This window comes from Nicotiana tabacum, chromosome 18 (genome assembly GCF_000715075.1).
Source record: "Nicotiana tabacum cultivar K326 chromosome 18, ASM71507v2, whole genome shotgun sequence".
Taxonomy (NCBI): domain Eukaryota; kingdom Viridiplantae; phylum Streptophyta; class Magnoliopsida; order Solanales; family Solanaceae; genus Nicotiana; species Nicotiana tabacum.
In genome coordinates this window covers 129286655-129358743 of record NC_134097.1, presented here as the reverse complement: position 1 = coordinate 129358743, position 72089 = coordinate 129286655, and the positions used below count along the sequence as shown (strand labels likewise).

Below are 72089 nucleotides of genomic sequence, written 5' to 3'. Positions count from 1 at the left end.
GTTCTTCCGAAGGCTTCGTAGGTACAATCTCAAGCTTAATCCTGCAAAGTATGCTTTTGGGGTACCGTCTGGAAAGTTGCTGGGGTTCGTAGTCAGCCGTCGGGGTATTGAATTGGACCCATCAAAAGTCAAGGCCATCCAGGAATTTCCACCTCCGAAGAACAAGACCGAGGTGATAAGTTTGTTGGGGAGATTGAATTATATCAGCAGGTTCATCGCTCAGCTCACGACAACTTGTGAGCCCATCTTCAAGATGTTAAAGAAAGACGATGCGGTCAGATGGATAGATGAATGTCGGGAGGCATTTGATAGGATAAAGGGGTATTTATCAAATCCACCCGTGTTGGTCCCGCCAGAACCAGGGCGACCTTTGATTCTATATTTGACAGTATTGGACAATTCATTCGGCTGTGTATTGGGTCAACATGATATCACTGGCAGGAAGGAGCAGGCCATATATTATCTCAGCAAGAAATTCACACCGTACGAGGTCAAGTACACTCAGCTCGAAAGGACATGTTGTGCCCTAACCTGGGTGGCGCAGAAGCTGAAACATTATTTGTGATCGTACACTACCTATCTCATATCTCGCTGGGATCCATTGAAGTATATCTTTCAGAAGCCTATGCCCACAGGGAGGCTTGCAAAGTGGCAGATCCTGCTCACAGAGTTTGACATTGTCTATGTGACCCGAACTGCAATGAAAGCACAGGCCTTGGCGGACCATTTGGCCGAGAACCCGGTTGATGAAGATTATGAACCTTTGAAAACTTATTTCCCTGATGAAGAGGTGATGCACATTGATGAGTTAAAACAAGTCGAGAAGCCTGGATGGAAACCTTTCTTTGATGGAGCCGCAAACATGAAGGGCGTGGGGATAGGAGCAGTACTTATTTCTGAAACAGGGTAGCACTACCCTGTTACGGCTCAACTTCATTTTTACTATACCAACAACATGGCTGAGTATGAGGCATGTATCTTGGGTTTGAGGTTAGCTGTGGATATGGGTGTCCAGGAAGTCTTGGTCTTGGGTGACTCGGACCTCCTGGTGCACCAAATTCAGGGAGAATGGGAAACACGGGATTTGAAACTCATACCGTACAGATAGTGTTTGCATGATCTTTGTCAACGATTTCAGTCAATAGAGTTCAGGCATATCCCAAGAATACATAATGAAGTCGACGATGCTTTGGCCACTCTGGCGTCAATGTTACATCATCCAGATAAGGTTTATATGGACCCTTTGCAGATTCAGGTCTGTGATCAGCATGCTTACTCTAATATGGTAGAAGAAGAACTTGATGGGGAGCCATGGTTCCATGATATCAAAGAATACCTCCGGATGGGGGTATATCCGGTACAGGCCACATGTGATCAGAAAAGAACAATTTGACGATTGGCAAGCGGATTTTTCTTTAATGGAGGAGTGTTATACAAAAGAACTCCAGATCTTGGATTGTTAAGATGCATAGATGCAAGACAGGCCACAATAATCATGACTGAGGTACACTCCGGAGTTTGTGGACTGCATATGAGTGGGCACATTCTGGCAAAGAAGATTCTCCGAGCAGGTTATTACTGGCTCACTATGGAGCGAGATTGCATCAGTTTTGTGCACAGGTGCCATCAATGCCAGGTACACGGAGATTTGATTCACTCCCCACCATCTGAATTACATACAATGCCGGCACCATGGCCCTTTGTTGCCTGGGGCATAGATGTCATCGGGCCGATCGAGCCAGCAGCATCAAACAAACACAAGTTTATCTGTTAGCCATTGATTATTTCACCAAGTGGGTTGAAGCGAAAACTTTCAAATCTGTAACCAAGAAAGCAGTGGTCGATTTTGTGCATTCAAACATCATATGTCGGTTCTGGATTCCGTAGGTAATCATCACGAACAATGGTGCCAATCTCAACAGTCATTTGATGACAGAGACATGTCAGCAGTTTAAGATTATACATCGCAATTCCACCCCATATCGCCCTAAGGTGAATGGAGCAGTTGAGGCAGCCAACAAGAATATAAAGAAGATACTTCGAAAAATGGTGGAAGGTTCTAGGCAGTGGCATGAAAAGCTGCTGTTTGCGTTGCTGGGTTATCGCACTACTATCCGCACTTTAGTAGGGGCTACTCCTTATTTGTTGGTGTATGGCACGGAGGCAGTAATACCCGCCGAAATTGAAATCCCATCCCTTCGAAGTGTTGCTGAGGCAGAAATTGATGACGTTGAATAGGTCAAAACCCTCTTGGAGCAGTTAAGTCTGATTGATGAAAAGAAATTGGCGGCAGTATGTCATGGCCAATTGTACCAACAGAGAATGGCAAGAGCATATAACAAGAAGGTACGTCCACAGAAGTTCGAAGTAGGTCAACTAGTGTTGCGACATATCTTGCCTCATCAGGCTGAAGCAAAAGGAAAGTTCGCCCCAAACTGGCAGGGGCCATTTGTTATAACTAGAGTGTTGTCCAATGGCGCATTATATTTGACAGATGTAGAAGGTAAATGTATAGAAATGGCTATCAATTCCGATGCAGTCAAGAGATACTATGTATGGATTTCTTGCTTTGATTGTACTTGTTTGTATTTGGCATATTTTGAAGATTGAAATGACGAAGCCGTTTTGTTCTGCTATCTAAACGCTTTATCCCTTGTCACCCTTTTGAGCCTTATTTATTTTCTTTCATACCCCTCTTTCGAAATCAGTAGCAAATATCAGAAACATAAGCATGAAAGATAAGAAAAGGAAGAAAGAAAAAGAGAAAGAAAAGGAAAGAGAAAGAAAGAAAGAAAAAGAAAAAAAAAGAGAAAAGAAGAAAAAAGAAAAGAAGAAGAAAAACAATAAAGGGAAAAGAGAAAAGCAAAAGAGAAAAAAGAGAGAAGAAAGAGAAAAGAAAAAACACAACAACAAAGTAATTTCTATGACATGAACTACGTTCGACCTGATTCCTTTTAAGGATACGTAAGCAGCCTCACGGTTCGGTCCCATCAAAATAAAATCCAAAAGTCCCTAAACAAGAAACTGGGGCAGAAGCTGTGGTTGTTGTCAGAAATCCGATTCCGAAAGTTGTAATTTTGAACCCATTTGAATTGTTTCGAGCCTTTAATATCCTTTCTTCTTAGCCCTGTCCAAAAGCCTACATTACGGTTTAAAGAAAGACCTTCTGATCAGTCTTTGAGAAATGCCAAGTCAAGCAGGTAAAGGTGATTCATGTCAGGGGCAACACTCTGGTTCAAGCGGAAAAATAAAAATGAGAGGGTCTTATTGGTGACCTTCACAGGCACCGTAAGACGATGGAAGCTGAAAGAAATAAAAATGAGAGAGTCTTATTGGTGAAAACCTTCATAGGCACCGTAAGGCAATGGAAGTTGAGAGAAATAAAAACGAGATAGTCTTATTGGTGAAAACCCTCGCGGGCACCGTAAGGCTACGGGAGTTGATAGAAATTAAAATGAGAGAGTCTTATCGGTGAAAACTCTCACGGGCACCTTGAGGCGAAAGTGAGTTGAGAAGTGAAATGAGAAAGGTCTATTGGTGGAAAATTGTTTCAAGGCACCGCAGGATGAACAAGGTCAAGGATTGGGTGAAGTAATCAGATCAAGGAAATTCCGAGGCAACATAGTACAACGACTGAAAGTTGATTGGTTGGATAGATTGGGCCGATTAATCTGAAATGCATGTCATGATCATCGGTACCAGCTGTTCCACTCAGATAAGTTTCTTTTTCTTTTTCCTTTGTAGCAGTCATCTGGTTTTGGATTCTTCCTATCCTTAACCCGCAAAGTCATTGCATTTCATTTTCTTTTGGGTTCATTTGTCTAAGATGTTTCAATGTCAGTCTTATTCAAAGCAAGTGAAAAAGAATTTCAAAGCTCACTACCAACTTCCAAAATTGCAAAGCATGGTTTGGTCAGCATACCAAAGACAACATAATGTAAGGTGGGATACAAGGGATCACTGGAGGTTTCATCGGTGGAATGGTTTGATAATGTCATGGAAGATGCAAAGGTTCAGATAAAGGGGTCAGAGGAGTGAAACAACATCATGGGTACATAACACTCGGTTCGTTAAGGTCATGGGGTTTGAAAGTCAGTCAGGAAGTCAAAGCGGTTCAGGGTCAGTTCGGAGAAGCCAGTCAGAACAAAACAATGCAGCAGAAAGATCTTCAGCAAGAATGCCATCAGCTAACCACCACTTTAGACTAACAAAATTTTCTTTGATTGAAACAGGGGCAAAAAAAATCGTTGGATTCGGAGAAACTCTCTGTGGAGAAAGACAGACACCAAACACGTTTGATTTTTGATTTTTAGGACCCTCCTGGAAAATGGGACCTAGTTTAAATGTTTAGAAATAGTATAATATAGCATAAATGCATCCCAAAGGAATATAAGTTGGCTTAGAAGTATGCATATTCGAGATAGGGTTCAATTAGGAGTTTCCAGGACACTCTTGAATAATGGGATTTAGTTTAAGAGTTCAATTAGATAACAACATTTAGCATAAAGTCTGCTATAGGGTAGTATAATTCAGCCATAAAAGTTGTCACTCTTAAGATGAAATTGGACTTTTGATTTTCAGGACCCTCCTAGATAATGGGGAGTAGTTTAAAGATTCTCTTAGATAGCAAGATTTAGCAGAAGTCACACCTAAAGAAGATATAACTTAGATTTAAATTGTCGTTTAGTTAAGAGTTGTCAGGACCCCCTGCATAATGGGACCTAGCTTTCAAATTCTTAGTAATATTTGGTAATATGATTCAGTTTAACACTCACATATATGCCCAGTTACCAAATTGGGGCAAAAAATTATCTTTGTTTTTGTCTATTTTGTTGAAGTCAGGAGCCCGCCTGAAGAGCAGGGAATACATTTCAAGTTGAAGTCAGGAGCCCGCCTGGAGAGCAGGGAATACTTTCAAGCGTAGCAATCAGGAGCCCTCCTGGAGAACATGGGAGTACAATTTAAGTTTTAGCTTTTAAATTCTTTATTTTGTCTATTTTGAAGTCAGGAGCCCGCCTGGAGAGCAGGGAATACTTTCAAGCGTAGCAGTCAGAAGCACGCCTGAAGAACAAGGGAGTACAATTTAAGTTTTAGCTTTTAAATTCTTTGTTTTGTCTATTTTGAAGTCAGGAGCCCGCCTGGAGAGAAGGGAATACTTTCAAGCTCAGCAGTGAGGAGCCCGCCTGAAGAACAAGGGAGTACAATTTAAGTTTTAGCTTTTAAATTCTTTGTTTTGTCTATTTTGAAGTCAGGAGCCCGCCTGGAGAGCAGGGAATACTTTCAAGCGTAGCAGTCAGGAGCCCGCCTGAAGAACAAGGGAGTACAATTTAAGTTTTAGCTTTTAAATTCTTTGTTTTGTCTATTTTGAAGTCAGGAGCCCGCCTGGAGAGCAGGGAATACATTTCAAGTTGAATTCAGGAGCCCGCCTGGAGAGCATGGAGTACATTTCAAGCGCAGCAGTCAGGAGCCCGCCTGGAGAACAATGGAGTACAATTTAAGTTTTAGCTTTCAAATTCTTTGCTTTGTTTATTTTGAAGTCAGGAGCCCGCCTGAAGAACAGGGAATATATTTCAAGTCAGCAGTCAGGAGCCCGCTTGGATAGCATGGGAATACATTCACATTTTGAAGTCAGGAGCCCACCTAGATAGCATGGGAATACATATCAAGTTCAGCAGTCAGGCACCCACCTGAAGAAGGGGAAAAACATCTCAGTTTACAATTCAAGGTGGCAACAAACAGATATCCCCGAGAGAATGGAGGACAACAAGAAACACAAGAGCAGGTTTGAAGATATAGATAGGACTTTTGTAATCCATAGATCATAGTCTAGTCTAGCTTCTTGCTTTATTCTGACATGGTGTAATAAGGGGTTTCAATAAGCAGCAGCAACAACAATAGTGAAATCACGGCTTCCTGGTAGTCCCAGCTACCAAACATTCCTGAACTACACTGACCTGATTCCTTTTAAGCCAAGGATATGTAGGCAACATCGAAAGTAGGGTGCGGTCAAGTCTTTCAAAAATGCTTCCCACGGATTATTCAAAACGGGCAAAAATCGCTTGTATCCGCTCACTTTATCTTTGCACGAAAACTCTTCGTGTTTCCGGGCAAAGAGGGGCAGCTGTGAGTACGTGATTTTTGCCCTACATGAATTACTCCCATAAATTCAAAACAAAATAATTTCTTCTCATCATCTGCAATTTTTATGGATTTGGTGGCATCTTCTGTTAATTATTTGCATTTGTCTGTGCATTTCATTTCGTTTAATTAATGAAAAATACAAAATAGGCCGCATTTGCATTTAGGATTTAATTTTACATTTTTAGGATTAATGGACAAATTAGTTGTTTTATAGAAATGGGAAAATCAAATAATAATAATAATAATAATAGTTTACTTTACACTTTTAATTTTTAATTTTTAATTTCAAGTAGTTTGTTTTTTACTTTATTAATTAATTATGATAATTATTATCTGGGTTTAAGTAGTGTTTTGAGGGGGTAATAAGATTTTAGGATTTAATTTGATTTTTGTTATTTAGTTTTGAAAAAAAAATGTGCTTTGATTTGAAATGGGAAAATAAAAGAATGTATAGACATTTTGGGTTGCCTTCAGTTAAAATATGCCCAGGCCCAAGTCTTCCCCCCGTACCCTTCCAAATCCACGAAACCCGGCCCAAACCCGCGCCATACCTGGGCCAGTCACCCCAGTAACACTAAACGACCCCGTATAAATAACCATGAGATCTTGGCCGTTGGTTGAACTTGATCTAATGGCCCGGAAGTGGACTCCTGATAATATATATATGTCCTAACGCCCCCTACCCCCCCCCCCTCCCAATTTCGTCTCTTACAGATCAGAACACCCAAAACCTAGAGGCCGCCGCCCTAAGTCCCCCACTGCCATCCGCCGGCGGCGAGCCTCCAATCCCGACCAGATTCACACCAGACAACAACCTTACTCCCCTCAACTCAAATCCCCATTTCGTTTGTTTCAAATCCCCTTGAATCTCCTCGAATCGAAGATCAAAGGATGAACCCTAGAAAATCAGGTTCTGAGGGAATTTCTAGCCTAAATTTGATTTTGTCGTGTGTTCTTTATAAGAACACATGATTAATATCATATTTGGCCGAAAAAACCGGAATTTGAAGAATTCAAGGCGTGTTTCCATATTCTTTTGTTGTTGTTCATCTGAAATTCCTAGGTATTCTTCTTTACCCTGTTATTTTGTGTTCCTTTTCCCATCTTTTTCTACTCTTTTTCATTTTTTTTGTTTTGATTTTCTGTTTTGGTTTCATTTCTCTTTATTATTTTACTTCTTTTATTTTATGTTTATCATCTGTGTCCGCATGCTAGATTTAGGGTGTGTTTGATTATCAGTTGTGTCCTAGTTGGGATAGTTTGAATCTTGCATGCTCGTTTTGGGCCTAATTTGGCTCCGAGTCATTAGGTTTCTGAAGTTTTTTTGGTTCTCTGAGTTTTTCTTCATATTAATTGGGTCACAAAGATTGTTTAGCCCAAGAGGAGATTGATTTGGGTCTGCTCAGACCCACTAATTCGGTTCAATTGGACCCTGGCCTTGCCTGGCATATAGAGGGCAATAATGAGTTTTTTAAAAGGGTACTTTAGGAAATTGGGGTAGGGAATCTTGAGTGTAACTGAATGGGAAGCTTCTAGGAAGCTGGGGAGGGGACTGATTTGCAAAAACTGAATTTAAACTAGGAGTGTTTAAGCTAAAAGAAAAATTTCAAAAGGTTTTGAGGGCAATTTCAAATTCTTTAAGGCTGCCCTAGTAGCTTGCCTATAAAGGCATAGTGACTTGCAGCCCACTTAAAGGATGAAAGAGCTAAGAATATCAGAAATCTGAGGCAGCTAAAAGGGGTCTACTGTTCCATTAGAAATCCCTGAAATTCTTCAGATCCTCACCTCAATAGAATTCTCAAACAGCTAAGGGTAAAAAATGAGTTGAGTCTTGGTTGTCATCCACGGGCCTAGGTCTAGATTTTAGTTGTATCCTGATTTTGAGCTTTGAGTGTTGCTGTTGTGGATTCCAATTTGGTTCAAAGTGATTTTTCTTCTCCTGAGCTGGGTCGGTCTTGTTGCTGACACACTGCTCTTGTTACTGTTCTGTTGCTGATCCTTCCTTGTTGTTCTTTGTTTTTGAATTCCAGGTATATTCTCAACTGTAGTAGACTGGAGTTCTGAATAAGCTGTATAAAAATCTGGATTTAAATTGAAGCTTAAGTGCTGATTACTGGTGTAATTTTACCAATTTTTATAACTATGTGTGCTCGAACTGTTTGTTTTATATAAATTTATCGTTCTGCTCTTTTGAACTGTTGGTTAAGGCTAGTTGCCCAAAGTAATTTGGCTGAAATGTTTGAGTGTTAACATTATAACAGTGTTTGGATCCTACTTGTGTAAATAAACTGATGTAAGGAAATGGACCTGAGTCCAAGTCTGTTTGAATAAGCTTAGAACCCCCCTACTGTACAAACATTTGCTTCATATATCTCCTTTCCCTGCATGAAATTGGGACATCACATTCAGTGTTGAAGTTCTATAATCCCAAGTGGTAATTGCTTAAACAAGTGTTGAATGAATCGAAGTTAGTATATAGGATAGTTTCTGGGCAGAATATGGTGGTCATTCTAATTGCGGTGAGTCTGAAGCTTTTGAATTCAATTTGCCTCTACTGATTTGTTTTTTAATTAAGTTCACGATTGCTTAAATCATTGTTTAATGTCTTTTGGTTGGCTAATGGCGAGTTAAGAATGAACTACCCAGTTTGGTTGCATGGGCTTTAGTCTCGCGAATGGCTTATTTAAAATTCCTTTATTGTCTCAAAGTGTTGTAGTGAGGAGTCGATATGAGGTCCTTAAGGCCCCACATTCAGGCCATTTTGAGGCCCAGTGCTGAAGGTATCTCTTGAGACGGACCTTCTCTTTGTTGGGCCTCCAAGACTTTGTGGTAATTCCGTTTTCTTTTATGCAATGCATTACTCTAATCAGCACCCATAGAATCCGTAATCACATTTAGTTCTAACTGATCAAGCCCATTAATTAGATTGGATTGTGTCGTGTCGACAAGGGCTATAATTCATAGCCTCAAAAAGCAGTCCGAACATCTTTGGAGTTACAATTGAGTTAACACACATCGGATAATACGAATAATCTATGGCCCTCGCATAACCTTAAACACTCGTAATTTGCTTGAGGCTTAACTTAGACTACTATTGTGACTGTGTATACGTTCGCGTAACATAGTTGCGAATTTAATTCTAAAAGTAACTCGAGGTATGCATTTGCGCAACTTCGGCCAAATCCTCCTAATAATTAACAAAGCATCATTAATCGTGGACACGTTCGCGTGACATGATTTTTGACGCGCCAAAGGAAAAGAGTATATGTATGCGTAACTCAATTCCTTATTTAAGAATAATCAAGTGATTTAAAAATGGTTAATAGACAAATGCACATAGGATCTAAAATCAGTAATTAAATGATTTTAATAAGCCAAGTATGATCAAAGCAACCATACTAGAACCACGAAACTCGGGAATGCCTAACACCTTCTCCCGGATTAACAGAATTCATTACCCGGATGTCTGATTTGCGGACTGTTAAACAGAGTCAATCTTTTCCTCGACTCGGGATTAAACCGGTGACTTGGGACACCATAAATCTCCCAAGTGGTGACTCTGATTTTTAAATAAATTAACAATCCCGTTTCGATTGTCCTTTAATTGGAAAAACTCCCATATATTTATACCCTTTACGGGGTGTAGTAAAAAGGAGGTGTGACAACGGTTGCGTACTCAATCTAGTTAGCTTTTAAAATATTTAAATTGAGGTAAAAACACACAAAAAAAAAAAATAAACAAGCAAAAGAGGCTCGAGGTCATCCCCACCTAATAAAATAAAAATAAAAATAAAAGCTAGCCTACATTATTCTTCCTCCACATTGTTCGTCACGGCCTCCAAATATATGTATTACGGGGCATACCCTGGATAAAATATGTACAAATTCTTCGGGGCATTCCCCGGATAAATTTAATTGACTAGAGGGACAACCTCGACCTCCAACAAAAATAAAAGAAAAGAAAAACAACCTAAAGTTTGCCTACCCGAGTGTGGTTGGCCTAAGCGTGTTCTTAGCGATAAAAGCAGTGAAATAAAATAATGAAGTATCTTAAGGTCTAACTTATTTTTTTTAAGTAACTTCACCTCCCATGTCCAAAGTCAGATAATTCACATGAGCCAAACAATAGGGAACAAATTATTCATAACATATAAATAATAAGAGATCTAACAGATAACTATTCTAATATGAGACTAATAAATAGCTAGTGGAGAAACAGATAACTACTATTCGAGCACAAAATAACATTGCAAACAAAGGATAGAGGGAGAAGAAACAACCTCAAAGAGCCAACTTATACTGATTTCCGAAAGTAAATTCTAGTAGACTGCGACAAACTCTGAAGTAAACAACTACAATGCAACTGCAAGAACCGCAACTCGGACCGAAACCTCAAACATGAACCCGAACAGCAGCCACGGATAGCTTGAGATGAACTCGACTTGCTGAGACTCCATACTTTGATATCCAAAATCGAAAAAGAAAATGGGACTAGCGTATTTCCATGTTTTCTGATTTTGAAGTTTCAAGGAAATTGAAGGAATTTGCCATTTTTTATGTGAAAGGACTCAAAAAATTAGAGGAGAAAAAGATCGAAAATTTAAAACCAAAATCCTAGAACCCTCTTCTCTGCCCAACTTTTATCCAAAAATGTTCTATCCAAAATTTTTCCCCACAATTCTGTCTGCCTCCTCTCTTGTGTGTATGCGTTCGTGACTACAACGGAACTTCCATTTACGCGGCCGAGTTTGAAGAAGTGCGAACGAGACGGGTGAAGTTCAGGGGTTAAGGGTGATTGTTTGGTTGTATTCTTTGGGAGCTTCGACTGGAATCTTCTCTGAGGTGTTGATGGAGTTCTTCCGCTGCTTTGAAGAGAAGGGGTCGAGGTCAGTAGCTGCGGCTGCTTTTGCGTATTTGTGAGAGATGAGAGCTGCTCTTTTTTGAGAAGTTCCCAGTTGCTCTAGGGCATTTTTTAGGGGTAATTGGCGTTGGGGGGGGGGGGGGGTTCTTCTCCTCCTTTTCCAAGTGATCAATTAAAGGGGAGGATATCTTAGGTCTTAGGGTTAGGTTAGTGGGTCAATTGGACCAAGAAGTTTGGGTTTAGTGAATTGGGTTATAAATTTGGCTTTTAGTTCTATAATTCTTGCAATTTGGCTAAAAATATTATTATTCTTTTAAAAATAATACCATAAAAATGTAAAATTAATCCTAGTTAACTAAAACAACTATATTGTGACATGAAACAATACTTGATATTTTCAAGGATTGTACTAAAAATAAAAATGGGTTAAAAATGATATTTCTCTAAAAATATCTAATACTTTATTCAAGTAGAGAAAAATAAAACTATTTTTGTATTTTTCAATTTTGTAATAAAATAAAGTAAAAAGAGTCAAAACTAGTTGAAATAGTGGTATTAGGCCTAAATTAAATATTTAAATACTAAAATATGTAAAATCTTGGGGAGGGTCAAAAATCACATGTCTACAGCTGCCCCTCTTTGATTGAAAACACGAAGAGTTTTCAAACAAAGAATGACAAGATAGGTTTTTTGAGCCGACCCTTATTTAATGAGACCAAAAACTAAGAGAAAGGAAGAGAATGTGACTGAGCCCTGATGTCTGAGCTGCCTACATATCCTTGGCAATAAAGGAATCAGGCCACGTGTAGTTCAGAAGTGAATGAGGTGATGGAGTATACTGAGGTGGACAGCCGGTCGAGGTGCCGTTCTGTCGAGGTTCCGGTATGCGGTCCTGTTATTACATCAAAATCTAAAACTGAAAAATATTAACTAAGTCTGTCAACTATGAGTTACAAGATTCCTACCTATAAGTCTTGTGAAGCTTGATTTTGAGTCTTGAATGGTTCTTCAAGCAGACTTTAGATTTGAACCTTGACGCTTGCTAGTTGCAGGTGCTAGTTCTTCTTCTTCAGCTTTTCGGATCAAAACCGGACACACCATGCTTGTGACTTTAGTCATGTCTTGAGCAATCTATCTCTTGTCTCAGCTTCTGCATTTTGGATTCACTTCCCTTTTCTTTTCTTTTTTCTTGTTTTTCTTTTTTATTCTGGATTGAGATTACTTCTGTTGATCATCTCGGACTGTTGACTCGCATTCTTGCTGCGAGCTTCTGCTACTTCTAACTTGAATTGAATTCTGAAATGATTTCCCTTATTCTCCAGGTGGGCGCCTGATTGCTAAAACTTGAACTGTATTCCCTTGTTCTCCAGTTGGGTGTTTGATTTCCAAAACTTGAACTGTATTCCCTTGTTCTCCAAGTGGGCTCCTGATTGCCAAAAACTTGAACTGTATTCCCTTGTTCTCTAGGTGGGCGCCTCATTGCCAAAACTTGAACTGTATTCCTTTGTTCTCTAGGGGGCGCCTGCAATCAAAACAACAAAACAAACAAAATTTTCTGCCCCAGTTTGCACTAGGAAGATTTGTGAGTTGTTAGCAAAACTGTAAATCACCTATGCTATTGATGCAATGATGAGAGTAAAACTAAATATTTGACTAGGATGTGCGTCTCCTATGAATCAAACCAAGAATATTTGACTAGCAAGTGCGTCTGCTAAGAATAGAACCTGAATGACCTAGACTAGGAAGTGTGTCTCCTAGATTTAAAATTGAGCTTGCGGAAAACTATAAACTAAGCTTGACTAAAGTAAAAACTGACCCTATTATCCAGGAGGGACCCCTGATTTCAAGAAAACTAAAGATCAATAACTTAAGAAAACTAAAGATCTATCCTAGGAAAAAATCATCAGACTAGGTCTTCTATCTTAGGAGAAAAATTCATCAGAATAAGATTTCGATCCTAGGAGAAAGTTCATCAGACTAGGTTTCTTATTTTAGGAGAAAAATTCATCAGACTAAAATTTTGTTTCTAGGAGAAAATTCATCAGACCAGGTCTTTTTTTGTTATCTTAGGAGAAAGATTCATCAGACTAAGATTTTCTATCCTAGGAGAAAATTTATCAGACTAGGTTTCTTATCTTAGGAGAAGATTCATCCGTCTAAGATTTCGATCCTAAGAGAAAGTTCATCAGACTAGGTTTCTTATATTAGGAGAAAGATTCATCAGACTAAGATTTTCTATCCTAGGAAAAAATTCATCAGACTAGGTTTCTTATCTTAGGAGAAAAATTCATAAGACAAAATTTGATTGGGAGGAAAATCCATCAGACTAGGACTTTTTATCCTAGGAGGAAAAATGTGAAGAGCAATAGCAACATTTATGCACACTAGCAAGACAGATAAAGGTAAAGATTTGAGAAACTAGGCTTCATCAGACGAGGTTTCTAATATTCAACTCTTGTTGTACTTCTTCGCTGTGAAATTGGGCTTCAGCGCTTCCATTGTCCCATCTGGTCCCCAATCCTCAGTCGACTTGTAGTGCCCTGAAGGTTTTCACCATCAAGCCTCTCTCATTTTGTTCTTTTCTCAACTCACCATCGTCTTACGGTGCCCATGAGGGTTTTCACCGATAAGACTCTCTCATTTTACCACTTTCTCTCTTTGTGCTGAGAACAAAGTATTACCCATGATGCAAGAAGATCATACTTTCACCACACACTTGATTTGACATCCTCAAAGATTGGTCGGAAGGTCATTCTTTGGACCGTAATGTAGGCTTTTGGACAGGATTAGAAAGAAAGGGTTGCATGAAGGCTCAAAATAATTTAAGATGAAAGGGGTCAAAATTACAACTTTTGGAATCAGACCTTCTGGCAAATTAAAACTTATGCTCCAGTTTCTTGGAGTTTGGGGAATTCTTTTATGGGATTTCCAAGAAAATCTGCCTCACTCTCTACTTCGGGTATTATGAAATATTTTATTTTGTGTGATGGAACCGTAAGGCTGCCTACGTATCTTGAGGTGTCAAGAATCAGGTCAAACGTAGTTCAAACACGAAGTTGGATTATTTTTTTTCCTTTTTTTTCTTTTTCTTTCTTTTTCTTTCTTTTTCTCTTTTTTTATTATTTTTCTCTTTTATAGTTCCTAACTCTACTTCTAATTCCAAAAGAGGGGTATGGAACAAAACAAAATAAGGCTCAAAAAGGGGTAGCAAAAGATAAAAGTGTTTGGGTAGCAGAATAAAATGCTTTCGTCATACCAAACTTTAAAAAAGCCAAGTACAAACATGCAATTGAAGATAAGCAAAAATATCATACACAGTATATATTGATGGCATCAACACAAATAATGGGCAATACCTTTGTCCCAATGAATGACCCTTGACAGTTCGAAGCAGATTTGACTCAGCCTTATCTCGATGTAGAAGAATGCATTTGAGCACTGACTGACTTACCTCAAACTGCTTAAGAGATATTTCTTTGTTGATTCTCTTATCAACCTCTTGATTTCCCAAACTAACTTCCTTAGTTTAACTCAATTCAAGCTTCAGGTTATCTCAGAATGAGTGAATCTTTACTTGTTTTCTCAAATGCCTCATTTTATCATATTCAAAACTGTGTCATTGCTTCATGATTAGACTAACTTTCAAAACCAGGCTGAGAATTATGCGTGCATGTTATGTCACTAGAGTCAGCATGAAAAGAACTATAAAAGAAAAAATGACGTAAACAAAAACTGACTAGAACTAACAAAAAACAAGAGATTGCATTAGACGGATGGTGAAAAGAGTTTGAACAAAACAAGCAAAATAAACATGGGTTACAACCCTGGAACAATCCTAGATAACACTAGATGAGTTACTACCACTGAACGAACTAGGAAAAATAAGCAAAAGAAGGGTTTAAGCCACAAGACAATATCCGAATTACAACCCTGAAATAACCCAGACAACAGAAATGACATCAAAATAAACCACCAAAACTCCTCCCTTGTTAACCAAGAAATTAAAGGAGTGTCTTTCCAATTACCAAGCTCGACATCTTAGCTACTGGGTTGCACATCAAAATTACTGGGACCTTTACCAGTTTCAATATCATTAACTTCAGTTAGCAAGTTTCCAAGAGGATTCTCATAGTTCCTATCACCGTGCATCCTCCCCACAAAGTGTGCATCATCATGTGCAGGTAAAGGATTCTGTGCGATGTTCTAGGTGTCACTGTCCTGGATCACAATTATCCCTTCTTGAATCATTCTTTCTATTTCTCTTTTCAAATCCCGACAACTTTCGACATTGTGCCCCTGGGCATTGGAATGGTATTCACACCTTTTAGAAGGGTCAAAGCTTCTTGCACGCTTATCCACATGATTCGGAGAAATAGATGCAATCAGGTCATAATGCTTTAATTTCTCAAACAAGTTTGCATAGGACTCTCCTATCGGTGTAAAATTATCTTTCAACCTTTGTTTGCCTCTATACCCCTAGCTTGGATGTTGGCTATGGGGCACCTAAAAATTTTGTGGAGGTTGGTGGAGATTTTGCGGTGCGGGTGCTCGCCTTCTGGGGTGTCTTGGTGGCTGGACAACATACTGGGGTTGAGCACCAGAGTATTGTGGGTTCTCAGGGGAATCGTCAAAAAACAAACGAGGTTGGTCAAGCTTTCAAGATGTTCTTCTAGGACCTCTTCTCGACCTTGATGTCATCATGATTTCTTCAACCTTCTCATTCATGCCACTAAAATTACCATATTCAATTTGGACAGCCTGAGTTGCAGCTTTGAGAGCTGCTTGACTTATAATTTTGCCTGTCTTAAGGCCATTTTCTACCATTTTTCCATTTTGATTACTTCCGAGAATGATTTGCCAACTGCGGACATCATGTTTTGAAAGTAATCGGGCTCTTGAGCCTAAAGTAAGACAGTGATTAGCTCGTGGTCATCTATAGGTGGCTTAACTCTAGCTGCTTGTTCTCTCCATTTAATGGTATATTCCCTGAAACTTTCAACTGGTTTCTTCTTCAGATTTGAAAGAGAATTATGGTCCGGGGCGATGTCAATGTTATATTGGAACTGTTTGACAAAGGCCTGGGCCATGTCATCCCAGACATACCAGCAAGATGTGTCTTGACCCATAAACCATGCGACTATACCCGTAAGGCTTTCCCCAAAATAAACCAACAGTAATTCTTCATTTCCTCCCGCACCTCTTAGTTAATTGCAATACCTTTTCAGGTGGGCTATGGGGTCTCCATGCCAATCATACTTTTTAAATTTGGTAGTCTTGAAACCAAGTGGCAAATGAACATCCGGGAACGTACATAGATCCTTGAAGGCAATACTTTTCTGACCTGCCAGCCTTTGTATGTTTTTCAATTGTTGTTCTAAGCTTTTTAGTATTTGGGTTATTTCTTCCGATGATATATTTCGGGTAGGCTTCTCAACCTTTGCAGGAAGATCAAATAGGTAATAGTGGTACTCAGGAGAGTGGTATTGTTCTTGCTGGGTAGCAGATTGCGACTCATGAGTTTTCCTCTGCACCACTGTCGGCTGTGGGATGGTAAAGACAGGCATAACTGTAGTGGTTGTCTGGTTGGTTGTCAATGACATACTTTGGGAGTGCACAACAGAAGTCTATAGTCGTCCATTTGGGTTAAAAACTGAACCTAAATGGATAGAATTGATCAGATAATGAAACCGGAGTAGTAGTAGTCGAGATGGGTGTAAACTCTGGGAAAACATAAGAAGGGGGTGGTCCTTGACCATTGGCCCATGCTTGACAAATTTCAGACATTTGTTGTTTTAGCCTTTGGATCTCCTCTTTCAGTTCAGATTCTGACTCCACAATCTCCCTCGAGGGGTTAGCAACTCCTATGTCCAAGTCTTTGCTAGTCATGGCTACCTTGCTCTTTGACCCTGTGCTGTATGGATTAATCACCAAAGTACCACAAACTAACCACCCTCTATTATGATAACAATGAAAGTAACAAAAAGAGCAAAACAAAGCCAACATGTTAGCATTAGGGCATTTATCAGATAGAAATATCACATTGCGTGCAATGCACCTAGCAACAATTAACAGTTCTAGAATGACTTCGAAGGTCATTTGGAATCATCCCAATTTTGTTCATTTCAATTTTCTCTTTTCTTTATTTTGTAGCACTTCTTGCTTGCTCATTTTCCTTCCTCTCTTTTCTTTCTAGTTGTCACTCTTTTGTTTCCTCTCACTTCTCACATCCACAATTTCATTCTCTTTTTTCTTTTTTTCTTTTTTTTAATGATGATTCGATCGAACCCTATGTAGGTTGCCTACGTATCATGTCCCTTATGAATCAAATCAAGCGTACTTTTGGAAAAAGTAATGGACAAATAAACTAAAAATAAAAATCTTTTTAAATTTTTCATTTATAATTTTTTTTAGTTTTTCAAGTACAAAACAGAAAGTACAATAATGAAAAACTAGACAATCTCTTAAACCACCTAAAAGACTCAAAACTACTAGTACAAGATAAGAAAATAAAAGGAAATATGAAAACAAACTCAAAATATAAAAAGTCTCTTCAAACAAGCTCCCAAATGCGATGGCCCTAGGATATCTGTCATGCTCGAGCTTTGGTACATGGATCCATGTCTAAATGAGAAAAATAAGACCAAAATAGATTAGTGACTCAAGACACTATGTGACGCCACGACACCTTCTATTGGACATATGCAAGACACGATTGGGCTATTTTTGAAAATTAACCTACGTGGCCAAGAGCGGCTAGAAGTGAAAACTCAACAAGGGTGACTACTCAGATATGGAAATATCTCACTAAGGCTTATATGGATTCACACTTCCAATAATCATGCCCCAAGATTAATTTGCAGAAATGACCCATTTTATAAAAACGGACGATATGGCTAGAAGTGGCTAAAGATGCAAACTCAATAAGGACGTGCCTTAAAGTAATATGACACCTAGTTGTAGATCAAGATCTTAAGACATGGGTAATTGAATCACTTTGCGAAAATAACCCCATTTTGCAAGAATGGTCGATGGGCCAAAAGTGACTAGACATGCAAGATTTGGCTAAGACCCCGCAAAGCCAAGAACCTAAGACTTACTAGGAAGACCAGACCCTATGTGGGATGCCTACGTATCTCACCCCGAAAGACGAGAATCAAGTTCGTGTAGTTCGGGAAGATTGGATATGGGAGAAAGCTTAAAAAATGATACTAATTTGGAAAAAAAAATATTTTTTGTCTTTTTGAAAAATGTAAAATCTTTTTGGATTTTATTTTTCTTCTTTTTCTTTTTTTGAATTTTTGGGAAATGATGGGAAAGTGTAAAATATATTTAGATTTTTAATTTTTAATTTTTTTGGGTCTTTTCTCGAAAAAGTTGTGAAAGAAAAATATAATTAGGTCCTACTTGCTTCATTTTTCACCCTTCTTTCCCAAACATCGGTCCGCTTAATGACCTTTTTACCCTCAACGATGCAACATGTATCACATAGGGATGATTGAATGTCTTTTTGAGCCACGGGCCCATTTTTGACAAAATTTGGATAGGCTTCCTACAAAGGAACACGGTGCCTGGGACCGAGCCCTACTAGGTCCAAATGACATAATGCAAATAAGAATGACCTACACGATGACCTAAATTTGGGGTTCACTAGACAAGGCAATTCGGGCCGGCACGTGGTCGATGACAGCTGCTCTAGCTGTCCGCCCACTCCACGCTCCCACGCCACCCCCCTAAAGACACAGTTGACTCACAAAAGGTCGTGTACGCTCAAACATACTCCGGAAGACTTGTTGCAGAAAGAAGACCCATGGTTATGCAAATGATGACAATTTATAAAAGCAGTAATAACATAAGGAAAATCAAAAAAATAAATAACTAACAAGATAAGGAAATAAGACAAACAAACCAAATAAACAAAGCAAATGACGAAAACAATCACCTCAATCGAATATCCTAAAAGCCAACAAGATCAAGTACCAGATCGAACCTGTAAATCCCCAACAGAGTCGCCAGAGCTGTCACACCCCTTTTTTAACCTTACTAACCCTCTTAAAATAAATAAAAAGATTTGTAAAGCTAAAAAGGGTTTTCCAATTCGAAAGTGACAAAAATTTGTGATTTCAAAAGGATTAACTCAGAGTCGCCACCTCACATTTGATTTTGGTGGGCTAGGTCACCGTTTTTTTAAAAAAAATCCTTTTAAAATACTTTGGACTCCAAAACTAAGTCCGCACCAGAGATTCGAGTAAGGGGTTCATTTGACTCGGGGAGAAGGTGTTAGGCATTCCCAAGTCTCGTGAAAGTCACGGTTGCGTATTCGATCTAGTTGGCTTTTAAAATATTCCAATTGAGGTAAAAACACACAAAAGAAAATAAACAAGCAAAGAGGCTCGAGGTCGTCCCCACCTAATAAAAGAAAAATAAAAATAAAAGCTAGCCTACATTATACTTCCTCCACAATGTTCGTCACGGCCTCCAAATACATGTACTACGGGGTATACCCCGGATAAAATATGTACAAATTCTTCGGGGCACTCCCCGGATAAATTTAATTGACTAGAGGGACAACCTCGACCTCCAACAAAGAAAAACAACCTAAAGTTTGCCTACCTGAGTGTGGTCGGCCTAAGCGTGTTCCTAACGATCAAAGCAGTGAAATAAAATAATGAAGTATCTTAAGGTCTAACTTATTTTTTTAAGTAACTTCACCTCCCATATCCAAAGTCAGATAATTCACATGAGCCAAACAATAGGGAACAAATTATTCATAACATATAAATAATAAGAGATCTAACAGATAACTATTCTAATATGAGACTAATAAATAGCTAGTGGAGAAACAGATAACTACTATTCGAGCACAAAATAGCATTGTAAACAAAAGAGGGACAAGAAGGAACCTCAATGAGCCAACTTATATTGATTTCCGAAAGTAAATTCAAGCAGACTTGCGACGAACTCTAAAGTAAACAACTACAACGCAGCTGCAAGAACCGCAACTCGGACCAAAACCTCAAACATGAACCCGAACAGCAGCCACGGATAGCTTGAGATGAACCCGACTTGCTGAGACTCCATACTTTGATATCCAAAATCGAAAAAGAAAATGGGACTACCGCATTTCCGTGTTTTCTGATTTTGAAGTTTCAAGGAAATTGAAGGAATTTGCCATTTTTTATGTGAAAGGACTCAAAAAATTAGAGGAGAAAAGATCGAAAATTAAAAACCAAAATCCTAGAACCTTCTTCTCTGCCCAACTTTTATCCAAAAATTTTCGGTCCAAAATTTTTCCCCACAATTTTGTCTGTCTCCTCTCTTGTGTGTATACATTTGTGACTACGACAGAGCTTCCATTTACGTGGCCGAGTTTGAAGAAGTGAGAACGAGAAGGGTGAAGTTCAGGGGTTAAGGGTGATTGTTTGGTTGTATTCTTTGGGAGCTGCTACTGAAATCTTCTCTGAAGTGTTGATGGAGTTCTGCCACTGCTTTGAAGAGAAGGGGTCGAGGTCAGCAGCTGCAGTTGCTTTTGCGTATTTGTGAGAGATGAGAGCTGCTCTTTTTTGAGAAGTTCCTAGTTGCTTTAGGGCGTTTTTTAGGGGTAATTGGCGTTGGGGGGGTCCTTCTCCTCCTTTTCCAAGTGATCAATTAAAGGAGAGGATATCTTAGGTCTTAGGGTTAGGTTATTGGGTCAATTGGGCCAAGAAGAATGGGATTGGTGAATTGGGTTATAAATTTGGCTTTTAGTTCTATAATTCTTGCAATTTGGCTAAAAATATTATTTTTTTTTAAAATAATACCATAAAAATGTAAAATTAATCCTAGTTAACTAAAACAACTATATTATGACATGAAACTATTCTTGATATTTTCAAGGATTATACTAAAAATAAAAATGGGTTAAAAATGATACTCCCTCCGTTTCAATTTATGTGAACCTATTTCCTTTTTGGTCCGTGCCAAAAAGAATGACCCCTTTCCTTATTTGGAAACAATTTACCTTTATGCAATGATTTATAGCCACAGAAAATTTATGTGCCTCATTTTACACCACAAGTTCAAAAGTTTTCTCTCTTTTCTTAAACTCCGTGCCCAGTCAAATGGGTTTACATAAAGTGAAACAGAGGGTGTATTTCTCTAAAAATACCTAATACCTTAATCAAATAGAGATAAATAAAATTACTTTTGTATTTTTCAATTTTGTAATAAAATAAAGTAAAAAGAGTCGAAACTAGTTGAAATAGCGGTATTAGGCCTAAATTAAATATTTAAATACTAAAATATGTAAAATCTTGGGGAGGGTCAAAAATCACATGTCTACAGTCACCTGAGGGATAATAATGGACTATGTCCTGTGTTCCTTTAAGATATCTCAGAATTCTTTTGGTTGCCTTCAAATGAGATTCCTTGGGATTTGATTGAAACCTTGCACATAGCCCCACACTGAAGACAATATCAGGTCTACTAGCAGTAAGATAGAGAAGAGACCCAATAATGTCTCTATACATGGTTTGATTCACAGGAGGCCCAGTTTCATCCATGTCGAGTCGAGTGGCCGTAGCAATGGGAGTGTTTATCACCTTTGATGCTTCCATGTCAAACCTCTTCAAGAGCTCTCTGATGTATTTTTACTGACAAATAAATGTGCCCTTTGGGTACTATTTTACTTGAAGACCCAAGAAGAAGTTTAATTCCCTCATCATACTCATTTCAAACTCACTTCCCATGAATTTGTAAATTCTTCATACAGAGAATCAGCTGTTGCCCCAAAAATGATATCACCAATATAGACCTGAACAATGAGCGGGTTCCTTCCCCGTTTCTTTAGGAACAGAGTGTTGTCAATTTTCCCTCTTCTAAAGCCATTTTCCAAGAGGAACTTTGATAGTCTTTCATACCAAACTCGAGGAGCCTACTTCAGCCCATACAATGCTTTGTCCAGTTTAAACACATATTCAGGATGTTCATGACATTCAAACCCTGGAGATTGCTTCACATAGACTTCTTTCTTAAGAAGTCCATTCAGAAATGCACTTTTGACATCCATTTGGAATAAGGTAAATTCCATAAGAGATGCAAAGGCAATTAGAATTCTAATAGCTTTCATGCGAGCGACCGGAGCAAGCGTTTCATCATAGTCAATCCCTTCCTCCTGATTATAGCCTTGAACTACTAGCCTGGCCTTATTTCTTGTGGTATTCCCATGTTCATCAAGCTTGTTCCTGAATACCCACCTGGTTCTTATAATGGTTCGATCTGAGGGTCTGGCTACCAGGTGCCAGACATTGTTCCTTTCAAACTGATGTAACTCGTCTTGCATAGCTGTAATCCAATATGCATCTTTCAAGGCTTCCTTGATATTCTTGGGTTCTATTTGGGAGAGAAAAGTTGAGAAGGCAAGTGAATTTCTGGCTTTTGACCTGGTTTGTACTCCAAAATCTAGAGGGGTAATTATGTTGTCAAGAGGATGAGAGCTTTTGTGTCTCCAGTTAGACGTCTGAGGTTCATTTAGAGAGAATATGGGTACATTTGACTGGTTCCTGTGTTCTTCTCTCAGGTGCTTGTGGAGTACCCTGAACTACATCAACCATTCTTTCTTCAGCTTCAGTGGTTGTAATTGAAGTACCTGGTTCCATTGAAGATGAGGCAGTATTGTCTTCACTCAGCTCTTTTACTTGACTCATCATATCTGCCTTTCCATTGTCATGTCAATGACTTCACCAGGGACTAGTAAGGGTTCTCCATCTTGATCTTCTTTAACATTCTTCTCACAGGATGGATAAGACTCATCAAAAATAACATGAACACTTTCCTCAACACATTGAGTCTGCTTATTATATATCTTGTACGTTTTGCTTTGAGAAGAGTAGCCCAGAAATATTCCTTCATCACTCTTGGCATCGAATTTCCCCAGCTGATCCTTTCCATTATTAAGAATATAGCATTTGCACCCAAATGTTCTTAGGTGAGACAGCTTGGGTTTCCTTCCATTCAGCAGCTCATATGGGGTTTTGTTCAGGAGGGATCTGATCATTCACCTGTTCACCAAGTAGCAGGCAGTGTTGACTGCTTTAGCCCAGAAGTTCTTTGCAATTCCACTGTCGATTAGCATTGTTCTTGCCATCTCTTCCAGAGTTTTGTTCTTCCTTTCTACTACTCCATTTTGCTGAGAAGTTCTGGGAGCTGAGAAGTTGTGGCTGATGTCATTTTCATTGCAGAACTCATCAAATTTGGCATTGTCAAATTCTGTTTCATGATCTGACCTAATTCATGCGACTCTAGACTTCATCTTCACCTGGATTTTCTTCATAAAGGCCACAAACACCTCAAAAGTTTCATCTTTAGTTCTAAGAAACAGAGTCTATGTGAATCTGGAGTAGTCATCCACTATCACAAAAATGTATCTTTTTCCTCCTCTGCTTTGCACTCTCATAGGACCACATAGGTCCATATGCAAAAGCTCAAGTGGCTTTGAGGTGCTCACATCCCTTTTAGACTTAAAAGAGGACTTCACATGTTTTCCTCTAGCACATGCATCACAAACTTTTTGCACCTTGAACTTTGACATGGGCAGACCATGGACCAGGTCCTTCTGAATTAGTTTGTTCAGAAGAGAAAAGCTTGCGTACCCCAATCTTTTGTGCCATAATTTAGCATCATCATCAACAACTTTCAGACAACTTAAGATCACCACTTTGTAAGGACTCGAAATCAGCAACATAGATGTTCTTGTATCTTTTGTCCACAAGTACCACTTCACAAGTTACCAGATCAGTAACTGTACATATCTTGGACAAGAATTCCACCTTGTTTCTTTTATCACAGATCCGAGAGACACTCAAGAGACTGTACTTAAGGCCATTGACATAGTACACATTTTCAATAGAATGAGTGAGTGACTTCCCAACTTTTCCAACTCCAAGAATGTACCCCTTTTTCCCATCGCCGAAAGATACACTCCCTCCTTGCAGGGCTTTTAGTGAAAGAAAGTCCATGGTGTTCCCAGTCATGTGCTTTGAACACCCATTATCCATGAACCATTGCTGATTGCTTCCTTTCATTGTTCCCTGCACAAGAAGATCAAGAGTTAGTTTTAGGAACCCAAACAAGTTTGGGTCCCTTGTAGTAGGCAAGAGGATGAATAAGAGCTCTCTTAGTCCATGCAGGTAATGTGCGCTTTTTGTGAGTGGAAACTGGTCCCTCTTTTGTAGTCACTTTTTTAGCAAACACTTTGTTTTTCTGAACAGATTAAACCCTGGCCTGGTAATTTTCTTTGAAGTGCCTATTGTTCTCACAGTGGGTACAAAGCAAGTTATCAGAAATAGTTACGTACTTGCTGTGAGGGTTGTAAGGAGTTTTCTCCCTTTGGAACCCTATTCCCTGCCTATTTCCACCATTATTAGTGTTCATGGCAGTGATAGCTTCTGAGGACCAGGTCCACTTTAGGAACTTTTCAAGATCATTTTTTACTTTTTCCAGATCAGTTTGGAGGTGCTTGTTTTTCTCAGTTTCAACACACATCCTAGTTCTCACAGCTTTCAACTCATTTTCAAGCCTAATATGTTCTTCACTGCTATCTCTTTTCCTTTTCCAGAATTTTCAGCTTTTGAATTAGTCCCAGGTCTCTTTGTTGTTTCCCTTAGTTCTGCAATTACTGCAAAGAGATCATTTCTTTCTTCTTTGAAGTTTTCGATGCTTTCCTTATGGTCAATAACTACAGCCACTAAGTCATCTCTAGTTTGTTCAGCTTCTCCTAGTTCTAAGGTCAAGGAATCCCTATCCTCCACAAGATTATGATAGGCATCAATCAGTACACTAGCTAAAGACATGAGTTTCTTAGGAGAGTAGGATTTCAGATTTCTCTGAACATCCTTGAAATTTACCTCCTTATTATCATCGTCTTCATCATCATTTGATTGGGCCATCAAAGCAAAAGTTGAGTCATATTCATTTTCCTCGCCTTCAACTGCCATCATGGAACTATCACCAGTATCAGTTTCATCTTCAGACTCACTAGAGGAATCTCCTCATGCTGCAAGAGCCTGTCTCATCACATTGTCAGCAAATCTCTTTCTTTTAAAGTCCTTAAAAGGAACCGGGTTCCTCTTAGCTGCCTTTTCAGGGTTGTTCTTGTAGAATTCTTGCTTCAAGAGAGGACAATCTTTGATGAAGTGTCCAGGCTTTCCACACTTATGACAGAGATCATAGTTTTTTGGTTTGCTAGAGCTGCCCCTTTTTAGCATTTCTCCATTTCTTCTAATCATCTTCTGAAATATTTTGGTTAAGTAAGCCATGTCACTATCTTCCTCACTTGAGTCATTGCTATCAGCTTTGAGTACCAGGTTCTTTTCTTTCTTTGGTTCTCTTCTTTCACTGTCTATCTTCCTCTTCATCTCGTAGGTCTTCAGATTTCCAACCAGCTCTTCTATGGTCAACTCCTGCAAGTCCTTTGATTTAGTAATAGCATTCACCTTGCTTTCCTAAGAGCTAGGCAGAATACTGAGGATTTTCCTCACTAACTTGTTTCTAGGAATGGTTTCACCAAGTGAGTGTAACTCATTTATAATGGAAGTGAATCTTGTATGCATATCTTGAATAGATTCATCGTCCTTCATCCTGAAGAGTTCGTACTTGGTAGTGAGCATATCGATCTGAGACTGTTTTACTTGGGTGATTCCCTCATGAGTTGTTTGCAAAGTTTCCCATATCTCTTTAGCAGTGTCGCAAGAAGAGATTCTAATATATTCTTCAGGTCCTATTCCACATACCAGAATCTTCTTGGCACAAAATTCTTCTCCATAGCTTTTCTGTCTGCGTCGGTGTATTCTTTACTGGTTTTTGACATTGAAAATTGAAGTTCTTCCAGTACCTTTGTTGGAACATAAGAACCATCACATATGACATCCCATAACTCAGAATCCTCAGCCATGAGTATTGTCCATTGAACCTGGGTGGTCGATATGCAGATTGACCTTCTTCAAAATTTGGTAGAGAAGCCATAAGGATCCTTCCTAGGTGTTAGCCTGATAGGAGGAACCCACTCTGATACCAATTGTTAGTTTGTATGAGTCCACCAAACAGTAGAGTACATGGTCCTCTATGAGGTTATGCTGAGAATGCTAGTAAAATTGTAAGTAAATGAGACACAGGATTTTTACGTGGAAAAATCCCAACTCAAGGGGACAAAAACCACGACCTACACATGTAGACTTTCAACATCACTAACTTGTAAACACCTATTACAAGACACATTGTAATAACTCCATTACAAAGGATTCAACTCAACTAACTTGTGGTACTCTCACCACAAGCCACTTTGTTACTCTCTAGTTACAAAGACTTTAACTAACTTGTGATACTCTCACCACAAGCCACATTGTTACTCTCTAGTTATAATGACTTTAACTTATGACTAAACCTAGTCACAACATAAACTCAGAGAATTTACGGATTTTACAAGAAGGTTCCTAATCAATGTTTTTTGCTAAGTAGTTTAGGAGATACAATTAAGAACAATCACAAAGTTACAACTCAACTAAGGATAACAAAATACTAACTTTAGGAACTGGTCCGTAGTAACGTTTAACTTTGTTCTTCAAGCTTGTGAGAATTAATTTCTCTATTTTGCAAAAGGCTTGAATAAGAAACATAAATATTCAAGTGATGTTTTGATATAAACTCATTGTTGATACACCTTGATGATATCACTTGAAATGATGTAAGCACTTTAGTTGGTCAAGGAATAAGTGGGCACTGGAAACAATGCAGTGCAGGCAGAAATAGTGCAGGCGGTCACGTCGCTTCCAGCTGTGTCCACTTGACTTTGTACTGCTATGAGGGAACCACAAGGGTATTGGGTCCTTGTTTGGTTTCATATCTCCTGAAGCTATAGCAGTTCACATTTAGCTGGAATCCGTTAATCTTGCAGTAGTCCAAGTGTGTCAGGTTCCCTATCTGGTCCTTGACAGCAAGTTTGTTTGATCATCAAAACATAAGACAAGGACATTTAAAACTTATCACTATAGTTTTCAAAGCTTAAAGAATAAGAAAAAAAAAATATCTACAGCTAAGTCACCTATAAATTATAATATGAATGTTTAACAAATAGTATTGGTGTTAGTGCATTTTAATATTAAAGTGCATTATTTCTTGTGAGATAGTGGTTATAAATTGACAAGAAAATGGTCATTACTTTGGTATAACTCATGAAACCACTAATGTCATGATCTATCACTAATTACCTACTAAGGGTTAAATTTTGTAATCACCAACCATGTTCTATAATTTTATTATCCCACTGCCTTATTATTTATTTCATGGAAGAGATTATATATCTATTAATAGTGGTGTTTCTTCCTTGTGTTTGGTGTGTGAAAGTATGGTAGTGTGTGTGAAAAAAGTGAATTTGGTGTAGTGAAAAAGAGAGTTAAGAGAAGGAGAAAAATCTAAGTCTCCAACTTATTATCTACAAAAAAGAATATTATTTTGTTGAAGGAAGATGTTCATCTTGGTGGAGCTTTTGACTCAACAACTTGTCCAGAGTTTGTTCGAAGCATATGGTGTTGTCGGGCTGTTATATCCTGGAGGGGACAAGCCAAGAGTATTACTGTTGGACCAATGAAGATACTACTACAGTGGGCTTGAATCTTCTTAAACAGGCCGAGATATTCGAGCCTCGGCCTGAGGAATGTTTATTTATTTTTTTCATCTTAATTTTTAATTGTAATTACTTGTAATTTTACCGACTAATAAAAACCAATTATGATTTTCCAATTTGCTGTGATACTGCTCCGCTGGAGATAACAAAAAATGATCTTAATTATCATAGCCTAAATTCAAGGCATTATTCATATCCCACTATCATTAAGTATATGAAAATTTACAAAACTAATTTAATCTATGAAATATTTCAGTTGAATTATGTACAATTTAAAAAGCTCTAGAAGTATAAAAATAATCTCCTCTTTTTTCAACTGATAACAATATTTAAACAAAACAAAAAGTGCTAAAAATTATTTACTCTCTCTGTTTTATTTTAAACACTATTTGACGGCACTAAACAACAATAACAACAACAAGTCCAGTGAAATTCCACAAATAAGGTCTGGGGATCCGGAAGACCCTCGACTCGAAAGAAGTGAAAATGAAGCAATAAACAGACAGTAGCAACAACTAGGTAATTAGACATGGCACAAATGAAGATACGTGCAACAACAGATATCGAAGAATATGACACTATAAAAATGGATTTAGTCTTGCTGGAAATAATGATATTATATGAAAAAGCAAGGGGTTAGGCATAGAAAAATACAAGACTAGTACTAATACTACTGGGATGCCTAGACGAAACTCTAGACTGTCTGTCAATCCACAATCCTAATCCTCGACCTTCACACCCTCCTATCGAGGGTCATGTCCTCAGTAAGCTGAAGTAGCGTCATGTTCTGCCTAATCACCTCACTCAGTACTTCTTAGGCCCCTCTCTACCCCTCCTCTGACCCGCCATGGTCAACCTCTCACGCATCCTAACCGGGGCATCAAGGTCTCTATTTTTCACATGCCCGAAACCATCTCAGCCTCGATTCCCGCAGCTTATCTTCTATAGGAGCCATGCCCACCTTGTCCTTAATATACTCGTTCCTAATCTTATCTCTCCTGGTACGCCCACACATCCATCTCAATATCCTCATTTCGGCTATTTTCAACTTCTGAATATGAGATTTCTTGATTGGCCAACACTCGACTCCATACAACATGGCTTATATTTGACGGCAGTGAGTGTAAGATAAAAATAAAGACTTTTCAAGACTTATAATGTTAAACATGTCTTAGTACTTGTGTGACTATAAGACTTCTGAAACTTCTGATCTTAAACATGTTATAATATTTGTATGGAGATTGTTATTAAGAATAAAATAGAAAAAATTACGTTAATTTATTTTCAAATTTCGAAGGAGTCATTCCTTTTGTAACAGCCAAAAAACTAAATCGAGTCATTGGAAAGGAGGAATAATTCACTGAAAACGCAGAATTTCCTAGGCCCATGTCCAAATGTTAGTGGAGAGAACTTCATCAAAACAAATTTCAACCGGTAGCCCACAAATTGACCCATACAAGTCATAGCCTAAAAATAATGACAAGTGCTAGCCAGAAACTTCACTGATCGAATGATGCCGCCGGCAATCGAACGAAGTTTTTCTTGCGGCAAGGACTCTAAATCAATACGATACCATTCATCCTCACGAGCTACACTGTAAAAATAGATCACTCCTTTAGCCTCGAATGTTGACATTGAAATTGAAACACCGCTGTTGTCTGCTGATGGCTTTGGCTATTGCTCCCCTCCTTTGATTTTTGGGTCATGGGTTTCGTATTTTTGCTTATTAGGAATCGCTACGGAGTATTTATATTAGTATCTACTTCTGCTACCGCTTTTCCTAAAATACTTTTTATTTTTGATGCGATCCTAAAATACTTCTGTTGTGTATTTTAGCTTTAGCTTATAAAAATGGAGAAAGAAAAGGTGTCCTTGGTCCAGTTGAGAAGGGAGCCCGAGCTTTAAGTATTCTTCGTGATATATTCCTTGCAAATGTTCTTGTATATCAACATATGTCAGTAGCAGCAACCTATAGGGAAGAAGAGGAAAGCGAGAGGAGCAGTGTATAGCATAAGGCAACGAGAGAGACAACCTTGTCTTCTTTCTCTAATTTTCTCTTATAGTTTCTGTAAATATGTAGATAATATTTTGAAGATCTTTGGCTAAAAATTTAAAAGTCCTTTGATCTAGTTACCATTTTCAACAATTGTGAGGCCATGGACGTAGGTGGCTGGTTTCTCAATGAGAGGAAGAACAGAGGAGATGACTATGAAAAAAGTTGAAATATCTACAAAATAAACTGTTATTTATATAAAATAGATTGTCACTATACAATTTATATACAAATAGACTGTCACTATACAATTTATATACAAATAGACTGTCACTATACAAAATATATACAAAAATAAAATGTCATTATACAGAAAATATACTAAACAGACTGTCATTATACAAAATATGTACAAAATAGACTATCTCTATATAAAAATATACTAAATAGACTGTCACTATACAATTTATATACAATTAGCTCTCACTATACAAAAAATATACAAAATAGACTGTCACTATACAAAATAGACTGTTACTATACAAAAAATATACAAAATAGATTGTCACTGTACAAATAGACTGTTACTATACAAAAAATATACAAAATAGACTGTCACTATGCAAAAAATATATAAAAATAGTCTGTTATTATACAAAAAATATACAAAAATACTTATAAGATCCAGGAGTACATTTAAAAAGGCAAAAAAAGGTTACTCTATCACACTAGTTGAGGTTCGAACCTACGACCTTCAACTTAGGAAACATGCACTCTAACCACTAAGCTACAAGCACTTATGTTGTCATACTTATTCCTTTCGACTACTATATGCAATACGTTTGGGCCGAAGGGCTATTTTTTGTAAGTAGGACAAAACATGGGCTATTAAAATTTTGAGGGTCCATAGAGATAGTTTTCTCATGTTAGTGGGCCAAAGGAAGGGCCCACAATATTATAAGATTCCTTCAGAGGGAATGGATCTCGGCCCAATAAGGTCCATTTATTATGGATCATACTCCTGCTTGGCTTCCGCAATAATAGGAATGTATATTTTTAGCCGCTCTCAATAATAAACAAGCAAAACATATATATATATATATATATATATATATATATATATATATATATATATATATATATATATATATTTGGGTAGAAAATATAATTAATTTTAATCAAGCGACCAATTTTGTATTTTGTCCTTTTTCGTTGGACAGTCTGCAGCAGCAATGAAAGATATACCAGGGATTCGATTGAATACCTTGTTCTATCAACCACCTCATCGCTCGTATATACCAGGGATTCGATTGAATACCTTGTTCTATCAACCACCTCATCGCTCGTATTACCTTAATAATAAGTCTTGTGATGTATTAAAATTTACTTGGACCACCAAATAATGTTAATTTATGTTAAGCGATAAATTGTGTCAGAATACATATTAGTTAACCGTAATTTAGTAATAAAGCTTATGTCCAAAATAGACACATGATATGCACTTATTAGTTTGATACAAATTACGTAACGAATGAGTATTTTCCCTCTAGTTTTTCTAGTACTTCACGTGTCTAGATTTGAAAATGAAGTTCACTCCTTTATTCTAGCTACATATAACGTGCATCTATAGCAATAAGTGAAAGATTCTACTATCGGTCTCGCAAAATCAAATCAATAGATTATATCCAAAAGATTGTATATACAAGTACGACATATTTCAAACAAACTATATCCTTGACGATGTATATATATATGAATTCTTGTATATAAGTCGTTAATCTAACTAACTGGAAAAATTATTTGACTACATGACTTGACACATGGTGTGTCTCCATTACCTACTAATCATGCTATGATGGCTAAAGAAATCATCAAGAATATAATGCTTATTACACGAGTTAAGCTGCAAGGTCATGCCGCCTGTACCGACAATTATCTGTCAATGAGGTTCTCTCCAATTTTCAGAATCGATAGTGCTATTATAAAAGGATATATAGAGCTATAAGATTCAAATTGTGACATCTCAATCAATTAATTGTCTAGTGGAGGATGTAACCAAAATGGTTTACCAAGGTCAGATTTTTGTCAATTAACTCGATTTGGTGTCGGAAAAAAATGTTGTTCTCGCACATTAAGCTCCCGTTGGGTATGCCAATAAAAGTTCCACGTTGATAGCTGAAATGATTGAGAACATACTATATATAAGATGTAGAGATCTCTTAATGATGTGACGCCTTTCGGGAAAAACTGTGCAGACTTGGTCCAAAACGAACAATATCACACCATGTGAAAAGTAGTTATGGCCTGATTGAGCCTAATAACTGGTATCAGTGCCCAAGTTCGACGGGACAAGTATATATTGTTGAAGTTCGAATATACACAGAGTATAAGCAGCGGAAATTATACAAGAAACGTACCTTCAGCCATGGTTGTTCAAGTGATGTAAGGAATTGCCTTGTAAGAACCTTGACAGAAAACCTAGAGCCTTCTAGCTTGTGCCTATCGTAGGATGCCAGATTGACGGAGTCACAGGCATATTTATAGTTAGGTTAGGAACTCTTAGGCAAATACTTTAGCCCTAGGGACTTCTCCATAAATTATAATTGCCCTAGGGACTCCTAATAAAAATTGTTTCTTTCCATCAAAGAAACTACCATATATGCATAACTACAGAATATTATCTGATATATTATTTTCTTTGGAAGACAAGGTAAATAATTTATTACCTTATATGTGGGCTACACTAGAAGTCTCTGAAAGAGACAGTAAATTTCTAACATTCTCCCACTTGGCCACATATTACAATCACATAGTCCTTTATGAGAGATAAACATATAATATGGTCATAGACGTTATCACTCAACTAAAAGTTATGCAACTATCATTTTAACTAGAATATATTATTACATGAATCATGGCGGTCATGCTTTTAAACAAACACTTCCGCCCATGTATTACAATGCACATACATTCTAACAAATTGTCTAAGAACTTTATGAATGAACTTAATATAAGTCATTCAGAGTCCAACTTTATTGATCCAACGATCACAAATAATACATGAAAAATCAAAAGTGTGCACTGTCATGTATATCAAAATAAACATAATGTCTAGACAAACTGTTAGAGAGCAAAGCAAAACTAAATTGAGCTACTAAGCCCCATATGAGTTACATGATCCTTGAAAATATTAGCCGGCAGACCTTTAGTCATAGGATCAACAATTGTCAAAGTAGTACTAACATGCTCAAAATTTACATCTTGCTTCTTCACATAGTCACATAGTACTTTATGTCGATGTGCTTGCGTCAGCTGCCACTTTTATTGTTCTTAGAGAAGAACACTACAGCTGAATTGTCACATAAGATTCTCAATGGCCTTGAAATGGAATCGACAATTCTAAGGTCGAGAATAAAGTTTTTCAACCATAATGCCTGTAATATAGCTTCATAGCATGCTATAAATTCAGATTCCATTGTGGATGTTGCAATAATGGTTTGCTTGACACTTCTCCAAGACACAACACCTCCAGCAAGAAGGAAAATATATCCTGAAGTAGATTTACCAGTGTCTTTGCATCCACCAAAATCAGAGTCTGAATATCCAATCACCTCCAATGAGTCAGAGTATTTGTATGTGAGCTTAAAATCCTTGGTTCCTAGCAAATATCTCAAAACCCTTTTACCTTCTTTTCAATGGTCAAGACCAGGGTTACTTTGATATCTGCCAAGCGTTCCTACCGAAAAAGTAATATCAAGTCTAGTACAGACATGTGCATACATAAGGCTCCCAACAAGCGAAGCATATGGAATGTCTTTCAGTTGCTCCTTTTCCAATGCATTTTATGGACGTTGATTCAATGAGAATTTGCCAATTTTAATTATGGGTGCTGCTATAGGTGAACAGTTCTTCATCCCGAATCTTCCCAGAATTCTTTCAATGTAGGCCTTTTGAGACAGCCCAAGTAATCTTTGGGATCTGTCTCTGTGAATCTCTATGCCAATAACATAAAAGGCTTCAACCATATCCTTCATCTCAAAATTCTGGATAAGAAACTGTTTAGTCTTGTGCAACAATCCCAAATCACTACTTGCAAGCAAAATGGCATTCACATATAGGACTAGAAAAATATATTTGCTCCTACTTATCTTAAGGTATATACACTGATCGATGATGTTCTCCCTAAATTCAAATGAAGAAACAATATTATGAAATTTAATATACCATTGGCGGGAAGCCTGCTTTAGCCCATAAATGGATTTATTCAACTTGCAAACAAGGTTACTTTTGTCCTTATCATAAAATCCTTTAGGCTAACGCATTTATACCTCCTCTTCAAGATCTTCATTTAGGAAAGTTGTTTTCACATCCATTTGTTGTAACTCTAAATTAAAATGAGCTACTAATGTCATGATTATTCTCAACGAATCCTTCTTTGACACTGAAGAGAAGGTTTCATGGTAATCAATGCCTTCCCTTTGAGTAAAACTCTTGGCAACAAGTCTGGCTTTATATCGTTTGATATTACTAGATGAGTCTCTTTTAGTTTTAAAGACCCACTTGGAACCTATGGTAGAGGATCCCTTTGGTAATTCGACGAGATCCCAGACTTTGTTTTTAGCCATAGATTCTAACTCTCCTTTCAAGGCAACATATCAAAGTGTGGAGTTTTCTCCACTCATGGCTTGTGAAAACGAGCATGGATCATCTTTTAGTCCAATATCATAATTAGACTCTTGGAGATATACAACATAGTCACTAAACATTGCTGGTTTTCGAACTCAGAAGGATTTTCTCACTCCCACTGGTTCAGGCACTTCTTCAGTGGGTTCAGGTAAAGCGTGTTGATCTTCATGTGGCTCCTCAAGTGGTGGTGGATATTGAACTTCTTGCTATTTAGATAATTCATGAGAATTTTTCTGAGGCAACATTCAAGTTCCTAATAAATAAATGTACCACAAGTGGTTCCCTTATTTCTTTCAATTCCGAGTCAAACCACTCCCACTCTCTTCATGCTCCTCAAGAAATTTAGCGTTTCTAGCTTCAACAATTTTAGGAGAATGAGAAGGACAATAAAACCTAAACCCCTTAGATTTAACCACATAACCTATAAAATAATTGTTTATTGTTCTTTCATCCAACTTCTTTAGTTGTGGGTTATAAACTCTCACTTCAATTGGACATCCCCAAACGTGTAAATGATTTAAACTAGGTTTTCATGATTTCCATAACTCAAAAAAGTGTCTTGGGTACAATCTTAGATGGAACCCTATTTAAAATATACACAGCGATTTTTACGGCTTCACTCCATAATGATAAAGGTAAATTTGATCTGCTGATCATGCTTCTTACCATTTCCGGTTCCTTCTTTCTGCCATACCATTTTGTTGTGGTGTTCCTGGTATGGTATATTGAGAAATTATACCTTCACTTTCGAGGAACTCAGCAAATTGACCCTTAACTTGTCCCGCCTGACCTGGGGTCGCGGTCGGAGCGCCTAAGCGCGATAAGGGTCGGGGAGCTCAAACATGCGACGGGTTGGAGCCACGACATTACAAGAGTTGAGTTTCAACCACCACTTGTCGTGACGTCCGTCGCCGTGGACTCGCATTTAGGCCAACCGCACGCTCGAGGCACACGGGAGGCCAGTATCCGTCCCACGACACCACCACGACCATGAGAATGGGCGCGGTGTGCGTGGGCGAAGCGATGCGTGACGCCCAGGTAGACGTGCCCTCGGCCTAATGGCTTCGGGCACAACTTGCGTTCAAAGACTCGATGGTTCACGGGATTCTGCAATTCACACCAAGTATCGCATTTCGCTACGTTCTTCATCGATGCGAGAGCCGAGATATCCGTTGCCGAGAGTTGTTTATGATTCAAAAGAAGCACAAGTCCCCCCGCGCGCACCGCGAACTCCATCATTAACTAACCTTTTAACTCTTTCGATAGAGATGTGTCCCAATCTTTTGTGCCAAAGACTTGATGAGTTCTCATTGATAATACATCATTTTGTGACAATTTCTTTTGTTATGCAAGGTTAAAATATTGCATTCAATTGTGGGGTCTAGCTCAAGTTTATATAAATCTCCATTCAAATTTTTAATACCAATAAATTTACTATCTTTCAAAAGTTTCACAGAAGGATAATGAAAATTCAGATCATATCCACTAATAGATAGTCTTGAAAGAGAAATTAAATTTCTAGAATAGTCTGGAACATATAAAGTATTTTCTAAATCTAATTGAAAACCATCTTTCAAATGAGCCTATATGTCCCCACGCCTTCCACACGTGAATGCATCTTATTGCCATAATAGACGTATTGTTCACTTTCTATCGGCATCCTTTGAGTTAGAAAGCCCTGCATGATTTTGGCAATGTGAATTGTATCACCAAAATCAATCCACCATGTATTATTAGAAACTTCAATAAAATTAGATTCATAACATACAAAGGTAAAATTACTTTTCTTCTCAAGTCATTTCTTGTATTTCAAGCAATCCTTCTTCCAGTGCCCCTTCTTCTTACAGAAACGACAAGCATCTTTGTCAAAGGTGCTTTTCTTCTTCATGGGAACACTTTTACCTTTCTTTGCATTTCTCTTACCATGAGTCACCATATTAACACTTTCATGTGTCTCATGATTCAACCTCTCTTCTTCTTGAACACACATGGTCAAGAGTTCATTGATTGACCATTTATCCTTATGTGTGTTGTAAGAAATCTTGAACGGACCATATTCTGCAAGAAGTGAGTTGAGAATGAAATGCACAAGAAATGGTCCAGACATATCAACCTCAAGGGACTTGAGTTTAGCACCAATGTCTCTCATCTTCATAATGTGCTCACGCACTATATGACTTCTATCGAAAGTTATACTTGAGAGCCTCTTCATAAGGGTGCTGGCCAATGCCTTGTCAGAGCTTGCAAATTGTTCATCAATTGCCTTCATGTAAGTTTTGACCTTATCGCTATTAGGGATAGAACCCCTCATGCTTTGACTTATGTGGGCTTTTATGAGCATTAAACTTAAGCGATTAGATCGCTCCCACCGCTCATAATTAGCCTTAGCCACTGGCGTACATGGAGTGTCAGGTCCAGATCCGAGCACCCTAAAGTGAGAAGGACTTTCTCCTTCCATTCAGTATAATTGTCACCAGAGAGCATTGGAATTCGAGCATTCTCATTAAAAATAGTGGTAGGAAAAGTTGTAAAGACTGCAAAACAAGGATAAACATACATAAGCTATGAAGTACAATTCATCAAAGCTGAATCGCGTAAAATACCGATTCTATGTAAATTTAGATCCTCCTGTGGGCAGAGATTGCAACCCATGCATAAAATTTACTTTACTTTATTGGACTAATAAACCAAAACATTAGTAAAAATTAATCCGTACCTGTGGGCATAAGTTAATTTTCAACTTAAAAGTTTACTATCTCATTCAAATTAATCTCACCAAAATGGTTACCTTCCTATAGGGCCGGGCTACTATTTTAATAAGATAACTGGACTAAATAGATGTCATTATAAATTTTTTTTTAAAATTTTAATCACCAAACTTCATGTGATTAAATAACTTAATTTCTTTTATATCAAATGCTCAAGATGTTGTGACTACTCCTAAGTACATCACATAAAAGAAAACTCAAAAATGACATCTTATAGAGATTTCTTTAAATAATTAAATAATCAACTTAATCAAATATTGATTAGTTTCAAAACGGGCACATAAAGTATAAGTGAATACCTTCACGATCCGTAAGTAATTCACATAAAATAAATCTTATTACAAAAAAAACTACTTACAGTAATGGCTAAACTATTTATAAATTTCATATCATGTAATAAACAACTAATTTCATTATACCAAAATAGATCTGATTCTTCAATTATTATCAGATATGAGATTTCAATTAATCATGACACAAACTTCAGAAATCAGATCGTGTAAAACATCACACAAACAGTATTTATTCCTTTTAAACTTTTGCTAGCATTTTAATGGTCAAAAGGCATTTAAAATAAATAAAATAAACAGTACAATCCAAACATATAATCTGCCGTCGAAAACATAACGACACCCTTATAGGTATTCCCAACTTCAAATTAAAATTCTAAAACTTATACATATTCCGGACATGTTTCGAGTAACAGAAACTTAAAACCAGTCTATTATTTTTTTATTTTTTTTTTATCTTTTGAAGCAATTATTTCAATCTAGCTTACATGATTACTGCAATGCTTTAAAGAATAAGATAACATTGAAAAACAAATAACAGCATCTCTCTCATCACGTAGACCAGTGTAATAATAACCTTTGCTAGACCAGGTATCAATCCAATTTAGTTACAGTACTTTATATGGATCAAACAGAACAAATCTCGAAGTTTCACACAAGACTATAGTGTTACTATTTGTCTTTAAGACAAATACTACAAAAATGCTTGGTTCGGAAACTTTAGCAAGAATTTTACGTCACAAAAATGTAATTGCGTGAAAATTTCAATTAAACAGACATGTTGATAAATTAAATCAAAATGCCTTGACTAACAAATTCGATGAGACACATACACTTCAATCACAAAATACGTAAGGTAATTTAAACACTAATTTTATAACTAGCAATGCTTAAAACTTCCAATTGAAATAAAATTCTATGATTGATTTCAAAAGTTCTAGTTAGCGTAATAGCAATTAGACACTGAACAATACAGCTAAAGGGCGACTCTGACACCGCATGTTTAAGTTCGAATATACACAGAGCCTAAGCAGCGAAAATTATACAAGAAACATACCTTCAGTCATGCTTGTTCAAGTGATGTGAAGAACTGCCTTGTAACAACCTTGACAGAAAACCTAGAGCCTTCTAGCATGTGTCTATCGTAGGATGTCAGACTGATGGAGTCACAGACATATTTATAGGTAGGTTAGGGACTCTTAGGCAAATACATTAGCTCTAGGTACTTCTCCATAAATTATAATTGCCCTAGGGACTCCTAATAAAAATTATTTCTTTCCATCAAAGAAACAACCATATATGCATAACTACATAATATTATCTGATATATTATTTCCTTTGGGAGACGAAATAAATAATTTATTACCTTATATATGTGCCACACTAGAAGTCTCTAGAAGAGACGGTAAATTTCTAACATATATGGCAAGAAAAAGCTAGTTGCAGACTTCATTTGCTATAAATACTCTAAAGATGTGATGGTAATGGGTCACATGAAACTTAGTTCGAGGGAGAGATTGTTGGGTTTATGAATAAAGTCTCACATTAATAACTGAAAAGATTGGAATCTACATATAAAGTGTAAAAATTTCTTAATATTCAACATTAAGAGTATCTTTGGCTGATTGAGCCTAAGAGGCTAACAACTCCTTTCATTGTTGATGCTCTTAGATTTTCTGAACTACACGAGCACTACAATATTATTGTATTTAACGAGTTTATAATCCATGTAATTCTTAGTTTTAATAGGAAGCGCGAGGCATCCACTCGCGGTGATTATATCTTTGCCCTATGTAGACACATGCAGAAAAAAAAGGCTCTTTAATGTAGTTTACTGTATTATAATTCATACAGTAAAAGATATTGAAAGTAAAGATAAAAAATTGAGGAGCGAAGGAAGTGGACAATCGCGACCATAGGAGCCGCTGTCGCTGCTGATGCATTCATTAAATGCAGTTCGGTCCCCTCATTTATTATATTTCCTCTGTATTACCACGTGATGTCTTCTTACTGAAAAGCCTACAAAATTGTTGGCGTGTGTCATATAGTTTGGCACCATTTTGAGTATTCTGCTCAGGGCCTAGTCCAATACTTCCACCTGGTCCATACTCGATTCAGATATTTTGTTAGAACCTACTTTCTATTAGGAAATTGGAATACCTTAAATTACCCTTAAATTTGGCTCAAATTATTAGTATTCTTCCTGAACTATGCCTGATCTTAATTACCCTCTCAACTTGGCCTTTTGAGGGTCATTACCCTCCTAGACGCTGATGTGGCAAAAGATGTGGGTACACTCGCATGCCACGTGGATTTTTCTGTCTATGTGGCATTTTTTAAGAAATAAAATATATTTTTTTACCTTTTTAAGAATATTACTTTTTTAGATAATTTTTTTCGAATAAAATTTATAATAAAACTTAGATATAACTACCTTATTTAGGCTAAATATTTTTATTTGGCCAAAAATAATAAAGTGTTAGTTAATCTGTTTTTGGATTTGACCTGTAAATAAAGATTTATACAATTGAAATAAATAGTCAAGGCATCTTAAAGGTTATAAAAAATACACAGTTGAAATAAATAGTCATTGCATCAAAAGAAGAAATAAAAAGAGTGTACAATTGCACTTGTAATTTCTTGCAATTGTACACTCTTTTTATTTTTTCTTTTGATGCAAGGACTATTAATTTCAACTGTGTATTTTTACAAATCAAAATTACACACCCTATTTATTATAAATCAAAATTATTTTAAAATATTATTTTTTTATAGCTACCTTTTATATTTTATAGCAAAATAAGTATTTATGGTCTATACTACCATTGAGGCATGAAATAGGCTTTTTTTATGTTTTTTCTCTCTCTTAGACAGCTGGACATATCTATTTTAAGGTGATTGTCGTTACTGTATTCATGAATACATGGCGCGAATACATGTGGATATATGTGCATACAGGTACAACTGGACTGCCCTAATTTTGGGCGCTTTTTACTGCTGTATTCATGAATACAGCAGCGCGAATACATGTGAGTACATGCGCGTATAACTGGGCAGCCCTGATTTTAGGCGCTTTTTGCTGATGATTCATGAATACATGACGCAAATACATGTGAATATATGCGCGTACAGCTGGACTGCCCTGATTTTTAGGCGTTTTTTGATGTTGTATTCATGAATATAACAGTGCAAATATAACGAATACACTATCGTAACAACTGGATAGTAGCTATAGGAAGTAATTATGTATATGGTAGCTATAGGAAGTTAATAGCCACTAAACAATAGTAGTTTCTAAAAATTCCTCTTTCTATTATAGTGTGACAAAAAAGCTTTATGATTTTTCTTGAGATGTTAAGTAAGGGAGAAATTCAAAAATAGCCAGATTTACAAGTTGTCATTCAAAAATAGCCACAGTTTCAAAAGTAATCGAAATTTAGCTACTTTCATGTAAAGATAAATCTGAACGAATGTCACGACCCAGATTTTCCACCCTCGGGCGTCGTGATGGCGCCTACTAGTGAAAGCTAGGCAAGCCAACTATTCCGTTTTAATTACCCTTTTCAAATCTTTAAGTCCTTATAATTTCAAAACAACATATCAAACCAGCGGAAGACAAAATCTGATAATTTAACTTAATACAAATTGCGGAAGTCTAAATACAACTCTATCAGAATTTGGCGTCATAATTTCACAGACTGTCTAAGATTACTACAAATAAAGTCTAAATAGAAATACACGAATCTGTCTCTGAATAAGTAAACATAGAAAAGAAATGATAGAAGGAGACACCATGGCCCGCAGACGCCTGTAGGACTACCTCAGGTCACCTATTAGACTAAAGGCAGCAACCTCACTACGGTCTAAACACTCCGGTACCAGTATCTGCACACAGTGCAGAGTGTAGTATCAGCACAACTAACCTCATGTGTTGGTAAGTGTCTAGCCTAACCTCAGCGAAGTAGTGATGAGGCTAAGACCAGATTACCAAATAAACATGTGCAGTTCAATTATGTACAGCGAAAAATAAAAGCAGATAATCACAATAAAGATAGGATGGGGAATAACATGCTGCGGGGAGTATCGGATAACAACAGAATACCAGAGAGAAATGCAAAGAAACTAAAATTCAATTACTAACAGAGTAAGAAAAACAAACACAGTATTCATTTTCATCTCTTTCTTGTTGCAGGCATGCAACCCGATCCCATTTCAAATATTACCGTGGCGGCGTGCCACCCGATCCCATTTTATATATCTTGTTGCAGGCGTGCAATCCGATCCCATTTCATATCTCTCGTTGCAGGCGTGCAACCCGCTCCCATTTCATATATCTCGTTGCAGGCATGCAACCCGCTCCCATTTCATATGTCACCGTGGCGGCATTCCACCCGCTCCCATTTTCAAATCAACATCAATCACAAAAGAATCCCGGCAAGGGCACAAAAGTACACAACAATATCCCGGCAAGGGAGACAATATCATAAATAATAACATCCTGGCAAGGGAGACAATGTCATAACAATAACAATAACGGACCTCCAAAACACAATCCGAACACGCTCCTAAACCCAAAATCACCCAACGGAGCTAACGAAACCATCAGAATTCCATTCTGAGGCTGTCTTTATACTGTTCCGATTACGGTCAAATTTCCAAAACTTATGCTCTCATTTAGGGACTAAGTGTCCCAAAACTCTCCGAAACTCCCAATAATTCCCCTCGGCAACTCACAATAGTAGAAACAAATACAGGGAAAGTAGTTAATAGGGGATCAGGGCGTAAATTCTTAAAACGACCGGCCGGGTTGTTACATCCTCCCACACTTAAACATTCGTTCATCCTCGAACGAGCATAGTGATATACCTGAAGTAGTGAAAGATGAGGGTAACGGCTGCGCATATCCTGCTCGGTCTCCCAGGTCACCTCCTCGACCGGCTGACCCCGCCACTGAACCTTCACTGATGCAATGTTCTTTGATCTCAGCTTTCTAACCTGCCTATCCAATATTGTCATTGGCTCCTCAATATAAGATATATCCTTGTCCAACTGGACCGAACTAAAATACAACACGTGCGACAGATCACCGTGATACCTCCGGAGCATCGAAACATCAAATACCGGATGAACTCCTACCAAGCCGGGAGGTAGGGCAAGCTCATAAGCAACCTCTCCAATACGCCGCAATATCTCAAAAGGACCAATAAACCTCGGAATCAACTTTCCTTTCTTCCCAAATCTCAGGACGCTCTTTATAGGCGAAACCCAAAGCAGAACCTGCTCTCCCACCATATAGGAAACATCACGAACCTTCCGGTCCGTGTAGCTCTTCTGTCTAGACTAGGTTGTACGGAGTCTATCCTGAATCACCTTAACCTTCTCCAAAGCATCCTGAACCAAGTCTGTGCCCAATAATCTGGCATTACCCATCTCAAACCAACCCACCGGGGATCTACACCGCCTACCATATAAAGCCTCATACGGTGCCATCTGAATGCTGGACTAATAGCTGTTGTTGTAGGCAAACTCCGCCAATGGCAAGAACTGATCCCAAGACCCTCCAAACTCAATCACACACGCACGGAGCATATCCTCAAAAATCTGAATAGTGTGCTCGGACTGTCCGTCCGTCTGAGGGTAAAATGTTGTACTCAACTCCACCCAAGTACCCAACTCATGCTGAACAACCCTCCAGAATCGTGATGTGAACTGAGTACCCCTATCGGATATGATGGAAACTAGAATACCATGCAGACGAACAATCTCTCGGATATAAATCTCCGCCAACCACTCCGAAGAATAAGTAGTACACACAGGAATGAAGTGCACGGACTTGGTCAGCCGATCCACAATCACCTAGATAACATCAAACTTTCTCAAAGCCCGTGGGAGCCCAACTACAAAGTCCATAGTGATCCGCTCCCACTTCCACTCTAGAATCTCTATCTACTGAAGCAACCCACTCAGTCTCTGGTGCTCATACTTCACCTGCTGACAATTGAGGCACCGAGCTACAAACCCAACTATATCTTTCTTCATCCGCCTCCACTAATAGTGCTGCCTCAAATCCTGGTTCATCCTCGCGACACCCGGATGAATGGAATACCGTGAACTATAGGCCTCCTCTTGAATCAACTCCTGAAGCCCATCAACATTAGGTACACAGATCCGACCATGTATCCTCAATACCCCACCATCACCAATAGTCACATCTCTAGCATCAGCATGTTGAACCTTATCCTTGAGGACAAACAAATGAGGGTCATCATACTGACGCTCCCTGATATGATCAAATAAGGAAGATCGAGAAACCACGCAAGCTAGAACCCGACTAGGCTCCGAAAGGTCCAATCTCACAAACTAGCTGGCTAAGGCCGGAACATCCATTGCCATAAGCCTCTCTAATGCTGGTAAATAAGCCAAACTCCCCAAACTCTCTGCCCGACGACTCAAGGCATCGGCCACCACATTGGCCTTGCTCGGGTGATACAAGATAGTGATATCATAGTCCTTCAGCTACTCTAAACACCTCCTCTGGCGCAATTTTAGATCCTTTTGCTTGAACGGGTGTTGTAAGCTCTGATGATCAATATAAATCTCACAAGGCACACCATACAAATAATGACGCTAGATCTTCAGGATGTGAACGATGGCAGTTAGCTCGAGATCATGAACAGGGTAATTCTTCTCATGCACCTTCAACTGTCTGGGCGCGTAGGCAATCACCCTACCGTCCTGCATCAAAACCGCTCTAAGGCCAATCATCGAGGCATCACAATAAATAGTGTAAGACCCTGAACCTGTAGGCAATATCAAAATTGGGGTTGTAGTCAGAGCTGTCTTGAGCTTCTGAAAGCTCGCCTCACACTCTTTCGTCCATTGGAACGGAGACCCCTTCTGGGTCAGCCTAGTCATAGGGGCTGCAATCGATGAAAACCCCTCAACAAAATGACGGTAATAACCTGCCAAGCCCAGAAAACTGCGGATCTTTGTAGCTGAAGATGGTCTGGGCCAACTCTGCACTGCCTCTACTTTCTTCGGATCCACCTGAATACCCTCACTCGATACCATGTGGACTAAGAATGCCATGGAATCCAACCAAAATTCACATTTTGAGAACTTAGCATATAACTTCTTTTCCCTCGGAGTCTGGAGCACTATCCTCAGGTGCTGCTCATGATCTTCCCGACTCCGGGAATACACCAAAATATCATCAATAAAGACAATGACGAACGAGTCAAGATATGGCTGGAACACACTGTGCATCAAATGCATAAAGGCTGTTGGGGCATTGGTCAGCCCAAATGACATAACAAGGAACTCGTAATGACCATACCGAGTCCTGAAAGAAGTCTTCGGGATATATGGCTCTCGAATCTTCAATTGATGGTACCCTGAACGCAAGTCAATCTTAGAAAACACTTGTGCGCCCTGAAGTTGGTCAAACAGATCATCAATACAAGGCAAAGGATAACGGTTCTTCACTGTAACTTTGTTCAACTGGCGATAATCAATACTCATACGCATAGAATCATCCTTTTTCTTCACAAACAAGACAGGAGCACCCCAAGGTGGTACACTAGGCCTAATAAAACCCTTATCAAGCAATTACTGTAACTAATCCTTCAACTCCTTCAACTCAAGAGGAGCCATACGATACGAAGGAATAGAAATGGGCTGAGTGCCTGGCAATAGATCAATGCCAAAATCAATATCTCTATCAGGCAGTATGCCCGGAAGATCAGCTGGAAACACACTGGAAAAATCCCGTACTACTGGGACTGAATCCACTGAAGGGGTATCAATACTAACATCTCTCACATAAGCTAGATACGTGTCGCACCCCTTCTCAACCATTCGCTGAGCCTTAAGGAAAGAAATAACTCTAATGGGGGTGTGATCTAAAGTACCCCTCCACTCAACATACGATACACCTAGCATAGCCAGCGTCACGGTTTTGGCATGACAATCGAGAATAGCATAATGGGGCGACAACAGTCCATACCCAAGATAATATCAAAATCTACCATGCTGAGTAATAATAAATAGGCTATGGTCTCAAAACCACTAAGAGCAACCAAACACGACCGATAAACGCGGTCCAAACAAGAGAATATCTCACAGGAGTAGAAACATAAACAGGGGACTCAAAGAATCATGAGGTGCACCCAAATGCGGAGCAAAATAAGAAGACACATAAGAGTAAGTGGAGCCTGGATCGAATAGAATCGATGCATCTCTGTGGTAAACCAGTATAATACCTGTGATGACAGAATCGGAGGCAACAACCTCGGTACAGGCAGGAAGGGCATAGTATCGGGCCTGGCCTCCCCCTCTAGGGCGACCTCTACCTCCTCGACCTCTACCTCTAGTTGGCTAAGCAGGTGGGGTAGCAACTGGAGCTGTAACCATAGCCTGAGACTCTGCGGGGCACGCTGTGGCTGAGAAGTCTGTGGAGGCGCACTCCTCCCAAGTCTAGGGCAATCCCTCACCACATGGCATGTGTCACCACACTCAAAATAAGCTCTAGGAAGACGTGGCAGTTGTGACTTGCTTGGGCCAGGTCTGTTGGACTGACCTCTAAAAGCACCCCGTGCAGGAGGCACGCTAGATACCGGAAGTGCATAACAAGGCTCCTGAGGCCTAAGAGGAGTTGGAATACCACTGGCTGCTGGAAGAGCCGAATGAATAGGGCGACTCATATAACCCCTACCATGACGACCTGTAGCTGGGGCACGAGCACCAGAATAATGGCCCGACTCTCGAGACCTCTTGGCCTCCCTCTCCTCTCTCTCCCTAGCATGCATACCATCAATCCTCCTAGCAATGCTCACCACCTGCTGATAAGAAATATCCAACTCCAACTCACGAGCCATGCTAGACCTGATGCTGGGAATAAGCTCCTCAATAAACCGGCGAACCCTCTCACGAACAGTAGAAACCAATGATGGGCCATGTTTAGCCAATCTGGTGTAACGGACAGCATACTCTGAGACAGTCATAGCACCCTAGCGCAAATGCTCAAACTCTGCGCGCCATACGTCCCTGAGGCTCTGAGGAACAAACTTCCTCAGGAACATATCTGAAAATTGAGTCCAAGTCAGTGAAGCCGCCTCATCCGGACTGTCTAACTCGTAGGTGCGCCACCACTCATAGGAGACTCCTCGAAGCTGGAAGACAATGAAAGACACCCCACTCGATCCTGATATACCCATAGTACGGAGGATACAGTGACTCACGTCCAAAAATTCCAGGGCATCATCTGAGGCTAACCCACTGAATACAGGAGGATCATACTTCTTGAACCTCTCAAGCCTCCACTGTTCATCCTCTAAAACCATTGCCCTGTCCTCGGGCTGACCTGGGGCTGCAGGCGGTACAGGAATAACCTCGGGAACCTGATCCACATGCACTCGCTGCTCAAGAGTGCGGGCGGCGGGAGTCTGTGCTCCTCCCCTGGCCTGAGATGTAGTTGCAGCAAGGGGAAGCAACCCTACCTGAGCCAAAGTGGTGTACATGCTCATGAACTGTGCCAAAGTCTCCTAAAGTGCTGGAGTAGTAGTAGCAGTAGGCGAGTCAGGTGTCTGGACTCCGGCTGGAACTGCTGGTGGTACCTCGGTGACAGCTCACGCCGGTGCTCTGGTTGCAACACGTGCGCGTCCTCGGTCTCTATACTGGCCCCAACTCAAGCTGAAATGCTCTCCAAAAAACGTGAGGTAAACTACGTACCCCGGTCCGAAATGATAGACACGAGCACACTATGAAGACGATCAATCTCCCGGATATAGATCTCATCTAACCTCTCGGAAGAATAGGAGACTGCCACAAGAATGAAATATGCTGACTTGGTCAGCCTATCAACAATAACCCACATTGCATAGAACTTCCTTTGAGTCCATGAGAGTCCAACAATGAAGTCCATAGTGATACGCTCCCACTTCCACTCAGGAATCTCAATCTTCTGGAACAAACCACCAGGTCTCTATTGCTCGTACTTTACCTACTGACAATTCAAACACCGAACCATATATGCAACAATATCCTTCTTCATCCTCCTTCACCAATAATGATGTCGCAAGTCCTGATATATCTTAGCGGCGCCCGGATGAATAGAGTACCGGGAACTATGGGCCTCCTCTAAAATTAACTCTCGGAGCCCATCCACATTTGGCACACAAACGCGACCCAGCAGCCTCAAAACCCCATCATCTCCTAATGTAACCTGCTTGGCACCACCGTGCTGCACCGTGTCTCTAAGGACACACAAATGAGGATCATCATACTGCCGATCTCGGATATGCTCCAATAAAGAAGAACGAGCGATTGTGCAAGCTAATACACGGCTGGGCTCAGAAACATCCAACCTCACAAACTCATTGGCCAAAACCTGAACATCCAAATCAAGCGGTCTATCACCGACCGGAATATACGTAAGACTACCCATACTAGCTGAACTCCTACTCAAAACATCGGCCACTACATTGGCCTTTCACAGATGGTATAAGATGGCAATATCATAGTCTTTCAATAGCTCCAACCACCTTCTCTGCCTCAAATTTAGATCCTTCTGCTTGAACAAATACTGACTCTTGTGATCCGTGAACACCTCACATGCCACGCCATACAGATAATACCTCTAAATCTTCAAAGCGCGAACAATGGCTGCTAACTCCAAATCATGAACCGGATTGTTCTTCTCATGTATCTTCAACTGACGTGAAGAATAAGTAATGACCTAGCCATCCTACATCAACACCGCACCAAGTCCAATACGAGATGCATCACAATAAACTGTATATGGTCCTGAACCTATGGGCAAAACCAACACTGGTGTCGTAGTAAAAGCTGTCTTGAACTTCTGAAAGCTCGTCTCACACTCGTCCGACCACCTGAACTGGGCACTCTTCTGGGTCAACCTGGTCATAGGAGATGCTATAGATGAAAACCCCTCCACAAACCGACGGTAGTAGCATGCCAAACCCAAGAAACTTTGGATCTCTGTAGCTGATGCGGGTCTAGGCCATTTCTTGACTGCCTCTATCTTCTTCGGATCTACTTGAATACCCTCTGCTGATACAACATGACCCAATAATGCAACCGAACTCAACCAGAACTCACACTTCGAAAACTTAGCATACAACTGACTATCTCTCAAAGTCTGAAGAACCACTCTCAGATGTTGCTCATGCTCTTCCCGACTGCGGGAATAAATCAAAATATCATCAATGAAGACTACCACGAATGAATCAAAGTAAGGCTTGAACACTCGGTTCATCAAATCCATAAAAGCTGCTGGGGCTTTTATCAACCTAAATGACATCACCAAGAACTCATAATGCCCGTGCCGAGTGCGGAAAGCTGTCTTAATGATATCGGATGCGCTAATCCTCAACCGATGGTAGCCAGATCTCCAGTCAATCTTCAAAAATACCTTGGCACCCTGAAATTGATCAAACTGTCACGACCCCGAATCGCCCTCTGTGAACCATCATGATGACACCTAGTCTTTGCGATTAGGTAAGCCTAAAAATGCGAAAAATGAACCAATTTGCGGAAGAAAACAATTTAGAACCGAAATAGTGAAATAGAACAGCATTTAAAAGTGCCGCTCGGTATACACAATATCAATTCTAAAAATAAAGACTAATACATTTCCCAAAAACCGGAATCTCATGATCACCAGCCTTTGAATGTCTACATGTATCTAACTCCAGAGTATCTAACAAAGGATAGGAAAAATACATAAGGGCTAATACTAAAAAGGGGGAGTTGAAAGGGACTCTTCCGTCTGCGGACGAGGCAGATATACCTCGGAGTCTCTACAAGCGCCTCGTCTCAAGCGTGATGAGTCTGAGTGGAGGTACCTGGATCTGCACATGAAAAACATGCACAAAAAGGGTATGAGTACAGTACAACGGTACTTAGTAAGTGTCAAGCCTAACCTCGGTCGGGTAGTGACGAGGAAGGTCAGGGCCCTACTGAGATTAAATGAAATATAAGGTACGACAGTATAAGAGAAAGCAATACAATTGAAAGATAACAATGAGAATTAATACAGGATAATAAGGATAGCAATAACTGAAACGGAGGCAAAAACAATCACAAGGAAACACCACTCTTCACGAAGATAATAACCGGGGATCTCTCAGTATGTTGAGGATCTCTTAGTACCCTCAATATATGCCAGGGATCTCTTGGTATCCTCAATATATGCTAGGGATCTCTTGGTATCCCGAGAATCTCTTGGTATCCTCAATATACGTGCTAGGGATCTCTAGGTATCTCGCACCTAATCTCAAACCATAAATATGTACAAGGATCTCCCGGGATACGGTCCCGTAGTCCCAAAGTAAAACACACAGCAATAATACAAGAATACTCAATTAAACTCAATTTCGTACCAAAGTAAAATAGGTAATTCTAATATAACATGCTTCACATAATACAAATAAGGCAATTTAAGCAATAAAGCAATTAAGTCAATTAAACATGCTTCTCTAAGATAACAACAGGCTTAAATTTCAAGTAGATTAAGCAGGAAAGGAAAAACACAATTAAAGCAATTTTAGTAAAAACATGATTTTCAACAATTAGCACAAGTACGCACTCGTCACCTCACACACAAGGCATTTCAATTACCACAAATACCAAATCCTAAGGGGAATGTCCCCCACACAAGGTTACGCAAGTCACTTACCTCGAACCAACTCAAAATCAACCTGAAACCACGTCTTTGCCATGAGTACTCGACTCCAGATGGCCCAAATCTATTCAATTCAATTGTATAATGTAAATAACACTTCAAGTAACTGATTCTACAATTAAATCCTAAGCTAATACGCGAAATTAGGTAAAATGACCAAAGCACCCCTCGAGCCCACATCTCGGAATCGGGTAAAATTTATATTTTTAGAATCCTCATACTCTCACGAGTTCATGCATACCAAAATTATCCAAATCCAAGGTCAAATTTCCAATCAAAATTCGAATTCTAGGTCTAAGAACTTTCTTCTAATTTTTCCCTAATTTCCACCTCCAATCCAAAATTAAATGACAAAACTAATAATAGATTAATGGAATACAATTAGAAAGGGTTAAGGAATTGTTACCCAATGATCTTCTCTTCAAAACCCCCCACAGAATCGCCCTACCCTGAGCTCCAATTTAATTTTTCCAAGTTTTGAACTAAACCCTCGAAATTTCATATTTCTGCCCAGCGGTTACCGCATTTGTGGTCAAGGGAGCGCACCTGCGGAAGAAGGCATCGCAGGTGAGAAAAACACTTAACGGGCTAGGTTCGTTTCTTCGGTCTCTTGGCCGCATTTGTGGCACCACATTTGCGAAAACCCAGCCGCACCTCGCTTTTGCGGCCACCTAGCTGCTTCTGCGGCGCCGCACCTGCGGTCCCACATATGCAGGTGAGGTTATGACAGGTTCAACAATTCAAATTCTTCCTAAGTTCAATTCAATTTCCGTTAAGCACCCGAAACTCATCCGAGGCTCCCGGGACCTCAACCAAACATGCCAACCAATCCTAAAATATCGTTCAAACTTGTTTCAATCTTCGGAACGCTCAAAACACCAATTTAGCATCGGATTCAAGCCTAAGAACTTCAAAACTCTTAGAATACGCTTTCGATCAACAAGTCTATCAAACCTCGTTCGAATGACCTACCATTTTGCACACACGTCACATTTAACACTACAGAGCTACTCCAACTTCTGGAATTCCATTCCAACTCTTAGATCAAAATCTCACTCTCGAACCGGAAACTTCAAAAATTCACTTTCGGCATTTCAAGCCTAAATTAGCTACGGACCTCCAAAACACAATCCGAACACGCTCTTAAACCCAAAATCACCCAACGGAGCTAATGGAACCATCGGAATTCCATCCCAAGGCTGTCTTTACACTGTTACAACTACGATCAAATTTCCAAAACTTAAGCTCTCATTTAGGGACTAAGTGTCCCAAAACTCTTCGAAACTCCAAATAATTACTCCCGGCAACTCACAACAACAGAAACAAACACAGGGAAAGCAGTTAATAGGGGATCGTGGCGTAAATTCTTAAAATAACCGGTCGGTTCGTTACATAAACAAATCATCAATCCTCGACAATCGATATTTATTCTTGGTTGTAACCTTGTTCAACTGCCAGTAATCTATACACATTCTCATCGATCCATCCTTCTTCTTAACAAACAACACTGGCGCACCCCAAGGCAAGACACTAGGTCTAATAAAGCCCTTTTCAAGCAAGTCTTGCAACTGCTCCTTCAATTCTTTCAACTCAGGCGGGGCCATACAATACGGCAGACTAGAAATAGGCTAAGTGCCCGGAGCCAAATCAATGCAGAAGTCAATATCCCTGTCGGGTGGCATACCCGGTAGGTCTGAAGGGAATACCTCAGGAAACTCACGAACAACAGGCACAGAATCCATAGAAAGAATCTCAGCACTAGAATCACGAACATATGCCAAATAGGCCAAACACCCCTTCTCGACCATACGCCGAGCCTTCACATATGAAATAGCACTACGGGTAGAATGACCAGGAGTCCCTTTCCACTCTAAATGAGGCAACCACGGCAAGGCTAAGGTCACAGTCTTGGCATGACAGTCCAAGATAGCGTGGTAAGGTGATAACCAGTTCATCCTCAATATGCCATCAAAATCAACCATATCCAAAAGTAACAAATCTACACGAGTCTCAAGACCCCTAATCACAACTATACATGAACGATGGACACGATCTACCACAATAAAATCACCCACCGATGTAGACACATATATAGGAGCACTCAAAGAATCACTAGGCATGATCAAATACGGTGCAAAATAAGATGACACATAGGAGTATGTAGACCCTGGATCAAATAGCACTGAAGCATCTCTGCTACAAACCAGAACAGTACCTGTGATAACTGCATCGGAAGACTCAGCCTCAGGCCTGGCTGGAAGAGCATAACATCGGGGCTGGGCCCCACTACTCTAAACTACATCTCTAAGACGGCCTGCTGCTGGCTGGCCTCCACTTCTAGCGGCCTAAGCTCCACCTCTAATACGTCTACCTCCACCTCTAGCACCCCTACCCCCACCTCTAGCTGGCTGAGCGGGCGATGGAACACTCGGTGCCTAAACCATGGCACGGGAACCCTGGTGTTGAGAACTCTCGGTGCTCGAGGGCAAAATCTAGCAATATGCCTCGTGTCGCCACAAGTAAAACAATCTCTCAACTGCTGGGACTGACGACCCTAAAAACTCTAAAACGGAGGTGCACTGATAGGAGCTGGTGATGCACTATAGGACTACTGGTCAAAATACTGCATGTGAGAACCACGACCACCTGGGGCACTATAAGAAGCCTGAAGTGCTGACTGAAATGGCCTGGGAGGATGGCCCCTACCAAAAGAATCTCTGCCTCTAGATGAGGCACCACCGAACCTGCCCAAATGACGAGGTCTCTTTTCAATCCCCTGACCACTCCCCTATGATGGAACAATCTCAACTCTCCTGGCCACATTGGCCGCACCTTGAAAAGAAATCTCACTCCCCGTCTCTTTAGCCATCTGCAATCGAATCGGCTGAACGAGTCCCTCAATGAACCTCCTCACTCTCTCTCTCTCTCTCAGTGGGAAGTATAAGAAGAGCATGACGGGACAAGTTAATAAATCTAGTCTCGTACTGAGTAACAGTCATAGAACCCTACTGGAGACGCTCAAACTGCCTCTGATAGTTCTCCCTCTGAGTGATAGGAAGAAACTTCTCCAGAAATAGCTGAGAGAACTGATCCCAAGTCAAAGTTGGTGACCAAACTGGTCTAGCCAAACAATAATCTCTCCAACAAGTCTTGGCGGATCCAGATAAGCAAAAATTAGCAAAGTCAACCCCATTGGTCTCCACTATCCCCATGTTCCTGAGAACCTCATGACAAATGTCTAAATAATCCTAGGGATCCTAAAAGGATGCACCGCTGAGAGTGGTAGTGAAGAGCTTGGTGAACCTGTCCAATCTCCACAAGGCATCAGCAAACATAGCTGCTCCATCACCGGTCTGAGATACCACACCCGGCTGACCTACTCCAACTAGCTGAGCTGCTGGACTCTGAAACTGGGAGCCATCTGCTCCGGAGTGCGGGTAGCAGGAGTCTGGGCTCCTCCTCCAGTCTAAGAGACGGCTGGTGCTACAAGAAGCAAGCCTGCCCGGGTGACACTCTCCATAAGGCCCACTAGACAGACCAGAGCATCCTGGTGTACTAGGGTAGCAATGAACCCTATGGAACCTCAGCTGGTCCCACCGGAATTGCCTGGGTCGGAACCTCATCATCAAACTCAACCTGAGGCTCCGCCGCTGGTGTTGCTGTTCTGGGCTGAGCTCTGCCCCTGCCTCAGCCTCGCCTTCTGCCCCTCGTAGGAGCTGCTGCTGGGGGTTCGGACTGTTTATCTATGGATGAGGAAGCGCGTGTTCTTGCCATCTGCGAAAAAATAGATTAGAAATTCAATTAGCATTGAGAAACCAAACCGCACAACAGGAAATAATCGATGTGAAGTTTTTCCTAACTCTGTAGCCTCTGGGGGATAAATACAGATGTCTCCGTACCGATCCCTCAAACTCTACTAAGCTTGTCCGTGAATTGTGAGACCTAAGTAATGTCACACCTCCTTTTTCCGCACCTGCAAGGGTACAAGGGAGTTTTTTCCAATTAAAGGACAATCGAAACAGGATTGGTTTATTTATTTCAGAGTCGCCACTTGGGAGATTTAGGGTGTCCCAAGTCACCAATTTTAATCCCGAATCGAGGAAAAGAATGACTCCATATTACAGTCTGCGTACCAGAAATCCGGATAAGGAATTCTATTAACCCGGGAGAAGGTGTTAGGCATTCCCGAGTTCCGTGATTCTAGCACGGTCGCTCAACTGTTATATTCGGCTTGATTATCTGATTTTATACAAATATGAACTTATGTGCAAATTTTAACTTTTAACCGCTTTAATCATTCACTGCTTTTTTATAGGACTTGCAACGTCGTGAAAATATATCTCGAACCACGTTACATCAATGCACCCGTGGTTATTGACATATCTCGACTCGGTTGAGATTTGGATTTGGGTCACATCAATATGCACCCGAATTAAGGAGAATAAATTATTAAGACGCGCCTAAAGTGACTAACGTATTGTTATTTTGGGGAAGACCGTAAAATTTGCTAAACGGCCTGTCCCGGATTCTGAGTATTTAATACATATATTTTGTGAGGGCCCCGCAATTTGTCCCTTTTGTTTGGCGAGGCTCATCTCGTCCTTATTTTAAAAGGATACCCTATAACAACTACGTTTCTTGTCGCGTTTGTCTCTACTAATAGAAAACAGAAATAGTCCTAGTTAATTACATGCTTATAGGCTTATTTAATGCAGGATTCAAAATGCTTTTACAGAATAAGTAAACGTGATTACGCACACGGACAACTGATTGAACATTACGGGCCCAAATCCAGCTCATGCGGGATGGGCCAGACCTGCCCCACTGTTTGTTCGATGCGGGCCTGCTTGGTCTGTTTTGACCTGGGCTCGACCTTCATAAGGTTGAGATTGCAAGCTTTGTGTTCTTTGTCTTAACGTGTGGTTTACCAGTTATATGAGACAATTTATCAGAAGAGAAAGAGCTTAGCTAATAATGTACAGTTTTCATGCTTGGCATACATTACAGAATATACCACACAATTAAACCAAATCTAAGATTCAACCTACTGCATTGGAAATACTTTTATCTACCAGCCTGCATATACAAACTAACGTTTAATTACCCTACAATTGATATCTACTAGGCATGCAAACTATCTTCAGTATCCAAACAATACTGCAAACTATCATGCATTACATGAGGTTTAACATAACAGTCTGTAAAAAGAAATCTTCAGATCTTCTCTTTTGTATTCATGCTCAACCTTCAAGTTACATTGACAATGTTCTAATCGTGTACCTGGTATAGCCAAGCAAAAGAAGAAAGGAATGATCAGCTGAGTAGTATGCAACAAACACAGCAACAGCAGATACACAGCAACAACACAGCAACAACAACCAGCCAACAATAATGAAGCTCACGATCAGTCGAGCCACAAACAAACGATCCCAGAAACAGAGTAATGAACCAACAGAAACAGCAGAGTATTCAATGTAACCACACCAGCAATTCAACAATCACAAGCAGCTCAACAGGCAACCAACATCAATCGGCCAAAAAAGCTAGACCAACATGAACTATTATGTAATTTTCAGACAGTGTTTGGTTACGATATTCTGAGACTTTTTGTTTCTTGTTTTTTCCTGAAGACTAAAAATGTCCAGCCTTTAAGAAACTCCTTTCCACAGGCTCCAAAAATCTCTCCAAAAAATCCCCCCTCCACCTCAATGGAAGGTCTGCCTCTTTTATAGCCTGAATTCAACACTTTACAGTCTGTGTGACAACTCAAAATTCCCCCTCCCTGCTGTTTTTTTCCACTCAGCTATTTTAAATAAACAGACTCCCATGACATCCCTGACAGCCCCCTTTTAACATTTATTAAACTAAAACAGGCCATGGGCAGCAAGAATATAATCTGACAGCATGTGCTGTCAGACTATTTTAATCCAAAAGGGCTTTATGCACATGTTGTGCACAAGTGCACATGCCCTCCAATTCTAACTGCAACTAAACAAAATCAATCCCTTTATATTTCTGATTCAAATACATCAATTGTAAATAGCTATAGTCGATCTTCAATTTTGATTCAAGCAATGTTCAACGAGACAAATCAAGCTGTTACCATTCAAACAGCTAAAACTATTTAACGACATGTATCGAATCGACTATACTAATTACAACATACACAATCAAAGCCAAGGATTAGAATCAAACAGTATCAGCAAGGGGTCAGATTGCACATGTCAATACAGAGGTTAACTTGGGGATTGATTACTCAAACAGTTTCAATTCAGTAAGTTATGCAGTTCACATACACACGCATTATCAGTGAATGAGGAAACATTTGATCAAATAACAGAGGTCCAGGCAAGGTGTGAGAAAACAGTTGGTAAAATTCAAAACACAATTTGAACAAGATGTTTGGCCATACGAATAGACCTTTAACACACACACGAACTGGAATGAAGAAGAGAAGACAAACTTACCTTAAATCTTTGAAATAAAAGATCAGAAAAATCAACTTGTGTTTGAACAGACCCTTCTCAAAGTTTAACGGACTTAAATCGAAGTGTTTCTCAAATGAGAAACCCTTCGATTAAGGTCCATTAGACCATAAACTCTTGGTTTAAACAGGCACGGAACAGGCACGAGGAACCCTTAATCGAAGTGTTTTGAGAAACACTTCGATTAAGGTCCATTAGACCATAAACTCTTGGTTTAAACAGGCACGGAACAGGCATGAAGAACCCTAGGGTTCGAAACAGCAGATCTGGGATTCGTGTTTCCCTGGTCAGATTCGGACCAAACCAAACATGGTTTGGTCACGAGGGAGGTTCGGGGACTGTCTAGTGTGAAGATGGTGAGGTTTGGTGTAGGTCAGAGTTCAACTCGAATCTTCAAATGAAGATTCGAGATGAAGGAAGGTGATTCGAGGCTAGGGGTAACGGATCCATGTTCAGGACAGTGAGGTGGTCCTAGGGTGTTCAGAAGGTGGTCATCGGCGTTCATGCCGCCGAGTTCTGGTGAAAGGGAAATCAGGGCGACTGGTAGGGTTTTGGGGGTTTCAGTGTTTGGTGAAGACGATGAGTGGAGGGGGTTCGAATAGGGGGCGTGGGGTACGATAGAAAGCTTATATACGATCTAGGGGTTTAGATCCTGGCCGTTGGATCAGATGAGATCTATGGACATGATCTATTCACTTAGGGAAGATGGTGTCGTTTTGGGTTTGATAGTGGGTGAGACCGGGTAAGGCTGGGTCGGGTCAAAATTGGACGGGTTTAGGGAGGAAGGCCTGGGTCCGTTGGATCTAAGGGTTGGACGGTTCAGATTAATTTGACCGAAACGGCATCGTTGAGGTGAAGTGATCAACCTGATCAGGACCGTTTATTTGAGTCAGATCAACGGCTCCAATAAGGACGTTGATACGGCGTCGTTTGAATCAATGTTTGGGCAGGCCGGATTTGGACTGGACTTGAGTGCCGGTTTTGGGCCTATTTTTGTTTCATTTTTGGGCCCAAACCGATTTTCATCACTCTTTTCTTTTGTTTTTTCCCTAATTTTAAAACAAAAAATGAAATAAATAAAAAAATGAAATTAAAACAAACAACAATGCAACACTTTAAAACAATTATCACACACATATAAAAATATTTAAGTAGGTTAAATCACAACCTAGAATGAACAATGCATATATATATTTTTTTGAATTTTCTTTCAATGACCGAATTACGGTTTGATTACTATGACAGACATACCTTGTATTTTGACTGATAAGATCAAAAATGCAAAAATGGGACGAACCACAAATGACTAGCAGTACATGTCATGAAAAATTGAAAATTTGTACAGCGAGGTCACTGGTCACTATTTTTGTTTTCTTTTGGAGTGATTGTCTGTGAAGCAAAAATCACGTGCTTACAGCTGCCCCTCTTTGCACGAAGACACGAAGGGTTTTCGCGCAAAGATAAAGCGAGCGATTTTTGCCCGTGCGAATACTCCGTGTGAAGCATTTTTTTGAAAAAGGTTTGACCGAACCTTTGCTTCAGAGGTTTCCTACATATCCTGGGCTGAACAGGAATCAGGTCAATGTAGTTCGGGAAAATTTGGTAGCTGGGACTACCGCGTGACTGTAGTGTTAGCTGTTGCTGTGCGCTGTTGCATGCTGCCGTAGGATGCTACCGCTCACCGATCTCCTTGTTACATTTTCTGAAAGGAAAAACAAGAAGCTAAGCTAGAGTATGGATCATGAGATCTCATCTATCTTCAACTTGTTCTTGTTGCCTTGCTTTCTTGTCGGCTAGCGCTTTCCTCCGATGCCTTTATTTTGTGAACTCAGGGGATGATACTGGTCCTTCGCCTTTTCTGAATGCCAGTTTTCATCACTCCGCTTGATCTGCTGGGAACATGGCCCTCCTCTTTAAGCCTTTCAATGGTTTCTTCAATGGTTATGGCTTTCTTCATCAAAATTGTTATGCTGGGTCATGCTATAACGTTCCCAAACTACTTCTTTCGAGACGCGTTCCTTCTTCCTTTTGAGTCGCGCACTTGCCTTTGCAGCCTTCTGCTTTTTGGCGCAGGGGATTTTATTGTTTCCTGCCTGGGGATCTCTGTTGTAACCTTCTGCTTCCAGGTGGGGTTACTCATTCCAAAAATCTGTAATATAAAACCAAAAGTTGCTTAAATGCAAAATTATGAAATGCATGCCCGCATTTTACTGGTGGGCAACCTAGATCTTAAAAGTATTCCCGCATTTTACTGGTGGGCAACCTAGAACTTAAATGTATTCCCGCATTTTACTGGTGGGCAACCTAGAACTTAAATGTATTCCCGCATTTTACTGGTGGGCGACCTAGAACTTAAATGTATTCCCGCATTTTACTGGTGGGCGACCTAGAACTTAAAAGTATTCCCGCATTTTACTGGTGGGCGACCTAGAACTTAAAAGTATTCCCGCATTTTACTGGTGGGCGACCTAGAACTTAAATGTATTCCCGCATTTTACTGGTGGGCGACCTAGAACTTAAAAGTATTCCCGCATTTTACTGGTGGGCGACCTAGAACTTAAAAGTATTCCCGCATTTTACTGGTGGGCGACCTAGAACTTAAATGTATTCCCGCATTTTACTGGTGGGCGACCTAGAACTTAAATGTATTCCCGCATTTTACTGGTGGGCGACCTAGAACTTAAATGTATTCCCGCATTTTACTGGTGGGCGACCTAGAACTTAAATGTATTCCCGCATTTTACTGGTGGGCGACCTAGAACTTAAATGTATTCCTGCATTTTACTGGTGGGCGACCTAGAACTTAAATGTATTCCCGCATTTTACTGGTGGGCGACCTAGAACTTAAATGTATTCCCGCATTTTACTGGTGGGCGACCTAGAACTTAAAAGTATTCCCGCATTTTACTGGTGGGCGACCTAGAACTTAAATGTATTCCCGCATTTTACTGGTGGGCGACCTAGAACTTAAATGTATTCCCGCATTTTACTGGTGGGCGACCTAGAACTTAAATGTATTCCTGCATTTTACTGGTGGGCGACCTAGAACTTAAAAGTATTCCCGCATTTTACTGGTGGGCGACCTAGAACTTAAATGTATTCCCGCATTTTACTGGTGGGCGACCTAGAACTTAAATGTATTCCCGCATTTTACTGGTGGGCGACCTAGAACTTAAATGTATTCCCGCATTTTACTGGTGGGCGACCTAGAACTTAAATGTATTCTCGCATTTTACTGGTGGGCGACCTAGAACTTAAATGTATTCCCGCATTTTACTGGTAGGCGACCTAGAACTTAAATGTATTCCCGCATTTTACTGGTGGGCGACCTAGAACTTAAAAGTATTCAAATAGTTTCTCCGTTCTTCCGAGAAAATTTTTGACAATTGGCAGAACATTTTCTGCCCCGGTTTTTTGGTGATTTCCCTAGCGTTGCGTCTTGCTGCCATTATCAATCCTTTGTTTTCCTGCAGCAGACAAAAGAATTTAGTTAGTTTTAATCGTGGTGGGAGGAGGTTCCTTTCCGGCGGATGATTTTTCTCTCTTCCCCTTTTCTTGCTCTATGCCTCCATAATTGGTTGGTGGACAAAATTGCTTGCTGGGGGTATCCGTCCTGCTGGGGATTGGTTTTCAATTTATCCCCTTTTCTGCTTTCTCTTTACAGTACATGCTGTGGGAGTCTGCTCTTACTCCCGAAACCACTCCCTTTAGGAGTTTACTTCCTCCAAAACCGCGGGGCACAACATTGCATTGCCTGGGGCCAGCCTTTAGGACTGTTGGGGTTATCCTGCATTGGATGAATCCTCCTTCGGTCTCTGGTAGTAAGCTTTGAAAAATCCTTTTCAAGACAAATTTTAGGAAGAGAAATAAAAGGTAGAAAAAGGAGAAAATCTTTCTGAACCAATTATTTGGTGGGAGAAGAAATTCAGAAGAACTTATCTGGAGGACATGACTGGTCCCCGTGATCATGATGTGCACTATAGATTCCCGACCCAGTCTAGTTGTATCAATCGATTTGCCCGATGGTCTGACTTGCTGGGGATGATAAATGAGTGTCCATTTCGTTGCGAATGTGGTCGCTTTTTTGTTGATCTGTCTTGTCGCCTCATAGTGCCCTTCAAGGGGTTTTCACTAATGAGACTCTCTCTTTTCTCTCAGCTATGGTGCCTGTGAAGGTTTTCACCAATAAGACTCTCTCATTTTACATTTCTCATCTTACGTCGCCTTTCGGTGCCTGTGAAGATTTTCACCGATAAGACTCTCTCATTTTACTCCTTCATCAAGGAATCGGGGTGTTGCCGATACAACCCTCTCTTCTGGAAGTTCCTTTGACCATCAATTCATTCCCAGTCTTATGATCCTTTTCTTTACTAAGGATTGGTGTATTATTCTCGGCTTTATTTGCCTGACTTGGCATCTCTTGGATATTGATCGGGAGGTCTTTTGGACGTCGATGTTGGTTTTTGTGTGGGGCTAAAGAAAGGCTATCAAAAATGAAATAATTTTGATGGGCGATCATGCTACAACTTTTGGAATCAAACCTTTGTTGGAACTTATAAGGCCCCGGTTTTCTTGCTTGGGGAATTTTATTTTTTTTACACTTATGTTGAGCTACGTGCGTTACGCACACTGTGCCTATTATGCATACTATGACCGAGCCGTGAGGCGCCTACGTATCCTCTTTGAGGAATCAGGTCAAACGTAGTTCCCACGGTTTTGTATTTCTTATGATTTTATCTTCTTTTTCTTTTCTTTCTCCTTCTTTTCATTTTCCTTTAAAGATTTTTTTCTTTTTCTTTTCTTTTCTCTTTTTTTTTTTAAATCTTCACGTCTTTTCCATTAGTGATTCCAAAAGAGGGGTATGAAAGAATAACTTAAGGCTCAAAAGGGGAAACAAGGGTAAAAAGTGTTTGGATAGAAGAAAGAATTGCCTCTGTCATCTCATTATCCAATAAACGCCAGATACAAACAAACGAACCAAAAATTGCCATAATTAAAGAAATTACGCATAATATATCTTGACTGCATCAGAATTGATAGCCATGTCGACACATCTCCCCTCGATATCTGTCAAACACAAAGCACCGTTGGACAATACCCTGGTCACAATATAAGGCCCTTGCCAATTCGGGGCGAATTTGCCTTTTGCCTCGACCTAATGTGGGAGGATCTTCTTCAATACCTGATGCCCTACTTCAAACTTCCTGGGGCGCACCTTCTTATTATATGTCCTTGCCATTCTCTTCTGATACAGCTGACCATGGCACACTGCTGCCAATCTTTTCTCGTCTATCAAGCTCAACTGTTCTAATCGAGCTTTGACCCATTCATCATCATCGATCTCGGCTTCAGCGACAATCCGGAGGGACGGAATTTCGACTTCCGCTGGTATTACGGCCTCAGTTCCGTACACCAACAAATAAGGAGTTGTGCCTATGGAAGTTCGGACGGTAGTGCGGTAACCCAACAAAGCAAAGGGTAACCTCTCGTGCCATTGTCTGGACCCTTCCACCATCTTTCGCAGTATCTTTTTGATGTTTTTATTGGCTGCTTCGACCGCTCCATTCGCCTTTGGACGATATGGGGTGGAATTGCGGTGGGTAATCTTGAATTGTTGGCATACCTCTCTCATCAGGCTGCTATTAAGATTCGCACCGTTATCCGTGATGATTACTTTTGGGATCCCAAATCTGCAGATGATATGGGAGTGCACAAAATCCACCACTGCCTTTTTAGTTACCGACTTGAAGGTTTTAGCCTCAACCCATTTGGTGAAGTAATCAATGGTCACTAGAATGAACCTATGACCGTTGGATGCTGCCGGCTCGATAGGTCCAATGACATCCATGCCCCATGCCACAAACGGCCAGGGTGCTGACATCGTATGTAACTCTGTTGGCGGAGAATGAATCAGATCTCCATGCACCTGGCACTGATGGCATTTCCTCACGAAAGTGATACAGTCGTGTTCCATGGTGAGCCAATAACACCCTGTTCGAAGGATCTTCCTTGCCAATACATATCCACTCATGTGTGGCCCACAAACTCCAGCATGTACTTCTGCCATAACCGTCGTGGCTTAACCGGCATCTATGCATCTCAACAATCCCAAATCCGGGGTTCTTTTGTACAATACTCCTCCGCTGAGGAAGAAACCATTCGACAAACGCCGAAGGGCTCTTTTTTGGTCTCCAGAGGTATGTTCTGGATATATTCCCATTCTAAGGTATTCCTTGATATCATGAAACCAGGGTTCGCCATCTGCTTCTTCTTCTATGGCATTGCAGTAAGCGTGTTGATCACGGACTTGGATGTGCAGAGGATCAACATACATCTTGTCAGGGTGGTGCAGCATTGATGCTAAGGTGGCCAAGGCATCCGCAACCTCATTGTGAACTCTCGGGATATGTTTGAACTTCACCGATCAAAATCGCTTGCTCAGATCATGCAAGCATTGTCGATATGGTATGAGCTTTAGATCTCGCGTTTCCCATTCACCCTGAATCTGATGTACCAAGAGGTCCGAGTCTCCCAAGACCAAGACGTCTTGGACATCCATGTCCGCAGCTAAGCGCAGATCCAGAATGCAAGCTTCATACTCGGCCATATTATTGGTGCAATAGAAGCGTAGTTGAGCCGTAACAGGATAATGGCGTCCCGTTTCGGAAATGAGTACTGCTCCTATTCCAACCCCTTTCGCGTTTGCGGCTCCATCGAAGAAAAGCTTCCAACCCGGTTCCTCGGGTAACTCCAGCTCATTTGTATGCATTACCTCTTCGTCGGGGAAATACGTTCTTAAAGGCTCGTTTTTTTCATCAACAGGATTCTCTGCCAAATGATCAGCCAGCGCCTGGGCTTTCATGGTTGTCCTCGTCACATAGACGATATCAAACTCTGTGAGCAGAATTTGCCATTTTGCCAACCTTCCCGTGGGCATAGGTTTCTGAAAGATATACTTCAATGGGTCCAAACGGGATATGAGATAAGTAGCATACGAAGACAGGTAGTGCTTCAACTTCTGAGCTACCCAAGTTAGGGCGCAGCATGTTTTCTCGAGTTGAGTGTACTTGACCTCATGTACTGTGAATTTCTTGCTAAGATAGTAGATGGCCTGCTCCTTCCTTCCTGTGTCATCATGTTGCCCCAGTACACAACCAAATGAATTTTCCAGGACCGTCAGATAAACAATTAAGGTCTTCCCTGGCTTAGGTGGGACCAATACGGGTGGATTAGACAGATACCCTTTGATTTGGTCAAAGGCCTCCTGGCACTCTGCCGTCCAACCTACCGCAGCATCCTTTCTCATCAGCCGAAATATGGGCTCACAAGTTGCTGTGAGTTGAGCGATGAACCTGCTGATGTAATTGAGTCTACCCAGCAAACTCATTACCTCTGTTTTGTTCCTTGGCGGTGGCAAATCTCGGATGGATTCAATTTTGGATGGGTCTAACTCAATCCCTCGTCGACTGACGATGAACCCTAGCAGCTTTCCTGATGGAACCCCGAATGCGCATTTGGCCGGGTTGAGCTTGATATCATACCTTCGGAGTCTTTGGAAAAATCTCCTTAGGTCTGCTACATGGTTCTCCTGACGCCAAGACTTTATGATCACATCATCGATGTACACCTCGATTTCTTTGTGTATCATGTCATGAAACACAACAGTCATTGCTCGCATGTACATTGCCCCAGCGTTCTTCAATCCGAATGGCATTACCCGATAGCAGTAGGTTCCCCATGGCGTAATAAATGCTGTCTTTTCCGCATCCTCCTCGTCCATTAGGATCTGATGATAACCCGCATAGCAATCTACAAAGGATCCGATCTCGCGCCCAGCGCAATTATCGATCAAGATATGGATGTTGGGCAATGGAAAATTGTCCTTGGGACTTGCTTTGTTGAGGTTGCGGTAGTCAACGCACACCCTGATTTTCCCTTCCTTCTTTGGGACTGGTACCACATTGGCCAGCCACTCGGGATATCGAGTGACCCGAATGACCCTTGCCTGCAACTGCTTAATCACCTATTCTTTGATCTTCACACTCATTTCTGTTTTGAACTTCCTTAGCTTTTGCTTGACCGAAGGGTATGCCGGGTTAGTGGGCAATTTGTGAACCACTAAATTGGTGCTTAATCCAGGCATATCGTCATATGACCATGCAAAAACATCTTTGAATTTCATGAGGGTTTTGATCAATTCTTCCCTGACATTCGGCTCAATGTGGATGCTGATTTTGGTTTCCTGGACGTTATCAGCGTCTCCTAGATTTACAGCCTCAGTGTCATTTAGGTTAGGCTTTGGTTTTTCTTCAAATTGGCATAGTTCTAGGTTTATCTCTTCGAAGGCCTTATCCTCGTCATATTCAAATTCATCGTCGCAAACGACCTCTTGCATCATTGAGTCGGATTCAGATTGATTTATTAGACTAGGTCGAAGATCCGTTGTGCATGCCATGTCATTAGAACCAGTAAAAAGAGAACTGTTCAGAAAGAAAAAAAAAGAACAAAACAAAATTAAAATGGGCAAAAGAAGAGAACTTTATTAAACTTGCGGGATAAAAGGGTTCACACTTTTACAAAAACGAAATTAAAATTTGGATTACACCCTGGAATAATCCGAACAAAACAAAACACACAAAACATAAATCAAAGCCTACTACCAAGACTCCCCTCGGACAGGAAGAGGAGTAACTGCCCAATTGTTGGTCTTGGCCTCAGGCCCCACAAACTGTATCTCTGTTCTGCTGGAACATTCTCCAGCTTCTACCACACTGACATCCGCGAATAGCCTCTCAAAACTCTGATTCAGGTCCTCATTTATACCTATCAATGGTCCTAGAATCATTGGGACCGGTGACCCCTTGGCACTTGCTTTGACAAAAGACCTTGAGAGACGTGGCACTGGTTTAGGCAGAAACCAAACCCTCTTTTTCATTTTTCTTGCTTGCTTCCTATCTGCTGCGGTTGGTTTGAACCCCAATCTGAAAGTTTCCAGATTTTTAGGTAAGGTGACAGGTTGGACAATCCCCTGAAGCTCGATTCCCAGGCCCTTTCCCGGCACGAATCCATTACCCAGCATTTCTGAGATCATCATGACTGTTGCGGCAGCTACCCTAGGGTGCGGGATGATTTCTCCTTCAGAAATTTTGTTGGCCGACCCTGTATCGAAAATCTGGTAGACCCAAGGACCTTTGTCGTCAGCGGTCTCTATGAAAGGCATAATGGCACCACCCATGGTGCACGCCGGGTCCTCGCCATGTAGCACGACCTCTTGTCTTTCCCACTCGAACTTTACCATCTGATGTAGGGTGGAGGGCACTGCTTTGGCTGCATGAATCCACGGTCGCCCCAACAGAAGGTTATAAGATACTGTGGCATCTAACACCTGGAACTCCATGGTAAACAGGACTGGCCCGATGGTTAAATCAAGTACAACATCCCCCACAGTGGCTGTTCCGTTTCCGTCGAACCCTCGGACACAGATGCTATTCTTGCGGATTCTTCCGCGGTCGATCTTTAACTGGTCCAGAGTGGATAATGGGCAAATATTGGCACTTGAACCGTTATCCACCAATACTCGAGTTACCACCGAGTCTTCACATTTGACAGCTAGGTATAGAGCTTTATTATGCTCCGTACCTTCCACCGGCAGATCATCATCTGAGAATGTCACCCTGTTCACCTCGAAAATTTTGTTGGCAATGGTTTCTAGGTGGTTTACAGAAATCTCATTGGGTACATGAGCTTCGTTTAATATCTTCATCAGGGCCCGCCGATGCTCCTCTGAATGGATCAGCAATGATAGCAGTGAGATCTGGGCCGGTGTTTTTCTCAGCTGTTCGACCACGGAGTAGTCCTGCACTTTCATCTTCCTCAGGAACTCCTCAGCCTCTTCTTCGGACACAGGTTTCTTGGTTGCAACTGGGTTGGTTCTTCTTAGCTCCACCGGAGCAAAACATCGACCTGATCGAGTCAGCCCTTGCGCTTCACAACTAACTTCTTCCACCTGTTTTCCTTTGTACATCACCACCGCCTTTTCATATTTCCAAGGAACAGCCTTGCTATCAATCATCGGCAGTTGGACTACAGGCTTTATGGTGACCAATTCTCTATATGCCCCCCTCAACACAACTGCAGGTGCGGGCGGAATCCCCGATATTACCAACTTGTTTGTCTCGGGTTTGCTTGTCATGGCGGACGGGCTCTTTCCCAATATCACTACTGGCTTGACGCCTTCTCCCTGCGACTGTACCCTCGTTCCTCCACTGGTTGAGACTTCTTTCGGGGCGGCCTGGATCATCATCACTGTTTGTGAGGGTTTTCTCAAATCTCCTCCCTCATACACCAACTCAATCATGTGAGTCTCGTGGTGCGCTGGTAGTGGGTTTTGGTTGATGTTAGGAGCCTCCGGTGTCTGGACCTCGATCTTATTGGTGTCAATAAGATCCTGTATGGCATGCCTCAATTTCCAACACTTCTCGGTATCATGCCCGAGCATCCCTGAGCAGTATTCACAACTTATTGATCGATCCAAATTCTGAGGTGGGGGATTTGGTTCTCGAGTCTAGACATGACTAACCAAACCCAATTGCCTCAGCTTGTGGAACAAAGCGGTGTAGGTTTCTCCCAACCCCGTGAAAGTTCTCTGTTTTCGCAACCTGTCATTCCTAGCATCTGGATTTCCCCAAAAGCCTGCCCATGAAGGGTTTCTATACTCCCTCGGTGGAGGATAGGTGTGTTGTGGTGATGTATATATGTTCTGGGGAGCCGGCGCGCACCATTGCGGGCGAACCGGAGGCTGAGTGTATGCCTGGGCCTGGTGTACGGAACAATGTGGTTCTCGAGGTGGATAGAAATTTTGGGGTGGGTTGTAGGGGTAGTTTGACCTGTGAGGTCTGGGTTGGTTGTAGTGTGGCTTGCCAGCCCTGGACCAACCGCCTGCTTCGATCGTGGCAACCTCTTCTTTCTTTCTTCTCAGCGCACCTCCGGTGCCGCTCTGAATAGCCTGGGTTGTGGCCTTGAGTGCCGAGTAGTTCAAGATTTTGTCAGACCTCAGACCTTCTTCTATCATGACCCCTATCTTGACCACCTCGTTAAAGATTTTCCAACCGTTGTCACCAAGTGACCAAAGTAGGTTGGATCCAATGTTTGCAAGAAATAGTCCACCATCTCTCTCTCTCTCATGGGAGGATTGACTCTAGCTGGAACCCGAACTCGCGAAAACTTTCCCCGGGTTTCTTCCCAGTTCTTAATAATGTGAGACGGTCAGGGACTATCTCGAGATTGTACTGGAAATGACCTGCAAAAGCCTGCGCCAGATCATCCCAAGTATACCACCTACTGGAATCCTGCCTGGTATACCATTCTAGTGCAGATCCGCTCAGACTCTGGCTGAAATAAGCTATCAGCAGCTCATCCTTGCCGCCTGCCCCTCTCATTTTGCTACAGAATCCCCGCAAATGTGCCATGGGATCACCGTGCCCTTCATATAAATAAAACTTAGGCATTTTGAAACCAGCCGGGAGTTGGACGTCTGGGAAAGGGCACAGATCTTTGTATGCTACGCTGACCTGGTTGCCCAAACCGTGCAGGTTCCTGAAGGACTGCTCCAGGCTTTTGAATTTTCTCAATACCTCATCCTGTTCAGGGGCTTTAACCGGTTTTTCAATCTCTACCGGTACCTCCAAGTGTGGATTGTAAGCCTGTGGTTCGGGTGCATGGAATGTAGGCTCAGGGGGATAGTATTGTGTATCGTGAGCCTGAAACAATGGCTCACTGGTCGTTCTTTGCAAAGGGGCTGATGTTGGTCCCACAAAAGTGGGAATACTGGGTGTTGGGAGAGGTTGATAGGGTGGTGGAGCTTGGGAATCATGAGGGCTTCTTTCTTGATGATAACGGGGATTTGGGAGGCTTGTGGAAGGGCCGGAGTAAGGGTATTCCGGCGTGTGTCCCAGTGTTTCAGGGCTCTTTTGTGTTTTGGCTATGGCTAGCTGCATTGCATTCATCTCTAGTCCCATCCTTTCGATCTTTTCCATCGCTTCTTTTAACAACTGGCTCATCGGCCTTTCTTCCTCATTACTATTCTCTGAAGTAGTCATGCTTGTAGCTACCGGTCCTTTGGATCTGGTTTGATAGGAGTGAGTTGCCAGAGTTCTTTAACAACTAACTTGTCTGGATCAGACAATAACAAACTTTGTTAGCGTTAGTGTTTAACAGATTTGATCATAACACATAGAGGATGCAATACTCCTAGGCAGTTAACCATTTCTACATGCTTTGCTTCGAACAACCTGCGTCATCCCGGTTTGCTCATTTGTCCCCTTTTTTTATATTTTCTTTTTATTTTTTATTAAGAGCGGTCGAATCTTATGAGGATTGCCTACGTATCACGTCCCCGCGCGAATCAGACCAGGCGTAGTTCTGCCATGAGGCTAACATTTTCATTTATAAAAAGATGAACAAACATTACATTTGAAAACTTTGTAAGAAAATGTCTTGAAATACACACATTTAAATCGAAATAAAAAGATACAATTCTTAACATCTCACAACGTGCCCCACTTTCCACTTGTGTTGAAAATTATTAGATCATTTGCTCAAGGCGGGGCTTGACCTGGATGACCTCCCAGCGTACGATACATCCTTTCCAACTCCATCGCTAGATGACGGGCAAAAGTGGGTGCATGCTCTGTAAACCTTTCATAATCCATTCCTTGGCAATTTACATAACTTTGAGAGGTGTAGACCGCCAGGTCGTGGATCTGTGCCCTGAAATCTTGGAGATGTTGGCCTTGATTCTGCAATTGCTGCTGGCGAGTGGTGGCTATATCTCTGATACGGTCTTCACGATCTAGGGCTGACTCTAATAGAGCTTGGAGTCTGGCCTGCTCTAATCTCGCCTGCGCTCTTTCTCTGTCAATGTCCGCTTGTTGATGCTCTCTGTTGTACCTTCTTGCCTCTTATAGCTGTGCACGAAGTTGGTCTTCTGATCGTATCCAATGGTCTTTTTCCTTCTTGAATTGTGCCTTGTCTTTCTCGGATTGCCTATCTTGGCGTTCCTTATCAGATCTGGCTTCTTCGTCTAATTGTTGGATCCTTTCTTTTGCTTTGCTCAACGCCCTTTCATTTGCAGCAAGAACGGAATCATAATCTTGCATTCTTTCAAAAAGATTGGCGATGGTTTTTTGATCTTCCAATTCCTCATTGGTGTTTCAGAAGCCTTTTTCATTCTCAGAAATCGAGCATGAAGACTTTCATTCTCACAGGCTAGACTCTTCTTCTCGCCTTCAGCTTCTTGTGCTTGCAAATCTTTCTCCAGACTGAGGTTCCTTAGATTTTCCTTTAGGGCATGGATAGTTGCTTTGTACCCCTTTTCTTTTTCTCCCCAGATCAACCGCTCTTGGATTTTATCATTAAAGTTTTGAATATGGGGTCTTTTGGTTGGCCTTCTTAGCTCAGGTTCTGGTACATCATCCACGCGAGATCATTTCTCGAACCACCTTGCATATCTAGGATTTATCTCACCCTTTGTAGTGTCTGGGACTTGAGTATCACTTTTCAAGTATCGACATCCATTCCACATCTGCTGAAGTAGAGCCTCAGGAATAGTGGCTTCTGGGTGTAATTCGATTTCTTGCGTACTCAAATCTTCATCATCAGGAAATACTTGATATCTCCCTAGTTGTCTTAGGACTCTCAATGGCGCATACGGCTGGATGCTTCTCAATCCCAATAGTAGCAGATAACTATTTGAGGTTGACATGTGTATCACTTCCCTCATCGGGAGCCATCCCAAAGTCCATTCAATTTGATTTGTCGTTAAAGCCCTTAGATGAGATACCCATGCTTCTATCCCTTCTGGAACCTGATAATTTTTTACTCTTTCCTCATAACCCTCGATGCAATTATCGTTGTTTGGCCCATACTGTATGATCTTGGGCTGTTGTTGGAGATGTTCCATCACCCACATTTGCAAAAAGAATTTGCATCCTTCGAAGACTTTCGCTCCTGCTTTACATAAAGTCAAAGCCCGATAAATGTCTGAGAGAATGATGGGGACAAGGGTGTGGTTTTCTTTGGTGGTGAGGATTTGCACAACTTTCGCGGTGCAAATATCGATTGTTCGCTCTTTGTTTGGGAAGACCATGATTCCTAGAAAAGCCACCATGAAGGCGAAGCGACGGTGAACCTGCCAAGCGTCTTTGTCTTGCTTGTTAGTAAGGCCTTTCTCATGAATTTCGAACCCATCTGACTTTCCGAACCTTGAATACAAAAAGTTGAAAGAACAACATCCATTGATGACATTGCTTTTCCTTATTTGACTGCTGATGTTCAGAAGACCGAAGAATCGATGTACCGAGGGAGCCTTTGTGAATATCAGGCTTTGATTCCTTAAACTTCCGTCAAAACCAACATATCCAGCTATCTCCTCTAATGTAGGAGTGAGCTCGAAGTCAGAGAAACGAAAGACATTATGAACAGGGTCCCAAAACGTTACTAATGCCGCAATCAAATCATCATGGGGTTTAACTTTCATAATATCCGTGAGATTTCCCAAATGCTTGACGACCCATTTTTGACCATCTGCGCCTAATTCACACCACCACATTTGAAGCTGAAATAGAAACTCTTCTGTATTCGTGGATGGGGGTTTTGTGTGGTGCTCATTTTGTATCTGAAATTTAATTTAATAAAGTCAAGACTCATTTTGAAAATATGCACTAAAAAAATCATTTTCAGTTAAAACTATTTTCAAGATTTAAAACTATTTTTGGGAATTTTTCAAACTATTTTCAAGATTAAATACCTTTATTTCAAGATTTGAAACTATTTTTTTTAAAAAAAAACAGCCCATTTTATACCTCAGTTCTCACCATGATTTCATTTAAGCTGGTCAACAAGCATGTTCGAGGCAAATGAATGCACAGGTAGCAAGTAGGATGCATCAGGATGGTCTTTTTATTTCGGGTTCACCTGTCCTAGACAGACCCAACCCCTGTGTTGAGTCTCCAAGGTCAGATGTACATGATGCAAATATATGTTCCTACTAGGGATCCGGTACATGGCTGAGTTATTCTAGGTAAAAACCTGAGGCATATTGTTCTAAACCTGGCTTACCCAAACAGACAGTTTGAGCCGAAGCGGGGGCAACGTACCGGGAGCACGAAAGTCTACCCGGCCTAGTTACTTGACCCAACTTCGTCCTATTTGGTATGACTTTTAACATAAAGGTGGGTCACGCGCACGGATACACCATAAATTTAGAAGACTCAGAAAGAAGAAGGGTTTCGCAGCAATTTTATACACACAATTCAGATAATATTAAAGCGGTAAAAGCATCATTTAGCACATTAAGCATATATCATGTAAAAATCAGATAATAAATAAAGCCAACTGTAACAGTTATTTTAAGCTCTAATTCTTGAACCCTGAACCAGAGATTCTGGGTTCATTCATGAATCCCCAGCAGAGTCGCCAGAGCTGTCACACCTCCTTTTTCCGCACCCGC

The 72089-nt window shown here is 40.5% G+C and overlaps 1 non-coding gene across 1 annotated transcript; it reads right to left on the bottom strand.

Moving 5' to 3' along the window:
- Nucleotides 1–35363: 35363 nt before the first annotated feature.
- On the bottom strand, nucleotides 35364–35519 carry LOC142173206 (5.8S ribosomal RNA). The gene has a single exon (XR_012702632.1). It is a non-coding gene; the product is annotated as a 5.8S ribosomal RNA (ribosomal RNA).
- Between the last annotated feature and the right edge of the window lie 36570 nt (nucleotides 35520–72089).